This window comes from Akebia trifoliata, unplaced genomic scaffold (assembly GCF_017979445.1).
Source record: "Akebia trifoliata isolate Shusen 1 unplaced genomic scaffold, ASM1797944v1 Contig00095_ERROPOS300000, whole genome shotgun sequence".
In the NCBI taxonomy this organism is placed as follows: domain Eukaryota; kingdom Viridiplantae; phylum Streptophyta; class Magnoliopsida; order Ranunculales; family Lardizabalaceae; genus Akebia; species Akebia trifoliata.
The window spans coordinates 96,629-148,008 of record NW_028236846.1 but is presented as its reverse complement, the minus strand read 5'-3'; the positions used below and the strand labels follow the sequence as shown (position 1 = coordinate 148,008).

Genomic DNA, 51,380 nt, shown 5'->3' with positions numbered 1-51,380 from the left:
GGTGGCCCCATAGGGATTACCAAATTGGCAATTAATCTAATACCACAGCCCCATAGATTTCATCCAAATATGTATGCGGGACAACGATTCTTTAAAAAGAAAATTTAATGTTCTTAGAATTTGTCATCTACATCCCTATTGCATTGGATCATGTTTTTGGATGTCTCGACGTAATGAGGTTAAGAGGTAAAGAAAGTATATTTCATGAAAATATCTTAGGTTGCTTATTTAGTCGGGAGTTAATATATGAGAGTAAGGCTATCAATTGGGCCTGGCCCTTTATTCTATTGTGGCCAAAAAAAAGTTTGAATGCCTGCCTGTCTAAGGCTAAGTCCATCGAGTCAAGTCTACAACTCACAAGTCAACTCGAATTAGTAAGAAGGAGATGTGATCTTAGTCTTGCAAAACCCATCTCAAATCTTTCATAAAAGAGTCTTGATAATATGACTCACTAGGTGGTATACTCAAATGACTCCATGACGTGAATAAGTTTGAAAATCGTAGATTTGTACGTCTCGAGACACATTTGTTAAGGGGAAGTGCAATTGTGTATCCCAATGCATACAGATCTACGATATCCAAACTTATCACGTCATGTAGTCATTTGAGTTGCCACCTGGTGAGTCATATTATCACAACTCTTCATAAGATCAACACATTCGAACCAATTTCTAGTCGAGGCAAAGAGTGTTCAGTTTTATACTAGTCAACCGAGTCTTTTAACCATCAGTATATACCAATTAAATTTTTATTCAAGCTTGGAATTGGATATTCTTAATTTTATTTATTAATAATTTGTACATTCATTGGCGCCAACTTGTATCTGTAAGGGCATTTTGGATATTTTAATCGAACGAGAAAAGCTAAAAGTAGACGAAAGGAAGTTGAAGTGTTGAACTACTACTTAAAGCGACGAGACTAACGAGGAAACGCTTAGGTCTCCTAACTAATAACTAATAACTAGATTATATACGCCATAAAGAACAGGCGTCCGTTTCCACGTTAATAAACGGACTAACTATCAATTATGTCCCGATCCTGTACTCTAGGAGTTGGGTATCATTACCAACTCCATATGGCCATAACCCAATTTTTAGGGTTGAAGGAATAAGGTTTAAGATCATGATCTTCAGCCAGCAAAGGTAGGGTCAGATTCAAAATTGTCTAGCATATTTAACATGGGTGGGCCTTACAAGGCTTACCCCATCACATTGGTCAATTATTATATTGTATGTATGTGTATTATATGTAGGAGGTGCAAGTTGGTCTAGTTCGAATTGAGAATTAACCAAACCAAGAGCTTTGGATTGGTTTGGTTCAATTTATAATATACTTTGGTTCAGTTCTGGGTTAACAAAATAGAGAATCGATCATGAAGATTTGATTCTTGGTTCATGTCTTGTAAGAACCGAACCAAACTGAGAATGGAATTCTTATATTAATAAAATTATAAATAAATATTATTAATCTATTTAAAAATTGTACCCATTTTTTATGAATAAATTGATTATTTTTTTATGGATAGATTAATGACATTTTTTGGTTGGATGGGATTAATGACTTTTTTTAATTTATGAAAAAACTATTGACTTTTTTTTTTTTTTCGAATGGATACATTAATGAATTTTTTTTATTGATGGATAAATGACTTATTATATAAGATTTCATATTCATATCTATTTATTTTTATTAAAAATATACAGAAGTGAACCGAACTTAACTCGATTCGGGTTGGTTTGGTTCTATGGCAATTTGGTTTGGTTTGGTTCTCACTTCGATTCTAATTTGGCTTCAAACCGAATCAAGTTGCACCCCTAATTATACATAGTTAGATGCATGATTTTGTAATAATAATAATAAAAAAATTAAGAAAATAAAGTTTATCTTTCACCATTATAATAAGAGAAGATCGAGTATTACTAGCCCAACACAAGTGAAGATGAAACGATGGAATTTGCACAATTTGATCATCGAAGTGATGGTACTAATGAAAAGCATAGGTGAAATAATTGTCCTTAAACATAGAGTTTCGATATTAGTTACATTATGAGACGTTCTAAATGCAAGGAATTTGGTCACAAGATGAGATGTTGCAAAAATCCTCCTTATGTTAGTGGGTCATTACCTAATCGACAATAAAGTGGCTATAATTCAACCTCGAGGGGTTGACTCAATGGCAATTTTGAATCGATAAACAGTAAAAGTTCGTAGGTCATGAGTTTGATACCCAACATGATGAGCATTAATTTCTTAGGGACCACCTGCGAGGGCGCACCCACACTTACCCGATGCATGTGATGTGAGGGCATTGCATGTGCCCCCGGACTAATCCTTGGACAATACCATGGTCTATGGACTGGGCAAAGCCCATATACGGGCCTGGTCCCCTGTCTTTAAGGATTATCCATAAAAAAGTTGACTACAATTCTTTACTTGAACATTATTTACTAATATTCTTAATTAGTTTACTTATATGATTATTTGTATGAATTGGAGGTTTGATAGGAGGAGTTTGAAGATGATTGAAGACATGTTAATAGAAGTATATCGAGGTTGATTAAGAGACATCATTAATATATTTTGTTTGTAAGCAATTAATGGATAATTGAGTACTTAACTAATTGGTATCAAGTAATATTAAGTTGGCAATCCAATTTAGTCTACATCGATTCAAGTCAATTCCCCAAATTATCATCGATAGATCCTTTTGTTAATATTCCAAAGAAAAATTATATTGTCCAGAATTGAATGGAGGAACAAACTTTAGTTATTTGATAAAAAAAAATCTCTGACATAATTAGATTTTGATGATGATTGTTGACTCTTAATTGGCACTAATCTGTATTTTAAAGACACTACATTGATGCATTTACCAACCAGTTTAGGTCAACCAACCTTAACCATCAAATCCCACACAACCATAAGGAAGAAATAGATAATTCCCTAGTAGAAAATTCTAGTTAGTAGGACACCTTCTCCCCTGTTTTTTTGTCTAACAGCTTGACTTACTGAATGACATTTTTAAAAATAAATAACAACATTTATTTTTCTCTCCACAAAAGTATTAAATATAATCAAATAACTATGTGAATTTCTGATCCAACTCGTGGAATTTTCAAGTCGACTAGGCCAATTTGACATGGTGACTTGGTCAAATTTTCAAATTGGTTCCATTACGTTCAGGATGAGTCATCTCGAAATTCAATCATGTCGACTTCACTTGATTCAAAATTGACTGAAAGCCAATTCAAGCATAAACTGAGATCAATCATAAATCTCAATGAAAGGAAAAAAGAATTGAAGATTCAAAAAAAAAAAAAAAAATCCACTTAATAATACACATTATTACATAATGAAATACTTTATTTTGCTTCCCAACATAAGCTTATTTTTATTGCAAATTTACTAGCTTTGTCTCAGTCTGCACATTTTCCTCCAGGCCCTCCAAATAATAACATACGTCCCCACCCTCCCCAGTTTTGGTACCCATAATCTTTCACGTTATGGCACAAAGTGAAGTCTACATATTTTTCTAAGTCTTCAGGATTTACCATGTCATTAGCTGCATTAACAATAAGAATTCGTTTTAAAAACTTGCCTTAAAATAGGGATTATTAGGGAAGTTTCCACTCCCCATCGGCAGATTCTTTTCTCTTGACGTGCCCTTTGTCAGCCCTCCCCAAGCAACGTACGAAGCACCTCCAACTAACTGTGGTAGTAATTCCTTCTCCCAATAACCCAAGTTTATATCTTCACCTCCAAATCCTAATTTTATTTCAAAGGTTTGATTTTCTTGAAGAATTCATTATTTGTATCAATTGATAACAAAGAATCGTGATAATCTGACTATACCTTACGTGACACACTCAATCGATTCTCCTGATGGGACAAGTTCAGGAACCATAGATCTGTACACCTCAGGATACAAAATTGCACTTCCCCATAAAAAGTATATCCTGAGAGAATCGCGTGTATCTCGAATTTGTCACATCAGGAGAGTCAACTGAATGTGCCACGTGGGGAATCACGACTCAACATGAATTTTATTTTTTTTAATTCAAAAAATATATAATGGATTCCCAATTGGGTAATGTGTATTTGTAAGGCCAAAATTGGAACCAATATTTTAGATCGGTTTTAGTTCTGGGATAAGTCGAACAGAACTGGAATGGAGATCTATTTGTTGACACCCTTAAATCAAATTATATAATAGATAAAATAAAATAATTATTAATTATTTATTTATATAAGATGAATGATTTCAGAACGTATAAATGAGACTAATAGGAACAATAATAATTAAGAGCATTGCATGCAAAGGAGAAAAAGAATTGATGTGGTCATAAGGTGTAGATTAGGATTAAATTACCTGAAATATCAGCAATTTAATGAAATATTGAGTTCCGAAAAGTTGAGAGACTGGAAGTATAAGTCCTCCAATATGATGCGTTGGAGTAGCTTCCACAAAGCCATTGCAAAGAAGGTTGAAACAACCTGTTTTATTACCACCATCTGCCTATATATATTTAAAAAAAAAAAAAAATTCAAATCTATTAGTCAAATTTAACATGTATTAAATTTATTAAAAAATAATTTAAAACTAGAACTATATTAAATTTACTGTCCAATATATAAATAATCGAGTTCTATTGTCAACAAATAATCCTGGTGCCACCTGTGAAATTACATGTTAGTTATGTCTAACCCAATGTTTTAAATCTAAAATGTTTTCATTCCAAATTTTAATGAAAAATCAAATATAATTTGAATATGGATGAAACAAATAAATACATATAACTTGTTAAAATAATTGATGACTTACCATCCATCCAGCTTGAAGACTATTGCGCAAATCGTGTGGACCATTTTCAATCCACATTTGAGCTGCACTTCTTTGACCTGTTTCCACGTGTGGATTGTATAGATTGATGCGGCCATCGAGTCCCTTATATGTCATTTTTGTACCTTTTTTTGTTCTCATTATCGCATACTGATTGACAAATACATTAATTAGAAGATAATTTGATAGTAAGTCAGAATTGACTTATCTCAGTCATCTCGTATTGTAAGAGTCAGATCATTTAAATTGGTTTAAATTCATTTAATATTACATATTTAGATAATATTTTCTTATTATAGCCGATTACTAGTATATATTTATTCACAAAATCTATACTTTTATATAGAAAGCTACATTTAAATGGACAAAAAAAATTATTTCGATTAGCCAAGTTTTTATAAGTCAGTCGATATTTTCAAAATATAGGATAAGTTAACTTATACATTGGACGATGATCACTTACATGTTGACCAGGGAACTCAGCTGTAAGTGGATGAATATTTGCAGTACTATATGAATTTGAGAAAGATTTAGCTCTTATTAGATCTTCCTTTCGAGTCCTTGGGATTGGAACTGTTCCTTCTGGGCAATCGATACTTCTTAGTATAGACTTTGAATATTGATCTACTGATGAAGTTTCATCACTCAACTCTTTTGGACGAGAAGTAGGTCTCATCTGTATAGAAAACTCGAACAAAAAAACTTGTAAATGTGTAAATTTCCGATCGAACGAAATGATATAGGGAGAAAAAGAGGGGTGGATATATAAGATACCTGGATTTTGTGATCCTCGAGTAGAGGATGATCCAACGCGGGTTGCTTGTAGATGTCAACACAATCAATTACCTTGCCTTCTTCGGTCTGAGAATGTATTATTAATTATAAAATTCTATTAGAGCATTATTTTCCAACCCAAATTCAAACACAATAGTGGATTATTTTTATTAAGAAAAAAAAAAACCTATGGGCTGTGGTAGGGGCGGATTTAAAGTGGGGGCTGTTGGGGCACTAACCCCTACAAGAATTTTCAAATTCTATGGATCCCCACAAGAACTTAAATTCCCGCTCGAACGAAATAATATGGGTCGGACGTATAGTAGGTTGGATCGGAGTTATCCATGATCAGATCTGAATTTTTATCAGGATCTGAATCCAACTTGAATCCTATGTGCTAAAACCAAATCCGAATTATGACATGTTCACTGAAACCGAATACTACCTGACCCGAACCGATACAAAATGTTGATTTGGGTTGGATCTGGCTGGATTTTAATGAATCGTTTGACTTGTTCCTTTTTTTTCCCTTTCCTCCCACATTGTTCCATTAGAACCCTTTCATCTGATAAGAATCCATGTTGTTAGAAAAGTAGGATGATATTTTGAGAAATCTAAAATTATAGATTTTAAAGCACTAAATTATTTGGATCTAGGCTGAATCCATGTCCAACCCATATCCAATCCGTTTCAAGGGACATCAAACAATATTCGACCCCTTTTTCATTCGGATTTACTCTAAGGATCCAAACTTGCAAAATTCGATTGTTAGACCACTCTGATTTTGGGTCAAGTCCAACCAATCTTATACCGTAAGTGGAACTACCCATCTACTTAGCTAATCTCGAGGGTTGGCCTTCAATCATCATCCTTAAAACTAGATGTGGAAGGCAGGGGCGAAGCCAGGATTTTGCTCATGTGGGGGCAATGAAGGGTAAAAAAAGTTTTGTGGGGGACAATTAAGAGTGGAAAATTTTTTTGTAGAGGCAATAATGGCAAATTTTTTTATCCGGTGCACAAATCTATTGCATTAGTTCACTAATCGATGTACTTTGAAAATTCTTGGGGTGGTGTAAGTGCCCCAACTGTAAATCTGCCCCTGATGGAAAGTTAGAAAAACAAGGAAGAAAGTAGATGTATCAATTCACATCTATCTCTACTTAAAATCTCATCTCGAGGCAATGTTTTAGTTGGGAGAAAAATCAAGACCATTTTGACCAAAACATTTTCAGAAATCAATGTTTCATTCCAGTCTCAGCCAAAACCCAAATGTCCCCGATGAAATATTAATAAAATAAAGGTCCCATCCTTTAAACCATGGAAAATTAATAATTTCTTAAAAATCTAGTAAAGATTATGCAAATTATTTACTCCCCTAGTTTGAGGCAAATAATAAAGAAGAAATAAATAACAACTCCATTATATGTATGAGTCGTCATAATATGACACCCCCATCACAAAACCATAGATCATTTTCTTCGGCATACACAACACCATTAATAATCTTCTTGTGTATCTCAAGGCATTTGATCTACGGTTTTGTGATGGAGGCGTTTATCAGAGGGGAGCATGTGTTCTACATATAAACACTACCTGAATTGTCTTGATGGGGGGGTTTATTGAGACTCTTGAGTTGTCTCTCAAGTCCAAGTCTTCTTCTTTTGAGATACTTCTCCCTCCTTCCACTCCATAGTGGCTCAGACTAAAAGACAATGCTACCAACAACAATGCGTGAAATCCATCAAAGCCATAGATTGAATCTTCAATTCAATGCTTTTTTTTTTGATTGATGAAGTGAAGCATGATTCTTTATTTAAAGAGAGTACAATAAATGCTATTGATCTTTATAATAAATATCATTTTAAATGTTGTATTGTTTTTATTAGGAAAACTTAAGCACGCATTTATGACATTATCTAGACGCTGAGTAACTTTACGATGAGGAGGGGCGGTGGTGCATCGAAACAATAGTGAAGGAAAAGCAGCTAGAGGTCATCTAATCATTGGTAAATCTTTTTTTTTTTTTTTTTTCGATGGGCCAAAAGCATCAAATTAATTGAAGATGGGAGAAATTCAATGTCTCTAAGTCGTTTAATCCAAGGAACATAAAATATTCAACAGCCTTGATGTGCGAAGATGAATATTAAGTCGACTCAATTTTGGCCCAGTTATTCCATCAAGCCCATTATCACTCAAATATGGATATGATGAATACTTATTGGTTTTTCCTTCATTCGTTTTTCGATGCACCGTCCCTCTCATCTCTATATAGTGTGATGATGATTGACAATATAGAAAAACAAACAACAAATTGATACTCAATCATACTTTTCCTAAAGTTTAAGTTAGAATATTAGATTAGAGTATTAGATATGAAGTAATGTAATAACATGTATTGTGATACACCTAATCATATTTTAGGATTAGATCAAATAATTGAAGATCAGAATAATATCTAATTAGATAAGATAACATTCAATTGCAGTTAGGACTTCTTTTGTTTTTTTTTTTATGTAAGCCCTTTTTAGATGAATTAAGTTAGTAAAGAAAAAATCTATTTTTCTTTATTTCACATGGTATTAGATCCTTGATCTTCTGATAAAGCTTAAGGTCCTGATTACATCCTCGATGCAAGCAGGGCAACATGTCATCTATTTCACCATTTTTTGTCATTACAAAGAATTGAATTTTATAAAAAATATCAACCTCATGTCGACTTCTCATGCAAGGAAGCAAAGTACCATTTATTTAACCTGTTTTACCAAAACATGAGCTCAAAATTAGAAAATCCTGAAAATTGTAAATTATTAAAGTGGTTTAACTAAAATATTTTGATTTTGTAAAAGATAATTTACTATTTTTGGAATTAAAATGGATACTGTGAACCAACTAGCATTGGAGACAATGACCAAGGCATCCCACTAAAAAGGAGATGTCTTTAGTTCAAGCTCTCTTGTTGGTCATCTACAGAGATTTATCCCTGCTTACCTAGTATGTGTGGTGATGAGATCTGGTGCTCTAAAGAGTTTAAATATAAATTAAAATTTATTCATAATTCTGAACGAAAGAAAAATTAAATAAAAAATTTATGATTAATTTTTTTTTAAAGGCCTATGTATCAATACATAACGAAATACTTTATTTAATTTGCTTAAGAACATAAGCTTACATTTATTGAAAATTTACTAGTACTTGTTGTTTTATACTCCACAAGATCCTCCTGGCCCACCAAACGAGAATGTTTGTCCCCATTCTCCTCCTTCAATCCCATAATACACCAAGGCATAACATGTAGGCTTATCTAATCCTGTTTCCAAGAGAGATTCTTGAGGATTTACTAAGTAATTAGATGAATTAACAACTTGTATTTGTCTAAATGAACATTCATGGTTGTAATGACCGTCGGGGAAATGTCCACTCCCCAACGGTGGAAAATTTCCATTTGGAAGACCCTTTGCCAGCCCACCCCAAGCAACGATGGAAGCACCTTCAACTAAAAGTGGCAGTAATTGCTTCGGCCAATAACCGACTGCTATATCCGTATTGCCGTGAAGGAACCACCAATTTCCAGTACCAGGATCCTGTATAATTAGAAAATAAAATGTCACATAAATCAATAAGTAAGGGCTCCGATTTTTATCGTTATAGTTGTCGTTAGGAATACTATTCGGAATAATTCTAATCATAGTTAAAAACTCATTGAGTTGGCTATGAACTGGTCAATTTTGACTTAACTCAATCGATTGGATTTTGATCGAGGTGACTCAGTCCCCAAATTCAATGGAACAAACTTCCTAAGTCAATCCAATCAGAATTGTTATGATAATATTTTTTTGTGGAGAACAAATAATAAATATTGTTATTTATTTTAAAATATATAGAAAATTTTCACTCGAATTAGCCAACTACACATGGGTTTTCAAACTGACTAATATTTGATCGAATATCTTTATTATTATAATGAGAGAAGGCAGAGTAGAAGTGTTTCAACACCAAAATTTACTAATCTTCAAAAACCTTATAATCGATATTTTAAATTATAAAAATACCCTTTTAAAACATATCTCTTTGCACATGCCATCTTCTAGTATAATTAAATGACAAAAATGGTCATAGAACTCCTGTTGTGAACCAAAATCATTTATTGGAACAATGTGTAAAGTTAAGTAAATTACCTGAAATATCATCATGTTATCAACATATTGAGTTCCATTATATATGGAGGTCGGTTCTAGAACGTCTCCCACTACATTATCTTGGTTAACTTGTACAAAGCCAGAGCAGAAAAGGTTGAAGCAACCACTCCAACCACCATTTACCTATTTGATATGAAAGACATGTAATCTACTGGTCAATATATATATATATATAAATAAATTTATTTAAAAAATAGTTTAAAAAAATTAAAACTTTCAAACTTACTGTCCAAAATACAAATGATCGAGTTTTATTGTCACCAAATAATCTTGGTTCCACCTGTTAAATTACATGTTAGTAACACATCAAAATGGAAGAGTTCTATCTTGGAAGGGGCATATAATGTCCAAATCAATGTTTTAAAATATTAAATTAACCGAGTTTCATAGTCCACTCAGAGAGTTCGGTGTTGTTCCTGGTTGACTCAGTAAATCAACTCTTTTTTGGATTTGTATTCAATCATGCTTTCAGGAAGTTGGATTGGACCAATAAGTCTTTTCAGTATAATTTTAAAAGAGAGGTGCTATTGGCACCCCAACTTTTACTTGTTACATTCCAATTAAAATAAAATAAATAAAAGGATTTTTTCCAAAACGTGCTTAACTTATGTCCAAATTCCAGTTTTGGTACACTGTTCATTTTAATTCTCAAAACATGCATTTTGAGTGAAGTCGTCACTTTTAAAATCAATGAATTCCTTGGTATATTTACGAATTTGAAGATATTAAAAGTGATGAACTCATGAGTTCGTACGTTATAAAAATGATGAATACATGTTTTGGGAATTAAAATAAGTACTGTACCCACCTTGAAATTTCGTCATATTTAACGCTTGAAATAGAGATTTACCCATAAATAAATCAATGATGGAAAATAAATAAAAGTTGGAGTGCCAATAGAATCTCTTTTTTTATGTCTATATTTTTATTTGTTAGAGTTAGGATTTTATATGAGCCTAATCTTGTTGTAAACAACTACTGAAGTTGTTTGAACGTGTTATAATGCTTTGTAATGTTGAGATAATAAGTTTTGTACCATTTTTACATTTTAATCTTTAATTAGGGTGTAATAAATAATTTAAGAAATTGGGATGTAATAAGTAAAAGTTGAGGTGCCAATAGCAACTTTCTTTTAAGATTTGACTCCATCACTGAGTCCAGTCAAGTTGAAAACTCGAGAGTTAACTTTGATATATATATATATTATTGAGTGTATATTTTCCTCTACTCTCAGACGCGTCATACCCTAATTAAGTCTCGTGACCCTCTTATATTCATACATAGTTCCCCATCTTATATTCATAGATCTTCCCCTTTCCACAGATGACTCTTGGGTGGGTCATATTCTTTGTTCTTCACAAAGTTATTGTTTATAATTGAATAAGTCCGTTGAGATTTTGATTGGTTACGTATATAAAATTTTTCACTGAGTTGACGTGAAAAATTTTCAAATCATTTTGACTAGTTAGTTCTATTCCATGAGTTTGGGGGTTCGGGTTTGGAAATGTTAAATTATTTTTAGAGTATTGATAATCTGACATAGCCACGAAGGCAACTCAATCGACTTACCTGACATGACGGGCTTGGAAATCGTAGATGTGCTCTCCTCAGGATACATAACTACAATTTCCCATAAAAAGGTGCATTTTTAATCCCAAGGAGAGCACATCTACAATTTCCGAGCCTGTCACATCAGGTAAGTCAATTGAGTGTGACATGTTATCATGACTTATTTTTATTATTCCAAAATTTTATGAAAATCAAATATAATATAATAATGAATAAAAGAAAGTATATATATATACATACAGTATGGATAAACAAATAAATAAAAGAAAGCATATTAGATGACTTACCATCCATCCCGCCTGTAAACCATTGATTTGATTACCTTGACCATTTTCAATCCACATTTGACCTGTACTTCTCTGATCTTCTACCACTGTTGGATTGTAAATACTGAAAAGGCCAGAGACTCCCCTATATTTCTGTTTTATAATCTTTTTCGATCTGAGAATAGTTAACTGAATCACAAACAAAGTAGTGAGAGGATGGAGGAAATTACTAAAACAGCTATATATATTTTGAATAATGCTGAAGTGACCTCAAGATTGTACCTCACATCACACATCCTGACGTGAAAGTGTATGGGAATGATAGATGATTTTTATTGAGATACAAGTAAAAAAGCATCTATGATTCCTAACGACTTTCACGTCAAGATGTGCGATATGAGGTACAAGTTTGAGGGCACTCCAACACGACTCATATATATTTTTTAAATTATTGAATCACCCATATATATAATTTATGAATTATGCCATATCCGAATGTAATCATCTTCCTTTTTTATATATTAAAAAAAAGTTATCTAATGTACATATAACTTGATGAATTTATCCTAATACTAAACTACAAATGTGATATATATATATACACACAAACTAAATTGTTTGCCCATCTTTGTGGTTAAGGGGTAGGAGAGGAAAGATAATAAAATTGACTGGGTATTTTTATAAAGTGGGAGAAGAAAAAAAATAATGAAGTTGAAAATTATATTTGACATTTGTGGTAAGATCAAATCCCAACACCTCTTTGTACGAGGGTAAATGAAGTGGGGACAACCTTGTATTATATGCCAGAGTATGTCTGCATTAATTCTCATTGTGTGTGTGTGTGTGTGGGGGGGGGGGGGGGGGGGTTAAAAGGGTAGAAGGAAAAATAGTTAAGTTGGAGGGATACTCTAAGGGAAGAGAAGAGGAAAGATAATATTGAAGGATATTACTGGAATATGGGAGAAAAAGAAAAAAATAATATATAAAGTTGAAGAGATATTCTTAGAAAGAGGAGTAGAAGAGGAAATGCAATGAAGTTAAAGATATTCTTGGAAATGAGAAAAAAAATTTTGAAATTGTCTTCTAAATACATTATATATGGGGAGCTAAAGATTGATAAAAAGGAAGGAGAGACAACCATCCTTTTTTTATTATATAGAGCACAGTTTGCACGTGTTAATCAATACTAGCATCTCTTTTGGTGTTAAGGGGTAGAAGAGGAAATACAAAAAAGTTAAAAGAGGTATTAGTAAAAAAGGGAAAGAAGATGAGAGACAATATATAAAGTAAAGTAAAATGGTATTTTTTTAAAACCCAACCCCTCTTATTGGGGGATAAAAATGGGGATTAAATCGTTGGATTTTATTATATAAATATACTTGAGAGTTTACCGGTGCTTACGGCACGGTCATCCTCTTTGGGGTTAAGGGGTAAAAGAGGAAAGTCAATAAAATAGTAGGATTATTATTATAATAGAAAGTAAGAGTGTAAAGGTAAAGTTGTGAGCACATTATTGGAAAAAAGAAGAGTAGGATAAAGACAATAAAGTTTGAGGGATATTATTGAAAAATGGAGAGAAGATAAAAGAGAATGAAGTTGGAGGGGTATTATTAAAAAGGGGTACAAGAGAAAAAAAAATAAAGCTGAAGAGTATCTTTGAAAAAGGAATAGAGAAAAGAGAATAAAGTTGAAATTATTCCTCAAAATGCATGCAAGATTGAATTTAAACGGCTCCTTATGAGAGATAAACATTGGATTGTGTCTTGTTACATAGAAGATAAACACACATCACCCATTACACTCATTCCCATAAGATGCACGTCTGAAAAGGAAAATTTTGTAAAACATTGCAAGTTGATTTACTTATGGTTGCAAGGAACAACTAAATACAAGAAAATCATATCCACACACATAAGATGTGAATCCAAATTTGTGTAAAACAAGGACTATAGTCTCATTTTAGCCTCAACTAATGCATACTTGAGCCTGTTTGTATCATCTCGATTTGAATGAGTTAAACAATTTAATTCAATTTAGATTTATTATATGTATCTAATGTTGCTATTGCCACACTAATTTTTTACTAACGCCACAGCAACAGTGTGCAATTTTTTGGGTGATTTATAAAGGAATTGGTGCGGTGTTAGTAAAAGTTGGGTGGTGTTCGAAGACCCTAAAGTAAGCCAAATATTTTTTCAATGTATGGGTTAGAAGTTATGGAATGGACTGATTTTTTTTTTTATGATTATCTCTATGATAAGGAGATCACCTGTTCCAAAACATTTTTCCCCATCAAAAGTGATATACAAAAATCAGATGGTCTATGATTCTTCATCGTGTAGACTAGGATGAGGGAACTTAGATTTTAGATGATGATCACTTACATGTTGACCTGGGAACTTGGTTGAATGTGGATGAATATTGGTAGCATATGAATTTGAGAAAGATTTAGCTCTTATTAGATCTTCCTTTCGAGTCCTTTGAATTGGGACCGTTCCTTGTGGGCAACCTATACTTCTTAGTGTAGATCTTGAATGTTCATCTATATATGAACTTCTTCCATTAATCAATCCTTTTGGACGAGAAGTTGGTCTCATCTGTATAGAAAACTCAAACAAAGAAACTCGTAAATATTTACATAAACAGGCCATTTCTTTTAGGGTTTTATAGATTGAATTAAACAAAAACAAGAGAACAAATATTGTGGGTTAGAAAAAATACCTGGATTTTGTGATTCTTGATCAAAGGATGATCAAATGCAGGTTGTTTGTGGATGTCAATGCAGTCGATTACAGCACCTTCTTCGGTCTAGAAATACATTAAGACCCGTTAAATCCTATACTAGAGCATTATTAATTTACCAACCCAAAGAAATATAAAAGTTGATTAATTTTCTAGAGCTAAACCCAAAACTCTAGGCAGAATCAGAGGGCATAGAGTGAGTTTGCCACTATGAATCAAGATCTTTCGACTCAGAGTAAATTAAACCTAGTCAAGATCGATCTCTTCTTTTGAAAAACTTCGCTTATTTTTATAACTTGACCGAGTCTATCTATTTGGATTGGTGTTTGATGGTTCACCATTGGTTAATAAATTTCAAATTTGGGAATTCACTAGAGGGTTAAGTGTTAAGAAAATAGGTGAAACTGAGGTAAGAAAATGAATCGAAAAATCAAACATAAGATGCAATCACACAAAGAAACATAGAAATTTTACGTGATTCCCTCTAGATTGAAGTACGTCCACAGATCACACCGATTCTACTATGAAGAAAAACTCACAGTTACAGATTACACCATTTCACCAAAAATAAGAAATATAAATATCCCAAAAAGTCTAATTAGGATTTTATAAAATATTGGTAAAGTTACAAAAAATACCCTTGATTGAAGGCGTGACTAGATTTATAGTACTTTCTTATTGACTAGTACTATCAGGCTACACAAACCACAACAATTGTCCCAAATGAGAATCTCTCAAGCTCTTTGTGGTGTTTCATCCCATTTAAACATGTATGTATGTATGCATGTATGGAAAACGCTAATGTCCAAGACCTAGTGGGGACACTAGCATTCTTCAGATTTTGTATTTCCCAAAAAGCCTTTACCATTTTTGTCTTTTACTATAATAAAAAGATATGGTATCTTTGTATATATAAATATTATTTTTGTAAAGAAAATGCTGGTGTGACTTTAAAATTCACTCTATTTCACACTTTACTCATGTGGATGTGTACACAAAACCATAGATACTTTTCATGGAGATGCGAGTGAAAAGCATCTAACATTTTGTGCCACCTCCCGTCAACAAAGTGTGAAACAGAGTGAATTTTAAAGTCACTCCAACACAACTCTTTTTGTAAATATCACATCTCTTAATGGTGTTTTAGTCTTTGTGGTATAAATACTTTTTCAAGAATACCACCAAGATGTGTGATATTTTGTGGAATACCATTCACAAATACCAAAATACCCTCCTCATTTTGTATTAAAAGTAAAAAATGCTTAGGGTATTTTGAGAAATTTAAAGTTGTGGAAAATGCTTGCATCATGTGAGATCTACGACGTTTTCATTCCCTTATAGGAATTTAAACGTCTACAATAAACAAAATCGATTGAGATCCTTTAACTCACTAAGAAACATGAAATCCAACTACACAAATCTGTTTTAGATATACATGCCATATCCTTGGGAGGCGTGTATTATTCGAACCATTATATTTCTTGTTGTTTTTTTTTTAAATTTTTTGTTTTTATGGATCACAGGATCCAATTTAATCATATATTTTTCGATTAATATCATTTTGATGGATTGCTTTGTCTCAGTTCACATTATCTCTACATAGGAAAAAAAAACAACAACAACAACATTTAATTCCTCATCTTGAGTCAATGTTTCAGTGAGAAAAATTGAGACCGGGTCAAACGAAACATTTCTTGATAGTCAACATTTCAGGGCTAATGCCGTGTTCCAGTCACGACGGAAATTGAAATATCTTGAACAAAATAGTCCAAAAATGGTAAGAATCTTTAAAACCTACGAAAGAAAAAATTCTTAGAAAATCTAGGAAAGATGTATGGAGATCAGTGTTCAGTACAAATTATTCTCCCCTACCTTAGAGATGTGTGGCAATGTTGTTGTTTAAGCATAAAAAGAGAGAGCTTCTATTGCCACACCAACTTTTGCCAAGGCCACCCCAAACGTGTGGGTGATTAACATATGAATTGGTATGGCGTTAGCGAATGTTGGCGAGGCAATAAAATCTCTCTAAATAAAATAACAACTCTAAAGAGGTATAAGCACATCAGTAGTACCTGAATTGTCTTGATGGGCGGTTTATTGAGAGTCTTGAGTTGTCTCTCCAACTCTAAATCTTCTTCTTTTGAGATAAATCTCCCTCCTTCCACCCTATAGTGGCTCTGACTCAAGGACAATGCTACCAACAGCAACTGGATGGAACCCATCAAAGCCACAGATTGAAGCTTCATTGCTTCTTCTTTTTTTCATTGATGTAGTGAGGCTAGCTTGGTTCTTTATTTAAACAGAGCAACATAAATGCTAGTGTTGTATAATAAATATGGTTTTAATTGTTGTTTTGTTTTTATTTGGAAATCTTAAGCAAACATTTATGGTATATTTGCAAGCTATCCTTACTTCATTGATCATCTAACTCCCGAATTTGAAATTTAAATCCAACAGTGAAAATTAATTTTCTTCAATTTTCTTGTATATGAGCCCTAAATAATGTCCAAGTAATTTGAGGTGCAATGGTGTGATAAATCAATGATTTAATTGAATTGCTTTTAAATGAGATTACTTCTCATGCGTTATCGGAAACTTTCTTTTTTTGTTGCATCTCTCTGGGTGGAGTTTGAACCGTTTGTTTATCATTAGATATTAAGATCCATATGGGGCCAAGAAAAATATGAAGAAAAAGGCAATTTGGTTTCTTAAAGATTAGAGCTCATTGCATTTTGAAGATTGAGTGATTTAAACCAAAAAAATTCTTAGAAACTGTCAAGTTTGTTCAATCACTCTGTAAAGATAAATCGATTTTGATAAGATACTGGCTGAATAAACAAAGGGATAACTTTTTTAGTGTTCTAACGTTTCGAAACTTTTCAAAGTCCTTTTAGCGAAAAACAAAAATCCACAAGAATAATATAATTGATAAAATGGGCCATTTTTAAGGGTTATTGGGTGTTTCAGGAGACTTTTCTCTAGATCATGTCCCTGCCCTTGTTTGAAACTCCAACGATGAACTTCACGATCATACGATTAATGGTAGGCCGACATCCTAACTAAAGCCCGTTCCCTTCTCCCCTTGGCAAGAACCAGATATGATGAAGCAATTCTTAGTTCTCACTTGTTGAGTAGAAAAGCGAGTATAACCAGTTTGTATATAATATCTTCCAACAAATGCTTGTCCCCTAGAACTCCCCTCCTTTCCTTGGAATGTTTATTACTTTCATTTAACAATCCCATTAGCCGTACTGCACCCCATGGGAGGCGAGACAAATCTATTTTATATCCTGAAATGCCAGATTATGAAGTTTAAGCTAATATCTGTGATAAAGAGCGAGTATTTCCACATGCCATACAACGGAATTTGCCTTTTTAGACAATTTGGCTGGACTTTTATGGTATTGCATCATCAGTTTGCTAGTAACATAGAAGTTCTGTAAACTTGATATTGAGATCACCTTAGCAAATGGGCACAAGTAAAAAAGTGCAATTATGATTTTTTGTTGCGAAAGGCCAAATAAATTGTTTGCAACCAAAATTAAGTTGCCTTCTGGTAAGAAACTCTACACCTTCACCAAAAGGTATATGGTTCATCAAGTTGCAGTGTCACCACATGTCACCAATTAGGGCAATGCATTATTTCTAGATCACATCCTCACAATCAGAGAAACTAACAAACATATGAGATCCCCCAGTGTTCAAGGCAAGAGTTGCAGATACACAACCAACCTAGACTATCTATGAGTCTTCCCCAAGCTCCACCCGCAGATTGTCATAGGGATAGACTTTTGGTGCCTGGTAAGAAGACAAAAAGAGAGCATCGATAAGTAGAAGATTTGGAAACGGTTCCACAGTTGCAGATGACAATATAACATTCTCAACACTGTGGACGGAAAAAAGAACCACTATATAATTACCTTAGGCTATGATTTCAGGCAATCGCAAAAAAATTAAAAAATTAAAAAAAGGTCAGCACAAAGGTGAACTAAAATTCACTTCTTGCCTAATCTAGACCAACTAAGTAGACTCAAGTCTCCCCAGCACTAAGTAATGTTTCAAGTGAGAATCTTTATGCATTGTGTAGCAGGAGGGACTCAGGAGTTAATTCTTAGCTTATCAAACACACAAAATAGAGAAGTTGCTTCTCATTGGTCAAATTTTTTTTATTGATCCTGTATTTATTATTATTATTATTATTTTTTGATAATTTTTACTATTATTTTTTAATTGATAAATCTATATTTATTATTGGCAGGAATGATCAACATATGCATTAAAATGGGAGCTTGCATCCACTCAAATGCTTATTCTGTTTGTGTAGGGGTGGGTGGGGTGGGGGCCCACAATATTGTCAGGGAATCCTACTTCGCACAGAGTATAAAATGGTGATGCCAGAATGGAAGGAAACTTAACATACAACTCCACAAAGGACGGGCATAAAAACTGCATTGCGTCTACCCAACCCAGAATGCCAAGTGCATGTTTGGATGTTCCATGCTTTCCAGACTAGTCTAGCCTAGCTCAGTTCACAGCTGGTCTGTAATCAACCTAGAACTAGTTTAACTTGCTGTCTTGTTTGGGTAGCACTTCCCCTAATTGTGTATCAGAGAGCAGAAGGAAGAAGTTCTGTTCCATGTCAGTGATGATGCTTGGTAGTGCTAAATGGTTTGAAACCTGTGTTCTACAGTCATGAACTGAAATTTTGGACCCAATGTTCTAAGAAATCCAGTTAAAAGAGAAGAAATTCAACCAGTTCATAAAGGAGATTGACTAGAAATTAAGGTTTTCTGTGTGTATGTGTGTGTGTGTGTGTGTGTGTGTGTGTGTGACAGAGAGAGGAATCAGTTCCTTGACACAAAGGTTTCCAAAAGGACACCTTTGAACTGGTTTTGTTAACAAGACTGGAAATGACAGGGACCAACGATGTAGGTCCAAAAGGTTACCAAACACCTTTCAAGTCAATCGGGAATGGTTTGACCTTGCCTGGTCCGATTTTGGGGTTTCCAAACAAGCCCTATTGTCTCCTTAGTGGCTGAAAGCAAATCTGGCTACAGATAACCAACAAAATGTAATCCTTTCTTTTGATAGCGGCAATAGCATCAATTGAACCTTAGACCTTTTAGATAAGGTGCTAGGTTTCCAAGAGCCAACAATGCAATCATCTCTTTAAGTCTTTTTTTGATAGGTGTCTCTTAAGTCTTAACAAGACACAATGATTATAATTGCTTCCCTAAACAAGGCCTTGTTGTTTCCCTAACTCTCCCCCATCCCCTCTTCGTACCAAAATGTGCAAATGCAAGGATCATCTCTCCAAGAGTAAAGAAACCTCATCACCCCTGGCGTCTTCTCCCACAGAATTTCTAGTGGCCATCTTGGACCTATAAACCATTAAAACTTCTTAACTATCAATTTTTTATTAGAAGTTGAGAAATTCTGGATCTTCCATTCCACAACCAATTTAACTCAACATTTTTGGCCTGCTTACAAAAACTAGATCTCGACAGATCTTCATATGAAAGAGAAAAATATTGGAGTGTCCTTAATTAGCTGAATAATATTTTAAAGACAGAAAATGCAGAAGAACAAGAAATCACTTTGTACTCATGCAAAAGAACAAGAGAGGCATGTTGAGATGAACCAACTAATGGGACATCAAACTTTGCCACACTAAAAGTATGGAAGAGAATGATGGAACAAGGCTAAAGACAATATATATATGAGTACCGTTCAGCAGCCAACGTTGGGGAAGCTAACACAGAGCCAACGCCTTTGTCCTATATGAGTTAAAAGTTTTGGATTGGGCTGATTTTTTGTGAGGATTATCCCTAAGGTGAGGAGATCAGCCTCACAATAAATCAGCCCAATCCGAAACTTTTAAGTCAAATGGGACAAATTTTGGCTCCCAATGTTGACTGTCGAACACTATCCTGTATAAGAGAGAGAAAACCAACTTGGTTTTATGCCAAGGAGATCAGCGATAAAGGAAATCTTCTACTTAAACACACAATGGAAGAGTTTCTAAAGATAAAATGAGAGGAAGAATTTCCACATGGTTTTTATTGATGGAAGATGTTCAAATGGATATATTTGAATTCACGAAAGATATGTATTAGCGAGATGTGACATCAAATGGTCATTCAGATGAGTTCCCGTATAATAAGCATATATTACAATCGGCTCAGAGACCATGTCTTTCCCTAGCCATTCAGGGTTATCTTAAGCAGAAACGTAAGGCCATCAATGAGAAGTTGAAGGTTTGGAACAAGAAATCATTTGGAAGAGTCAAGGTCAGAAAAAAGAATGTATTCAATCAGATTAAGAGGTTGGACAAGGAGAAAGAGGGGAATTTGCAACTCAATCAAATATTAGAAAGGGACACTTTGAGAGTGCAATACTAAAAGCTCCCAGTAACGAAAGAAATCAACTAGAGACAAAAAGTGGTTGAAGCTCCCAGTAATAAAAAACAGGGGAATTTGCAACTGAATCAAATATTAGAAAGGGCCAGTTTGAGAGTGCAACACTAGAAGCTCCCAGTAATAAACAAAACCAAGTAGACGCTCCCAGTAATCAAGTGGTTGAAGGAATGGGATTGTAACACAAAGTTCTTCCCATATGACAATGGCTATCGCAGGAAAAATCTAGAAGATAAAGATTCATGGAAGGTGTAGTAAACTTTTATTGGACAATATATTAGGAAGACTTTAGTTTACACCCTGCCCTAGACAATAAGGACTTCAATGGAATTTCTAATAATCCCAATCATGGCTTGAGAGGCCTTTTGAAGAGGAAGAGGTGTGCCAAACTATTGGGGAATTGAGTGGTGACAAAGCTCCTATGCCTAGAAAATTTTTCTATGATTTTTTTTTTCAAGAAGTGTTCGGGTATATTATAGGAGGCAATTCATGGTGTGATTATCTAGGACTTCTTCAACAATTGCTTCTTAGATTACAGATCAAATTGCACCTTTATCGCTTTGATCCCGACGATCAGTTTGGAGGAAGCAACATATAAAGTCATCTTGAAGTTGCTTGCATCAAGAATCAAAGCAATTATACTTTGCAAAAAAGAATCAAAGCAATTATGCCAATTATCATTGGACCGCATAGGATCTTCCATTAAAGGAAACAAAGGTGGGATGGAGTACTTACCAACGGATGCATTGACTCGAGGGTGAGTCGGGAGTTTCCAGGTTGATATATAAAATTGATCTTGAGAAATCATATAACCATGTGAGTTGGAATTATTGCAATAAATGCTTGGTTGAATGAGCCTCAAGTCAAAATGGACTGGGTGAGTTATGAAATATCTTTCCAAGAGTGGTAAGTTGACTATTCAAGAAAACTCTATCAAGCATCGCATATTCTTCCTTTTATTATCTCCATATGTTATATACATGCCAAGAAGGTTTGAGAAATTATTTAGAAACCTTTTCAAAGCACGATAAAGACAATAATTGTAAATTTCATCAGGTCAGTTGGACGGGCATATGTGTATGAAAAAGCAAGAGCGTTACATATGAGGAATTAGAGACTCGTGGACCGCCCTCTAGGGATTGGCTCGAACTGAGATAGTTGTGAAAAAGAGTCAATTCGGGCTAAGTTTGGCAAGCAGGACCTTTAGGTAGGAGAGTGGGGTAGCATGTTATTCATACGGATGCAGGGTATGGAAGGGTATACTCAAGGTTTCCCAAAGTTTCATCAGAAAATCTCATTCATATTGAAAAGGGGAAATAGGGTGTGATTTTGGGAGCAACTACGTTGTGCGGAGGTATCTCTTATGGAGAAATTTACTTTCTTAAATGATTTGTCAAATAAGAATATGTCAATAATATACAAATTAGAATAAGGTTGGGTGAAGAAGGGAAATAATGATTGGGAGATGGCTCCATCTCAAGTCTTATTGAATGTAGCATCTCATTTAACCAAAAATAGATCGTTGGATCTAGGAAGGCAACCGTTATGAGGTTTTCTCGGTTTTATCATTTTATCAGTTTCTTTCTAACATTTCCATCCTCTATTTTCCCTTCTACTGTGATTAGGGGCTACACCATAACTTCAGCAAATTTCTTTCTTTATTTGGTTGGCTTCTTGGAATGGTATTCTTAATATGGACAATATAATTCGACAGCATTTTATCTCCGCTCTACCTCGTTACCCCTTTGTAAGTCCGACGGGGAATCTATGAATCACATTTCTTCATAGCTCCATCTCCAGTGAAATTTGGGCTCACTCTTTTTTAATCTTTTTAACATATCTTCAAGTTTTTTGCTCTTTATCAATGCCCTATTGGAGGTTTTGCTTCAACTATGCAATTTGTTTATGGCATCGAAAAGGATATTATGGACCATTATTCTTTTTGTTGCCTAATTGGAATTTCAAGAGGCGAAATCACCTCATCAGATTATTATCTCTATTTTTTGGTGTAAAGCCTATAAGGAGTTCAAAGGAATCTTCCTCAAAGATTTTTTTTTAAATAGGATTCTGTTTGTAATATCATAGACTTATAACTAGCATGTCTTTGGTAGCTCTAATAAGGTGTAGCATTTTTCTCACTCTTTTTTTAATCTTTTTAAACATATCTTCAAGTTTTTTGCTCTTTATCAATGCCCTATTGGAGGTTTTGCTTCAACTATGCAATTTGTTTATGGCATCGAAAAGGATATTATGGGACCATTATTCTTTTGTTGCCTAATTGGAATTTCAAGAGGCAAAATCACCTATCAGATTATTATCTCTATTTTTTGGTGTAAAGCCTATAAGGAGTTCAAAGGGAATCTTCCTCAAGATTTTAGTTTTAAAATAGGATTCTGTTGTAATATCATAGACTTATAACTAGCATGTCTTATGGTAGCTCTAATAAGGTGGTAGCATTTTTTCCCTTGCCTTTGTACTCAAGTTGGTCATCTTGACTCCCCAATTTTTCTCTCTATAAAATTTAACTACTAAAAAAAAATGAAGTAATTTCTCATATTCAGGAAAAAAACAGTCCATTGGTACATGTTATATGCAAATGACATAAAGCAATTGATGAGGACTAAAAAAGGAGAATTAAAAAACTAGAACTCCTAAGGGATGTTTTGAAGACAAAAGAGCTTCAACATAAAATGGACCATTATTTTTTTTTCACTTTCAGGACCAAGACCGATTAAAAAGAGTGCATCTTTAAGGAGAGCATATATAAAGAGGTTACGCAAGTAAAGAATTGTTGGCCATGAAATACCCGCGAAGCATCTTTGCTCATGTGTAGCTAATCCAAAGAAAGTTAAAAAAAATGTATGAAGAACAAAAAATAATTGTTGAAGCTCAACTTCGAAAAATGTTCTCAAGCCAACCCAAACTGCTAACATTGAGAATCACAATAGCCCAAAATAATGCAATGCTCAAGGTTTTCAATACTCCAATTGTGACTAAAGACTGCAAAATGCAGAGTATAAGGATCTTAAGGCTGCAAAAATTTTAAATTGCACCTTGTATGGTGGAGAGAAAGACTTTAAAGAGGGCAAAATTTGCACATAGCGTTCTAGAGGGTCCTTTGAGGGTTGCAACTAGTGTGAATGGTACTAGGATGTATAAGGCAATCAAATATGTGAATTCTTGAAGTTGTCCAATGAGGATGTATAATTGGACACAAGAAGGCTTGGTGTAGGTAATTGTTGTACACTAGATGAAACCTTTAGTTAACTTTTGTTTCCAAAAATAATTTATTCCCCAAAGAGTGGCCAACACGTGTCCGGTTTGGATGAAGTGTCACAGGCTGCTTCTCTATGTGGGAGTTCTTCTTTTGTTTAAGTGGCAATGGAAAGAGTTTTAACAATTGGAAGGAAGGTTAAACCACCGAACAAAATTTGTGTACAAATAGGTTGTCTTCAAACCTATGTTTTTATTTGATCATAAAAATAGGTTGTCTTCAAACCTACGTTTTTATTTGCTCATAAAAAAAATTTAGATCTTTTTATATATCAAAAAACACTTAGATCATAGCAAGCAAATTCTAGGCGTAAAGCATGGATTTCAACTTACAAAAGGGATCTTAGAGGCTTTGTCATTCCAAAGCTAAAAGTCCGAGAGATGCAAAGAAACTCAAACCACCACAAAGCCAAGCCAATGCTTCATACTACAGATACAACCTTAGAAGTCAAAAAATTTAAATAAAAAAGAAAAAGAAAAATCTCAAAACCCAAAAGTCAACAGATTATAAACATCAAAATCCTAGATTTATAAAGTTATCATCACCTTTCCAACATTCTCTGCGATACGATCTATGCAAGGTTCAGGGAATGGAGTCCCATTATCCCAAACAAGTTCATCATTTACAGGAACCTGAATCACAATAAGAGCGATCGAATTTTTCAAAGAAATTTAGTTTCGGATGATCAATTGGTTGCCAACTGAATGAAATCAGACAAGATTAGATTTAGATTTCTAGGGTTTTAACAAATTTGATTACCGGTTTGTCTGGGATGAGGTGTCTGCCAACAGGGAGGCCCATACCAGATCGAAGGTGAAGAGAAGAGGAGATTGATCGACTCAACACACCATTGCCACCCATGATCCGAGACGCTATGATGGTTAATTTTCCAGCCATTTTGTTCACTCTGCGAGAATTTTTCCTCCCAAACCACACTGACCTTTCTATTTGGGGGTAACATTCCGGGTTTTGGTTTATATTAGGGATGCCCTTATATGTTTTAAAACTGATGTTATGCCCCTTGATCTTAGTTTTCTTTAAGAGACTAATGTATACTGGCCTATATGCCCTTGATTATTCCCCCTCCCCCAAATAATCATTCTTAGGGCTGTCAATGGGCGGGTTCGGACCAGGCTTATCTGATTCCTAACCCGGTCCTAAAGAAATGGTTTTTTGCTTATATGAGCCCTCTTGAAGTCGTAACCCGACATTAAAAGGTTGACATCGTGTTCGAGTTGAATAAATAATAACTATTTAATAAAAACAATCATTTTGGTAAAACAAATAATTATAAAATTGGACATATACCCGTTTTGGAAAACATCAGACGAACATGTCTCATTCAATAATTTTGCAACATGAAAACCTGGTAATTTTGAATAATTTAGAAAAATTCTCATACAAAATTAACCTAATTAGGTTTATTAATGTTAAAATGCAAGATTAAGCTTGCCCTTAACTTAAAGTTAACAACCCTTTTTTAAAATTAATGGTGAAAATTTGATTTTAATAATTAAACTTTTAATATAAAAATGTCACGGGTTCAATGCAATGATAAAAAGGGACTACTTTTAATACTCAAAACGATCATTTGTTACATAACTCATGTTTTGGAACCCAAATGCCCCCACTTACAAAAGAAAATTTAACACTAAAAAATATTCTTATAAATTAAAATTTTCTCTTTCCCAATCTTTTACACAATTTAACAAAGGAGGAAACTCTCCATTTTCTTTGTCAAACAATCATTGGAGCTTTCCACTAACGATTCTCACTCTTTCCACCAACGATTCTCACCTTGGAGCTTTCTTTCTAATGTTTTAAAATTAGTTTTATGCTCTTATCAACCTTAATACATTTATCCTATAAAGTTATGTAAATGAAAAATGGTAGCAAAAAAAACTTAATGATTTCGCAAAATCTTTAGAGTATAATTTCTAAAATTTACTTATTATTGAGACTTGACTCTAAGAAATTCAAGTCTTGGCACTGAGAGAGTCAAGTCTCGACACTAGAATGTATCTCTGGGTTGAGTCTCAACATTACTTATCATTGAACCTCAATGAAATATTTTGTTTATTATTCATCAATATTCAATGATAGGTAACGTTGAGACTTGACTTTGAGATACATTCCAATGTTGAGTCTTAAGTTTTGACATTGGGTAAATTTTAAGAACTATACCCCAAGAAATTTTGGAAATCAATTAATTTTTTTTGTTATCATTTTCTATTTGTATAACTTTGATGAAGAAATATATCAAAGCTGATAAAAATATAAAAAACGTCCTTAAAACATGAGAAAGAAAGATATGAAAGAGTAAGAGTCGTTCATGGAAAACTCCCATGATCATGAAATAAACATGAAAGAGCACATATCTACTAGATTTGTGATCGTTTTTAAAATTCAGAGGTTTGTTGATGAACTCCAAGGACTATTTGATGGAGAGAATTGAGAATTGTCTCCCTTGTTTGCTAGTATAGAGAAGATTGGGAGGGAGGATATTGTAACGTATAAGAATATTTTCTAAGGATTTGGAAATTGTAAATGGGGCATTTCAGTAAAAACATGGGCTAGTGTAACCCCACTCCCCTCCCCCACCACCCAAAAAAAAAAAAAAAAAAAAGGGTAAAATAGTCCCTTTTTGCTAGCGTTACTTCCGGTCAAGATAAATCTAATCTTGCCTTTTTCAAGGGATTTTTATTAAATTATCGTAGATTTTACAAGATACCACGTGGCAAGCTATGAAATGAAAACGCGGGACCCACCAGATTTCCAACGCTTACGTGGCACGCTTCAATTTATGTTACGGATAAGCCTGTAATCTGACTAATCTCACGAGTTCTTCCAACTCTCAGCAATTCGAAGACGATGGCATCTTCTCTGTGTCTCACCAATTTCAGAGTTCTCGAAGTCCCTAAATCCAAAGCCCTGATTTTTGGTTCAAAACTTTCGAATCCTCCATTAATGGTGTCTTTTCCTCTTCGATCACAGCAGAAGAAGAAGATTTCGAGAATCTCTGCTTCTGTCTCGACGCAGGAAGTTCGCACTAGTCCGGATGATCTTGTCGCCTCCATTATTAACAAGGTTAGAAACCTTTTTAATGAAAAGATCTTTAAAAAGGAAAAAGCATGTGGAGTGTGTTTGAATTCGAAGTTCATGTTCTTCGATTAGTTTATGAAATGTAATTGAAAGATAAAATAGTGTGTTTGGTATTTGGGGTGTCTGGAAATTATAATTTCTGATGGAAGTTTCATGAGTGGTCTATAATCCGAAATTTAGCCTATTGTCGATTCGTAGTGATTATGATGTGAAAATTTCATCTTAAATCAGGAAGATACGTAGAAAGTTAGAGTTTTAAACAGTTTGGGGAAAATTTCTAATCTGGTGATTCACCTGTGTCATCTTGGTATCTTTGGTGAACGAGCGAGATTCTTAATGAGAATCACTGACTTGGAATTTGAAAATTTTGGTTCTCATGAAAACTTAGTGCATTTGATTCTTTAGGTGACTGGATCCGATGGAGGAGTTTCTTTAACAAACGAAGAGCACAAAGAGGTATCCGAAATAGCTCAGCAACTACAGAAGTACTGTGTTAATGAACCAGTAAAATGCCCACTCATATTTGGAGGTAAACTCAATTAATGGCTTTTGATTAATCACCAAGTTATGTCATTTTTCCTTGTTTCACTCGTTTAAGCAAAGAACCTTCGATGAGTAAAGATCATGGTTTTAAATCTCGTCCGAGACCGAGACGACTTGTCCGATATGTCTTGGTATCGTCCAACAACGAGACGGATTGACAAGTCAATGTATCGGACGAGATTTAAAACCCACATTCATTTTTCTCATTGTTGAACAAGATGTCTCAAACGTATCGGAAAACTTGTCCGAGATGACTCGGTCTCGCTCACGGACGAGATGAGATGTCAGAACGAGTTTTAAAACCATGGTAAAGATTCCACTTTCATAAACTGCTTTTTATTGATAAAATAATAAATTGAAATGATATATGGGATGGCGAGCATATCTTTGTTTCCTAACTGAATTAAAGCAACATGTAGTTAACTTATAATTGCTCAACCATTTTGCTACAAATTTTAAATGTCAGTATATCACTATTCCATCTGGAATTTGCGATTTTGTTTTAACTTTAGAAGCTATTGAGACCTAAGGATCAAGTATGCAATTGTTACTATGAAATTTTTTAATCCAATTAATAAGGTCATATCTGAAACATCTACCACTATTATGCTCTTTCACAGAATCAATGTGAATCCTACTCAATATTCATTTTTATGATTTCTGAAGTTACTAAATGAAGAATGCAGATTCAGATTTCCTGTGAATTTTTAGTTTCCTTTGAAATCCTCCAATATCTGCCCCATGATAATTTAATGTTATTCAGACTGGGATGTCGTGTATTGTTCGAGGCCAACATCACCTGGGGGTGGATACCGGAGTGCATTGGGTCGTATGGTGTTTAAAGCAAAAGAAATGATTCAGATTGTGGAAGCTCCAGACTCTGTGAGAAACAAAGTGTCTTTTTCTGCATTTGGTTTCCTTGACGGAGAGGTTTCCTTGGAAGGTAGATTACTCTATCAACAGCTGCTTGCATTTCTTTTTTATGGTTAGAAAATAAAAAAAATAAAACATGAAGAAGTGGTTCTCCATATTAGACATTTTCCCAGGTAAAGATCAAATGTTTTGGTTATCTAACAATCCAATCTATTGGTTCTTGACATGCCATATCTTCTTTTACCCACCAAATTTGCGGGAAAACCTGAATAGTTATGTTTTATGGTAATTCAAACAGGACACTCTCCCATATTTGTGGTTTAATGCAATTTTTCCTCAATTAATGCTCTTATGATGTTGCATTTCTTCTATTGCTTTGAATGTGACTTAGGGCAAACTGAGGCAATGGATGATAAATGGATTCTTCTGCAGTAATGTTCATTTTCTTTCAAGCCAGAATGTAATTTTTCTTTTTTTTTTGGCTTTTCATGTATCATGAATTTCTCTGTATTAGTATTTGCTAACGATTGCCTTTCTAATATTTCAGATCTATGTACTTGTACAATTTAATATCAAAGTTGCAAACAAATTGTATTATAAAAGTATAAGATACTACTTGTATTGCCATGATATATGAAGACATGTAGACATCTATTCCTCGTAAGAAAATCTGGCAGGGTGATTTCAGCCATTTCACGGGTTGAATCTCCCCATTGAACGGGATGGACGGAGCTTGCATGTCTCCCAAAGCTCAACTAGTGCAGGGTAATAAAAGAACTCAAATGAAAAAGGAACAATCCTATTTTGGAAAGATCAAGTACCCATTTTCATCAATACTGCATAAGAGATGGAAAATTTTTGTTATACAAAGTTTGCATAATATGATCACAACTACTTGTTCAGCGGCAAGCATGGTGGATATGAAGGGCTTGCTTGACCCACAATGTAGCATGGATGCTAATCTGTTCAGCTGAATGCTTAGTGGTAGTGATTTTTGGATTTCCTTTTGCTTGGATGCATGCTCAGTATGGATGATCAATGTTTTTATTTTTATTTTTATTTTTTATTGATCCGGGAGTCTGTTTTTCTAATGAGATCAATAACTCGGCGATGACAGGAATTGAACCTGAGTATAAGGTATCGTCTTCCCAATGATACTTCAGAATTATACAATTATTTTAGAGAGTTTCTATTGCCACACCAACTTTTGCAAATGCCACCCAAAGATGGGTGTTAATTCCTTGGATTTACATATGAATTGGAGTGGCATTAGCAAAAGTTGGTGTGGCAATAAAATCTTTCTAATTTTAACCACCCAATTTTAATTCAATATTCCCCTCAATCTCCATGCTAGGGGGTGTCAATGGGTACACATTTATCTGAAACTGAATTGGAACCGAGATTTTGGTTCCCTTTTCATTGGAACTAACTAGAGTCGGGTTCAAAATTGAATCCAACCAATTTATTTTGTCATTTTTTATATACATGATTTAAGGTTTCTTTTATTTTAAAATTTAAACGTATCTAGAAATTTTTTCAATTTTTTTGTGAGTTTCATACTTAGTATGAGCATTAAATTCTTCAGTGGCCACCCATGAGGGCGCAACCTCACTTGCCTGGTGCGTGTGATGTATGGGCATTGCATGTGCCTCAAGCCTAGTCTTGTCCTAAATACGAGCTTGGTCTGCTGTCTATAAGATACCCGATTATATATATATATCTTCAATTTTTTCATACAAATTAAGTATTGGAGCTTAGAATGTACCATCTCTTTCAAAAGTTCGATGAATTTTAAAATTTGAATATATATATATATATTCTTAGTGGAGCAAATTATAACTAAATTGATATTTTATAAATAATATGTGTGATTTTTTTTTAAGGAATTTTTTTTATATTTATTTTCATTCAATTCTTGAGTATGGGTGGTATTTTTTGGTGGTTCTGATTCGGATTCCATTTATTTTAGAGTTAGAATCGGAAAAATATAATGATTATGATTCTAAGTTCTTTAAGAACTAGGTCGGACCCATTGACACTCCTACTACGGACTTAATGGATAATAAAATTGGGCCAACAAAAATAATTGAATTAGGCAATTGTAAACTAAGGGTATGTTTGGTAACATTTCTGTAGTCTAAAATTCGAAGTTTGAAGTCTAGTTTTTTGTTTTTTTAAAATTTGGTTTTGTAAAAGTTGTTTATTTGTCATTTTTAAAAGCTTATGCTTATAAACATAATTTTAAAAATATGATGATCATTTTGACAATATTACTTTTTTGTAATTCTAATAAAGATATAGAGAGATCTTATTGTATTAAATTCGGAATTAAAAATATAGGATTTTCGATCACAAAACAAGAGAAAAGAGAGAGATTTTTACAATACTGTTGTAGAGGAATGAGAGGTAGAAAAGTTAAAGAATTTATATAACAAGGGATAAGTGGTAGAAATCGATATTTTGAGGAGGGTATTTTAGAAATAAAAAATAAATTCAGAATTCAAAATTTCATTCAGCGTCCTCCCATCGTTGAACCAAAACTTCTAATTTTAGTTTTTAATTTTGAAATCTGAATCGAAACAAACATCAATAGAACTCCTAAAATCTGAATTTTAAAGGAAGACCATCTCTGTTCAGACTTTATAAGTGTTAACAAACACAAACTAATTCTTAGTCCCATTGCCTAAACTTGGTCGAATATTTGTGATTAATTTTTTTTTTTTTTTTAATTTAAATTTAAAATGTTTGTGATACAACGAACTTTTGTGATTGTTTAATTACACCACAATTAAAACAACAATTATTTTTAAAATACACATCCACATATTTATTTATTTTTTCAATAATTTCAAGTTTTTCATTAATGTTGAAATCGGTTTGTCCGCTTTGAGAGGATATTCAAGTCGTTTGAGTCAGAACCCAAAAACCAATTGATAAACCCAGGATAGAGAGAGAGAGAGAGAGAGAGAGAGAGAGAGAGAGAAGTGGAACCAATGGAGGGGGCCCTAGCAGAACTGGAGAAGCTTCAAATCCAAATCCTTCAACGAATAACAGAAGCAGAGCTTTCTCATTTACCCAAACAATTCTCAACCGTTCTTTCCATCTCACCACACGAAGATGACTCCAGCGTAAGCACCACCGAATCACACCTCTCTTCCATACTTCGCGCCAATGGTGTTCGAGAGTTCTCATTCAAGAGAGTACCTTTACCTTTCGACTACTACGATCGATTCTCTCGAGGCCAGAAGAGAAATTCTGGATGCCGCTTCGATCGATCATCTCTGCAAGAGCATCTATGGGACTCTTTAATTGTCTCCAAATCTTGTAAATTTAGATTCCTAATCGCTTTGTTCTTCTTGCTTCGAATTTCAATTTGGAGGAATTTAGTTAGCTTTTACGTGACCTAGATCTTTCATCTTTATAAGATCAAGGCCTCTTCAAACCTACAAATTTGATCTTCATCTTTAAACATTGTGTGTTTTGGCCAAATTTACTTAAATGTTAAATTTGGATCATTGTCGATGGTTTTTAATTTCTTCTTTTACCATGGAGAACTCTTAGTAGTCTCTAAACAATGTAGAAAGTGGTGCGGGTTTGCTTCGAGTATCTTTTGGTACTATAATAGAGCGACCTTTCTTCTATTTCGTCCCTTTGAATATGGTTTTATTATTTTATATGTTAATATAATAAATCAAGGAAATAGCTTAATTTTGATAATGCTGGAAAGCTTGTTCAATTGGCTATGAGCCTCAAGATTACATACTTTTGAGATAATTAGAGTTAGCTATGGCCAAAATGCAAACTAGGTTAGAACTATGACTGGTTACTAGTTGATTTGTTTATTTCTTATAAGTGTCTCGATAGTGTGCTGTTTGGTTCGGACCAAGATGGATTAGATCAAACATTCCTTCATTAATTTCATATTTCTCTTACCTTTTGTCTACAATTGAGGGTAGCCTTACTTTTGCTTGGTTGTCATCTCGCTGGCCTTACTTTTCTATTAATGAATCTTTGCTTTAAAAGGAACATAGAGGGTAGCCTTACCCTAATTTACATCCAACTAAGCACCCCTCTCTTAATCTACATAACTATTCCTTGCCCTTCTTCTCTTCATTTTTTCTACAGTACAACAGAAGAATAGAAGAAAACTAAGACAAACGATAGATGGGAGTAGAAATGAGTTAAATAATGAAGCTGAAGTAGAAAGCTGAAAAAAGTCTCCAAATCTTGTAAATTTAGATTCCTAATCGCTTTGTTCTTCTTGCTTCGAATTTCAATTTTGGAGGAATTTAGTTAGCTTTACGTGACCTAGATCTTTCATCTTTATAAGATCAAGGCCTCTTCAAACCTACAAATTTGATCTTCAATCTTTAAACATTGTGTTTTTGGCAAAATTTACTTAAATGTTAATTTGGATCATTGTCGATGGTTTAATTTCTTCTTTTACCATGGAGAACTCTTAGTAGTCTCTAAAACAATGTAGAAAGTGGTGCGGTTTTGCTTCGAGTATCTTTGGTACTATAATAGAGCGACCTTTCTTTCTATTTCGTCCCTTTGAATATGGTTTTATATTTTATATGTTAATATAATAAATCAAGGAAATAGCTTAATTTTGATAATGCTGGAAAGCTTGTTCAATTGGCTATGAGCCTCAAGATTACATACTTTTGAGATAATTAGAGTTAGCTATGGCCAAAATGCAAACTAGGTTTAGAACTATGACTGGTTACTAGTTGATTTATTTATTTCTTATAAGTGTTCGATATGTTGGTTTGGTTCGGACCAAGATGGATTTAGATCAAACCATTCCTTCATCTAATTTTCATATTTCTCTTACCTTTTTGTCTACAATTGAGAGTAGCCTTACTTTGCTTGGTTTGGTCATCTCGGCTGGCCTACTTTTCTATTAATGAATCTTTGCTTATAAAAGGAAAATAGAGGGTAGCCTTACCCTAATTTTACATCCAACTAAGCACCCTCCTCTTAAATCTACATAACTATTCCTTGCCCTTCTTCTCTTCATCTTTTTTTCTACAGTAACAGAAGCAATAGAAGAAAACTAAGACAAACGATAGATGGGAGTAGAAATGAGTTAAATAATGAAGCTGAAGTAGAAAGCTGAAAAAAGCGAAAAAAAAAAAAAAATTTAAGCCAAGGATGGCGGGACTATCTCGAACCCATTGAAGTTGAAGTGGAGGTGGGAGACAAAAGAAGAAGCAAAAGTGATTCAGGGCGGGTGGGAGAAGAGGAAATATGGAGTAGGGAATCTGTTTTGGGATTGAGTTAAAGGTTGAGGTTTGTAGGTTAAGGACTAAGGGTTAAGAGAAAGCGGTTTATATGGTAAAAGATTTATGATGGATAAAACAAAACAAATATGTTTGAGGGTTTTCAAGAATTCAATAGAACTAGAAAAAGAAAAGAAAAGCAAGAAAAGAAAAACCTTCCTCCCCTTTATGGAGATCTTGCAAAATATTGCCATGGGTCCTCCTTGTACCAAAAATGTTGACCTTCCAAAACCAAATACAAAAATTATTTGATATCATACAAAGAGTTTTAAGGACCCAAGCATTTTTATTTATGTATGGTAATACTTGATTTTACAAAGTTTTCCCTAAATGACATTTCATTTTACCAAATCGAAATGAGACATACTTTGAAGTATCATAAGACGTTTTTTTTTCTTTCGGTACATGTGTAGATGTGTTGTGTCATATTGAGGAGTGTTCAAGAGCCAATAAGTGCCGGCACAAAATAATCCCCGAAGTAGAAGTGCCAAGGTAACATTCTAGTAAGGTCAAAATTGAAAGCATTTTTTCCAATTTTCTGTGAAAAGGGTCTTCCCTAATTCTCTTTTTTATCCCATTGGTTGGAATCAGGTTTTATAGGAGGGGAACTAGGTCTTCAAAGACTTAGTAAGTGGATCGGGGTAGACATGATGAAGCTTTTCCGGACATTACTATTGAGTGTTGTGTTATCCACCTTCTCTCCTGAGTATCACGTGCTCACGTATCGTACCCAGTTCGACCCGTGGTCCTCTTATATTCATAGTTGCTCTTTCCCCATTGGATCGGTCTTTTGGGGTAAATGGTTTGTCAACATGGTATCAAAGCACTAGGTTCATGTAGGTCACAAGTGTGAGTCTCCTCGAGGGAGTTTTCCACCCTTATGGGTGAGGGGGAGCGTTGAGTGTTGTGTTATCTGCCTCCGCTCCCCGGTGTCTCGTGCTCACGTATGGCGTATCGTGACCTCTTATATTCATAGTTGAGCCTTCCCCATTAGATCGTCCTTTTGGGGTAAATGGTTTGTCAACAATTACTTAATAACAAAAACTTTTTATGTAAGGATTGGATTATTGCTTTCTACATAAGCCATTGTGACATTTGGACCATAAACCTTTTATCAGCTCATAAATGGTCTAGAGAGCAATGATTGAATTCATACCTGGTCAAGAAATCAAACTGTTACTTGGTAAGTAATGGAGAAAAAACTAGATTTTGTTGGAACCATGGATAGATAGTCATCTCTTGTTGACAAGTTTGGATATTGAGTGTTTCTCCTATTGGAGACAACCAACATGCCTTAGTAGCTCACTAGTCTTAATCCCTAGAATCTTTCGCCAACCTATACAGGGAGAATGACTAATTTATGGTTACCTCCTCACAAAGCTTTGGGGTTAGCTAAAAGAATCTTGTTATGCCATTCGACTTTACCCCGAGGCAGATCCTCTGTTATTAAAAGTGTGTTTATATGTGCTTTTACCATTACCACCTACTCTTTTGGATCTTCCTGTTGTTTTTGAACCTTGAACTTGAACACTTCTTCTAATTGGAGCTCAATCGTCCTTCGGTGGTGAATATGCCTAAACCACCTTAGTTGTTGTTCTCTTAGTTTAAATTACAAATTAAATTATTACTATACAATAATAAAAGTAAAAACCTTTAATTACCATTTACAAATAATATCTTAAATTAAAAGTTTGAATTATACATACATATACTTAATTATATGTTGTTGAAGAAATATCAAATATGCATTTGTTCCCTTACTGGTTTCTTTTTTCTATATTTTTTTAATATAGAAAAAAAAAAAAATACTAATTTAATAAAATAACTTTTATTACAAAATTTATAATATAAGGATTAGGATCTGTATACACATAAAGCTACAACATGTTTTGTCTTATATGGGCAAAAAGGTTTGGATTGGGCTGATTTTTTGTGAGGATGATCTCTATGGTGAGGGAATCATCCTTGCAAAAAAATCAGCCCATTCCAAAACTTCTAACCCATCAAAAGTGGTTTACAAAAAATGGACGGTCCAGAAGTCAACTTGTAAACATGGGGCTAGAAGTTTCAGAATGGGCTGATTTTTGGTGAGGATGATCTCCTCACCATAGAGATCATCCTCACTAAAATCAGCCCATTCTGAACCTTTGTAGCTTTATGAGTAGCTTTATGTGTATATGGATCCTGACCCATAATATAAATATACTGAACTATTGCTATTCCTATATGCTGGTTATTGAATTTTGACATATTTACATGATATAGACTAAAATATTCCATGGAAATTACTGTTCATTTCACAACATGTTTTGCAAATAGTAAGTTTCGATAGAGCTATTCAAATTTCAAGTATCAAAATGCCAGATTTCAATGGAAATATTTCGATAACACTAAAATTCAATCGAAATATTTTTTTATTATTGACAAAATTTATAAAAATACAAACTCCTTGTAAAAAAAAAAAGGATATTATAAGGTACATACACTATTCATCCATTAGTAGATGTCCATATATCATATTATTTGGATATATTTTAAACATATTGTCAAGTTATATAAAACATGCACAAACGGTCGACCGTAATATGAGTGTAGTGCTTAATAATTTGCTAATTTAAGCATTTTTTTTTTTACATATTATGATGTGTAGTTAATTTGTCATTTTTGTTCTCATTTTCATGTAGAATATACTTGTTTTTGTCTGTCGGATTCACAAATACTTTGCCAACATATACCAAGACATTATTAATCTTCATTTCCACATCCATGTGGTTGTCTATGTAGAAATGATTTATGGGTGTGTTTTCATGTTCATTTTATCATTTCCTATAGCACGAATGAAAATCTCCTCAACATTTCCTTATTTTCAATGGTTATCAAAAAGAAAAAAAAAAAAAGTCCATAATTTCAATGACTACGACTATGGTGTACTAATTTCCACACTGATCGAAATATTTCCATTCCAAACTTATCGAACTGAAATTTATTATAATTTACACAATATATCTACTGCAAATTCCTTAATTTTTATACATGGTTTATAATTATTAAGTACTTTTGTGTTAAATGTATTAAATTTGAAAAATATTTTTTTCCAAGAAAATCTAGTCTGACCAATTTTTTTTTTTGTTTTGATAAGTAAGAGAGCTGTAGATAAAATAAATCACATCATACTAAAACATAGATGCTTAGGGGGACAATTAAAATGTTTTTGAAAAATTGACCCTGAAAATATGAGGATCTTTATATAAATCTAGTATAAATTATATTATAGGTCCATCCATATATTCCGTTTGAGTGATCATGTGATACATTGATCAACATCCAAAGAATGATCAACTGAAGGAATGAGTTGCAGGGTGGATCATAAACCCTCCCTTTGAGTGCAGCAGGTTGTTTTTCACCCCCTTAATCGGGGGCCTATCCTATGCTTACAGTAATTTTGTTTTGGTCTCTGGTAACTCAAACAAGACTTACTTATGAGGGAAAAAGAAGGAAAGAAATAAAGTAAAAGGAAAAAAGAGAGGCAAAACTAAGAAAAGAAGAAATAACTAAAGGCGACTGATCATTTTAGGAGAAGTTGGCTTTTCGTGATTAGAGGAGGAAATGGAAGTTTTTATGAGCAATCACCATGGCATTAAATATATGGTTCAGTTGACATGCAGTAAACATGCCCTGTAATATCGCTTTCATCATATACCAAGATGTGTTGAAATAAACTGAAGTAATGGGAAATTTTTTGCTATTCTATGTTCTCAATATATTTCATGTTGGTTTCGATTGGAACTGAAAATTTCAACCGAAATGGTCAATTTTTGAAACCGTGATCCCAGCTTATGAATTAATTAGATGAATACGTTATCCTATATTCTCTTTGCATTCTTTTAAGCTTTTATTTTTCTCTTTTCGTCTTAGTTCTTGGGCTCTTTTAGTAGCAGTAAGCGTTGTTTTTTATTTTGGGCTCAGGTAAACACACAAGCCCAGGCCAATGTTACTGATTGTAGTGATCGCAATAATTCAAAGTATTATGTTGTTGTCGTTCAGGTACTTCGTTCAACATTCATCCACCTTTTCAATTTTACCTACTGCCCTACACTGTCTAATCTTTTATTTATTTTTATTGCAGTATACTGCTCGATTCAATGCTGAAACTGTGAAAAACTTTCTGTATTCACTCAATGAAGGAAAGATACCAAAGAAGAAATTCAATTGTAAGTTGAATTTTCCTGTGAAAGCGTATAAGAATGATAAACACAACTTCCATGAAACTTCCAAAGATAAGAGTTTCTTGTATTTGGAAATTGGAAATGCCAATGGGATGCCTAGCAATTTATTGAATCATTAGGAGATGCTGAACTATGCCTATTTGTGGTACAATATTGATGTCTTTATTTCATATGTGCTTTGTTAAGCTCTATCTTAGAGGTGGTGATGTATACCATTCTTATTAGTGGCCTAATATGTTTGGACTAACGCTTCATCCATGCCATATTTAGAGCAGCAGTAGGATTCTTGGACTTTGTTTTTCTCTTAGAAATATAAACCTTTTTTTCCATGAAACTTCCAAAGATAAGAGTTTCTTGTATTTGGAAATTGGAAATGCCAATGGGATGCCTAGCAATTTATTGAATCATTAGGAGATGCTGAACTATGCCTATTTGTGGTACAATATTGATGTCTTTATTTCATATGTGCTTTGTTAAGCTCTATCTTAGAGGTGATGTATACCATTCTTATTAGTGGCCTAATATGTTTGGACTAACGCTTCATCCATGCCATATTTAGAGCAGTAAGGATTCTTGGACTTTGTTTTTCTCTTAGAAATATAAACCTTTTTTTGTCAGCAACTCTCAAAAAAGTATTATTTCAGAGAAGAAAATTAATTTATTTCACATTTCTAGTTACTTTTTCTACATTTATTTTTAGAAAATAAACAATTTTGACACATGTTTCAGAAACAAATGTGGTGAACATAGTTTCTGGAAAAATGCTTGTAATTACCTCAATTTTATGAATATGGTGAACAAAAGGTTTTCCTTGGCCGCCCATTGCTGGTGTGTGCTTCAAATGTGAGACTCCTTTGATTGATTGGAACTTCAAAGGCACAAAAATCATGATATTACTGCGACTCAATTGATCTGATTTTCAAGGGCTTTACGACTCATTACACCTACCCTTTTGATAGCAGATCATCAAGTAATTTGCTGAATGTTTTCTCCTGTTTCTCCTTAAATTCATACCTCTCTAGTCTGTTTTCATCCTGATCAACAGCCACTTTATGAAATAATTTCGGATATATTATAAATCATTTTTAACCTAATAAATCGTAGGCCTTTTTTCTCCAGTCCAAGTAATCCTTAAACCTGCACCCTAAAATCCTTGATTGAACCCGTTTAAGTCATGATTCAAACCTTCTTAAAACCAATAACTCTGTTGTCCATCAAGTTTGATATCAAAGCAAGCTTGAAATGGACTGGATTTTTATTGGACCACATAATCAGGTTCACAGCACCCTTGTACTTTTAATCGTTGTATTGTATCTGAGCTAGTTGTACCACATCAATTTGGTATTAGAGCGAATCCTGGAATCTTCTCAATTGTGGAATAATGGGTAAGAATGAAGATTTTGTGGCATTGGTATCTCATGTGGATAATTTGGAAGTCTCTATTAAAGAGAGGACATAACGTTTAGAATAGTTGATGGACAAACAATGTTAGGAATTGAGGACCCAATAGAATGTCTTTATTTTTTATTATGGAAAAGAAGGTATACAAATTCTGGCTTCTTCGGAAGGAAAATCAGAGGTGAACATCTCTCACAAATTTTCGATGACTCAAAGATACGTTCTTGAAAGTCAAGAATTTTAACAATACTTTATTTTTGAAGCCCTTAAAGTCAGAGGATGATCAAGCTGTCATGATGAAATCAGAAAATGTAGATACACTTCGCTACGGCTTCACCATAATTAACTTCATCAAAGGGACAAAAGTTCAAGAAAGAAGGTGATGCCGCAATAAGTAAAGTGCCTAAAAGCGAGGATGAGTTTCTTAGAAAGGTTTAATGCAAGAGCTGTGTGCACAAATTAGAGTTGTCAATCATATTTACATGTTCACAATAATGCCAATATACTCGCTTATGACATCTTTTTTTCCATAAATATCAACCAAATTAAAATTCTAGCGACTAGTTTGTCTATCGTTTGGTTTTTCTGTGTCAATGAAGACCATGTGTAGACTGTAGATTCTATGGAGAATCATATTTACATGTTTTCATAATCATAAATTAATTGTAACTTTTCAGACAATTGGAGAATTTTGTTGCTATGCTCCCATCAATAGTGCTCCAACATTATAATTTTATCACTAAAGCTTGTTTCATAACAATTTGCAGATCCTTGTGATTATGTAACTACTGTCAGTTTAGAGGGGGAAATGGGTGTGGTGTGTGTAGATTAATAAGCACATGCATGTCGGCACCAGACATGAGCACGAGGTGTAGGACACCTGGACCCTGAAAACCTGATAACATATAAAAAAACAGCATTCATATAGATATAGAAGATGTTTAGTTTGATTAGACATACATTAGAATTTGTAAAATTATGAACTATCATGGAGGGTAATTATGATTTGTCCTGATAAGATTGCTGGTTTATGTCTGACATGTGAACAACACATTAAGATTTTATAGACTGGATGTTCCTCTTATATAACCTCTATCGATTCTTCTTAGAATTACTGTTTCATTATTTGTTTTCCCTGTTTTCCTGAGTTGACATTAAAAAAAACTACTATAATATGCCTGAGGCTTGTGGCCACTGAAATTTTCTGGAAATTGAAGACCAGAAATTTGTGGGTCCGATCTTATGGATTGATATGGACTTTCTTTTTCTGACTTGTGATGATGAACCGATCCAACTTAAGCTGCTATCTCTTGCCTTCTATTTTTGTTTACGAATCTTGTATGAGAACTTGAAGTATCTTCCGGTGCTTACGTCACCCTTTGCACTGTACTCGAACCTTGGAGATAACAATATTTGTAACTGTTAATACAGTGAGGCTTGCACCTGAGGAGGAGTCAGTGAAGTTGACTGGATATGAGCACAATGGAGTGACATGTATTGGCATGAAAACTGACATTCCGGTAATTAATATTTTCCTTTGGTGTACTTACTATTGAAAAAGATTAAAAAAAAAAAAATCAATTCTCATTTGGGTGATTATTTACGTTTAAAATTCTACTGTCTTTATGTTCTGTCTTATTCATTATTAATCACCACAAATGAATTCAGTTGATGTGACTGGTGGTTCTAATTTCAATAATAAAGGTGAATTTCAAGTAAAAACTAATTATCTGAAATGGTTAGACTCAATTATTTTGCTATGTCGCCATCGTTGTGAAAGGCACTAGTCATTCTAAAATTTTCTAAATGTTGAAACTTACAATGGCTTTCATGCTACGCACATGTAACTATCATGCATTCCAGACAATTGTAGCATCTCCTGCTTGATGAAGCACAGACACATAGGCCCCTATGTTTTATTGCCTGGATTGAATACTGATTCCTGTCTTTTCTTCAGCTAGTGGACCCAGTCTTCATTAATGAAAATATCCATTTGTGAAGGAAGGTTTAAATATTATACACATTTCACAGGGTCATGAATCCAATCCATTTGACCTAATAAATTGCATTTCTTCATAAAATATTTGTTTGACTTCTCTTAAATTGAAAGGTTAAGAAATCCCTGAAATTTGCCTTGTTTAAAAACATTTTGGACAGTATAAAATCTTTAAATAGAAATGATCTTAGAAATCTTCAAACAAAATAAGGTAGTATTAAATATCTTGTAATGGAGTAGTTAAATTCATCATCATCATCAAAGCCTACATTCATTTTTGTCTAAAGCTATGTCTTAGATTTCTTCAAAGTATGCAATCCACATTCTTTTAGGTCCCCTTTCACTCATTAAGAACCTTCAACTTTCATTTTCTTCTAGCTGGGATTGTTATTGATTTTCATTGACACGTATCTCTATGTTTATCCCTTATCCCATTGAACTTCTCTCTATATGTCCAATGAATTCTATAATGTAAGAAAACACAAAAGTATCATTTGTTACTTGAGCTTAGAAGCATCTTTGGGTAGACAAACTCATTGTACAACTGAGGATCTTTGAGGGGGTAGGGTGGAGGGGAAGGAGAAAGGAAGATTAGGCAAGGAAGTCTTAGCTTGATAAAGAAGTTCTTGAGCTCAAAGAACAATTGTCAATCAAAATTGCAATGGAAAGAACATCTTAATATTCAAATGGCAGCTTAACCAATCAGAGAAAAAGTATGTTCTTCCGGTTCTAATTTTGAGACATGAACGGTATTTAATTTTATTTTGTTTGAAAATAAAACCTCAGAGTATCCAGAATTACCGTACGTTTAAAAATAGAAGATACAATACCACCTTTGAGAGTGTAGATGCATGGGTATGATTATTGATTACTACTTTATGAATTTCAGCTAATTATTTGAAACAAAAATGGGTTTATTTCAGGTGATAATGGATGAAGCAATTGCAAAGCTTAATCCTGATTTCTTTTGGTTGGGAGGTGGAGAGATCGATCTCAAGCTGGGGATCAGGACCTCTCAATTCATCAATTTTGTTAGACCGTTTATTGTCAACTGTAGTAGCAACTGATAGCTACTAACATGACTGTCTAGTGGAGATAGGAAGTCTGCAATCTCAACAATTGGATCGATATCAAATCAAATTGGGTTTTCATGGGATCGTTGGTTCTGTTAGGGATTCGGGTTTGGGATTTGTCTTGTTTGGCATTTTAGTTTTGCCATTTCTTATGATTATTATAATTATGTTTTTTTTTTGTTTTTTTCTTTTTGTGATTCTGAAATTTTTGTTAAGTTATATGTTTCCACCTTACACATTTTTTCGGAGACATTCTTGTAGGCATCATCCCTTGTTGGGATTAATCTGGTGCCACGGAAAACGTTTTAGTTAAACCCTACATGCATCTGGTTAGTAAATGTTGTTGAAAAGAAAAATTAAGCTCTCAACAAGTAGGGCTGGCAATAGATTGGATCCAACTTGAAATCCTTTTCGAATCCAACAACTTAGGGCAAAGATCGAGGATTCAGGTTCAATAAGGATCCGCTTTGATAACCTAATGTATCGATATCGACCATGTCCCAATCAGAAAACAGTGCTATATGATGAAGTGTTGGAATTCTTATTTGGCCTTAAATTTTCTTTGACAGTAAGTGTTTGATCCAATTATTGATATTCAATGATAGTTTTGATTTGTTCTGGAACCGATCTGATTCTTATCTGAAAATTTCTATTACGGAAATATTCTGTAAATAAACCTTAATGGTAAGTATTCAATATTATCTTTTACAACAAAAAAATATCATATTATTTTTAAATTCCTCAATAAATGCCAATCGGTTTAAACAAATTGAAAGACTGTAACTAGAGACATGGAAGTTTGTTACAAGTGCAAGGTGAGAACTTACATTAATTCAAAGTAGAAAAAGCAGAATATCTTTCTTGATCGTGGTTGGCCATTAGGCTCTAAATTGGATATTGGATAGTTACAAAATAGAAGATTTGCTAAAAATGCAAAAAGTGAAGTAACCAACTAGCTAATGTTGGATGGTTTATAGAGTTTTAATTTCTGAAAATAACCAGTTGTTACAGTTGTAGAGAAGTAGAAACTTCTTGCAATAGAAGCATCTTTATCCATAATTTACAAATTATCCACACCAATCTAGTAATTGATAAGCATATCCCATGACTAGGTTCAACTCCCCTTGAACCCATCTTCAACTCCATTAGCCACTAATCCCTTGTTTGCTTAGAAAAAGAAAAAAAGAAAAAAGAGAGAGAAATGGTGCAGTTGTCTCCATCTTAGTTGACTTTAAAAAGCACATTATAATGTAAAAACAATTATAATAATGATTTTTTGAAAACCCCCCCCCCTCTTTCTCCCTCTCTGACATATGCCCCAGTATAGAATCGTAGATCATTTGACTCGGGATACATAGAATCATAAATACTTTTCTTGTATATCTCGAGGCAAATGATCTATGGTTCTGTGATGGGGGCACACGTAGATTATCACAACTCTAATTATGATAATAAGAGCCGTGCTAAACTTACTAAAAAAAACGAAAGAAAAAAAAAAAGAAAAAGACACTCAAATAGACTCAACCGATGTGGTTAGTAGTAGTAGTGATTAGTAAGCCTATTTTTTAATGAGATCAGTAACTTAGATGATGGTGGGAATTAAACCAAGGTCTATGGTATTGTCACCGAGAAGATCTTTCACATCCATGATCTTCACTTTAGAACTCTTGTGTAAACACAATCAAATACAAAGATGAAGAAAGGCAATATGTTTTACGAGATCATTTTCCTGAATGGACTACTACATCCTTAGGCTCAAGATGCAAACAAGAGAGCTAAAATCATGGAAACACTTAAGCAAGTGAGCAACAGCCTATATACTTAGGATATATTATATTTGAGGTTGGTAGTAGTAGATATATATATGAGTCCTTGAAGATTCTTACAAGGCTCTACTATCTTTGGTCTGTGTTTTTGAAATTTTGGGATGTTAAATGTAAGAATATAGGGAGAACAAGGGTTGTTCATGATCATCAGTTGTTAGAGGGAGGATGTATTTTGGTGGAATATAGTCAAAGTTGAATCCAGGATAATCTTCCTCATGAGCAATGCGCCGAGGAATCAAAACGTTGCCTGAATACGCTTCTTTAGAATCCTCAATATCATTCAAAAGAGCCTCGAAGTTACTTGGATCTTGAGAAGTTGCACCATTCAAACTCTTTCCAATCTTGTTTTCTTTATTTGAAGCTTTTTCTTGTTGTTGTTGTTGTTGTGGGAGTTTTTCTGATAAAAAAGGCTTCAGCTTCAACTGGAGTGAAGTCTTAGGGAGTAGTACCATTTTCTTTGCATCCTGAAGGGGACCCAGAGAAGATTTTAGAGTTCTTTTTTGGGATTTATTGGAATTATATTAAAAGACATAAAGGAATAAACAATCTGCATCAAATCTTGGTAGCTAGAAGAGTAACTTACTTGTGTACCAGGCTCCTTAACCATGATGCCTAGATGATGGCTGCTGCATGCATGAATTAATGAAAGAAAGAAGAGAAGGAGACGGAAGACATAGCTGACATGAGAGAGAGAGAGAGAGAGAGAGAGAGAGAGAGAGAAGAACTAAGTGGATGTCTATATATTGGAACTCGTCGTCGAGTCAACTCGATTTGATTGAAAATTGAGTTGATTTGGTACTGAAACTCGTTTTAACTAACTCGTTGTTGACTAGGAAACTCGGAGATTCGGATTAAGAAATGAGCCGAATTATTGGTTATATTTAGTCGTGATTTTCTGAATTGAAAATTTTCACTCGATCTGTACGTGGCTGCCGTGGTAAGGGCACAGAACCATAGATCTTTTTCTTCAGGATATATACACATGGACAAAAACCATTACAGGACTACCCATTTAGTAGTACATCCATAGGTTTTTGTCAATCCTGGAATTGTTGGAAAATTGAATCTTTGAGCACAAACAACATGATAAAATCAAATCTTTGGACTACTAGGCCTATCAGATATCCCTTTTATCCCACTTGGCCAATCAGACCTAGGCCCCCAGAATTGATTAACCAGAAATTAATTCTCTAACCCAAGCCCTCAATTCTTATTAAAAAATAAAAAATAAATTCAACCTGGGATCCAAATTCTCCCAAAAACACAAAATACATATTTTGTTTTGATGTTATTTGTTGTTATGTAAATGTGTGTTGTTTGAATGTTTAGATGCCATAGATTAACCCCAAGGGGTTGGCCTAGTGGCAAGCCGAGCCTTGATAAGCTCCTCAAGAAGGGTAGGTCAAGCGTTTGAAGCCCCACAAATCAACCGAATGGTGGGGTTACCCACTATAAGCAAAAAAGATCGAATAGATCATTTGGACATTTCCCTTTGAGTAGTCCTCACTCACTCGTAACTCTTGAACATACCAGTTGGATGCATTGTACTTAACTCCTTCGGTATCTTAGGTATTGCATTTGCATCATTTTACGACCTAAAACAAAATACCATGGTGGTTCAATCAACTAAAAAGCATAAGACCTAACCATGTGCAATATATACCAATTCCAGACCAGTCCCAAAGGTATATTAACTGCGAAAAGACACTTCATGAATCGATTGGTCTCATGTCCATACAAAATTCGATCAATTTGTGCAGGAATTTTGGAGGAAATAGTATAGAAACTTTTGTTTTTCCTCCGCTATTTTTGGATTGGTGCAAACTACTAAATTTGGACATGGGAGTTTTATGATTGGAATGTATCAACCATTAGGTCTGAACCAATCCATCTAGATTTGTGTACCAAGGACTTGTAGAGTTGGGTATCATCAAGGTTTTTTTTCATAGTAAGAAAACCTTTCTGGGAAGAGTAACGATCCAGAAAGGCGTCCCATTCCTATAACAGCATTAGTTGTCTATGTGGCACATTTTGATTGGAGCTTATTACAGCATTGTCACTGTGGCACATTTTTATTGGAGTTCAAAAACGGACTGCAGCTGGATTAAGAGCCCTAGGTGTTTTAAACTCCAACAAATGCGTTCCATGTAGACACCTTACCTCGTATCGCCTCATAGACTGTTTGGGAACAACCTACATATCAAAGCTTCATTCCCTTCCCATAGTGCTTTGTCTTGACAAATAGTACAACGAGTGTTCCGTTAGATGAGCATTTGTCCATCAAAAATATATTGGCTTAATTCTCCTGAATCTGTGAAAACTATGTTTTCCTTTTCAAATACATCCCCTTTGCCTTCTTATCCCAAACACACACACAAAGAAGAAAGGACTAGACATTTTTATAACAGCTCTAATTAAATTATCAGCTGCAATGAGAATTTGAATTCTCTAGAGCAAGATCTCGGATGGATGTGTCTTCTCATTTTTTTTCCCTATCAAGGGAAAGCATTTATGTACCACCTTCAATAATAAATTTCAAATGGAGAACAAAAAGAACCATTGAAGAGCCCATAGATTAAAGGCAAAATGCATTATTCAAGGCATGAAGCAAAAGATTGTAACATGGTACTGAAGCGATGAAGCTATATACATAATGTCTATACAAATTACCACAGCTATGATGTCTTCTTATATGTACTAGTGCACGGTATTGGAATTTTTTACTTTTCTAACACTGACAAGAATGGTGATGAAGATGGTAAACAGAATGATGACAGAAAACGAGATGACAGTGTTGTAATTGGGCTGTGTAAGAATCTAAAACCCAAAGGTGTTCTCCCCACTGTAAGTAACATAGAGGAACCCATCCTCATCCTTCTTCTCATCGTATATCGTAGACATTATTGCTCCTGAAACAACCAAACCCCAAAAAAACAGCCGTGAACAACAGCTTTGTCATCAAAACCGAAACTTGACTTATAAAAGAATAAGAACCACCCCCTGTAATGTTTGAGGCTGTCAAGAAAAGTGAGGACCCTAAATTTCCAAGAAAATTACCTGTAGGTGGGAGCACGCTATCTACAAATATGAAAATTGCTTTTTCTGCACTCAATTTGATTCTCTTACGGATTACGTAGACGAATTGTCCCACAGTCAGGTCAGCAGGAACTAGGTACCTGTAATTTTCATATTCAAGGTCGTAAAAACAATCGGACCATGTCATTTAGGGGAGAACTTGGTCCGGTACAAACTGAGAACCAAATTAAACCGATGGTTTGGGGCTGCAAACAAGTTGCGGTTCAATTCTGGGTTAAGAACCAAACAGAGAACCAAAATCTTATATAATAAATAAATATATATATTAATTTATTAAGAATTATTTAGGAGTTAGGACATAAATTAATGACTTTTTTATGGATATCCTAGTAACGTATTATATGAAATTTCATTTTTATTATTTAATTATTTATTTTTCATTGAAAACATGTCGCTTCCAAGGAAGTTCATAGGATATTGGCAACCCATAGAACCAAACACCAACCTTGGTTTGGTTTGGTTCAGTTCTAATGGAAATTTGGTTCGGTTTTGGTTCTTATTTAGTGGAACAGACCTATATCAGTTCTGTTCCAAGTTGCACCCTAATGTCATGGCCTTGGTACTAAGATTATTGCAGCACACCTTTTTCCAGGTGGGTAAAGGGAAATGGAGTGTCATTTTCCAGTACTAAATAAAACAAATATTCCAATAAATTCTATAACATGAGATGGAGAGGAATTAAAAAATGAAGAGGCAGAGCCATTAATCCCTTACTTTTTCTTATCAATGTTTGGTATGTCACTTCTCTCCGCTCTCTCCACGATTACCTTTAAAACATAAAAGTCAGTCAGTGTTCATATAAGCAAGAAAAGGACTCCAGCAGACCTGAAACCCTTTAGATGCATTGCATGGATAATACGTGACAGCTTAAGCAGAATTTAATGGCAGAAAGAAGTGCAGGTCTTGCTCATGAAAAATATAAAAGGAGTGGTTTCAATCAGACCTATGTACGTAAAAGGAAGAAGCTTCTTTACCCAATATATTCAGTGATAAATTGAAATGAACATCGGTTTTAGAACCTTTTACTCACAAAAAATGTAGGGATTCCTCAGACCATTAAGACATGGCAGATCACTACTGGAACAAATTCTTTGATTGGCTAAACTTGACAGCATAATAAGTTTTTTTTTTTTTTTTGTGTGTTGGGGGGGGGAGCTTCTCTTTGCAACTAATCAGTGTCACATTTCAAAACGTTGGGAACAGAAAATCGTACAAAAGCTCAACATAGCAAAATAACTCAAATCAAGTACAGAAGTTGCACATTCACATATATATAATCACTTTCAGATCCTCGGCCTGGATATATGATGCCACATTACCAAAACCTCTTATAGAGTACATTCATGAGTTGGTTCGAAATCCATTTTCTTGAATGATGCATGCAAACTTTTATTAATGAAAGATTTAAGCTCGATTTTCATCACATGTGGAAACGGAGGAAAGGGCCAGTTAGGATGAAAAGTACACCATTCTCTTTTACACTTTCCTGATTGGTAGATACTTACATAAAGTTAGAATTTATTCGTCATAACTCCAGAAATAAAGGTCATTGAGATATGCTCAGTGAACCCAACATAAATTGAACTCCTAAGAGTGGAATCAAATCACGAATATTGAAATGAACTTTTAAGATTTCTCAAATCTCAACCAAACCTATTATGATTAGGAACTTAACGCTTTTTAAGCCTCAGTCTACAAAAGTTCATTAGAGCATTTGGAAAGATCACAATAGAGGAATCTTTGAATGGTAGGAGGAGGATTTGGGTGGCATCATATTGAGTAGAAAAGCTAAGTTCGTTTGGTCAAATCTTTGGAAGGATTTTAGGTGTTCTTTGAGGATTTTGTCCTTAGGTGACGTTTGGTGTTACTAAGGGATCGGCCTCCTTGTGCTTTTTGGAGATCCCCTTAAAATCCTTGCTTTTCTTTCTTTCTTTTCTCGTTTTGATCTCAGATTAAATTCATACCCATCGACAAAAAAAAAATAAGGATTTTCACATGTAAGAAAAGAATCAAGAGTGAGACCGAATCTCACCGGAATCCTGTCAGGGTATTTCTCCCTAATCCTTGCAGCCTCGGCCCTCCTCTTCTCTGAAGACAAAATATCCAATTGACTAACACAATCAAGAGAAGATCATTGTTGAAGGATTTAAGAAATCAAAAAGACTAAAAGATAGGTATCGGACATTTGACCCAACTAAAACATCAGTACATACCAAGGTCATGCTCTCGTTTGAAGTAACTTTTAGTCATTTTCACAGGAAACTACTGCAAAAAAAAAAAAATTCAAATATCTAATGGAAGATTGGACATTTTCAGTGATTAAGAACACGATCAACCAAATAGAAAAATGCAAAAACATAAAATCAAAATAACCCTCAGCCTAATTTTGCACCTTCAAACAAGCACAATCTTCATAAATGAATAACAAGATCAGATTCAAACAGAGCCTTAAACTTTAAAAAACATGCATACAATAAGATCACTTTATAATAATAATAAAAAGGTAAATCATGCGAAGTTCAATAATAAAACCCTAAAATTATAAAGAAACCTCTTTCTAAACATAAAAAACATACCAAAAGGGGGGAAAATTAACTAGCAGAAAATATTCTCTAGAACAATCCACGACCTGAACTAAAGGTTAAATAAGGAAAAAAGTAGCAAATCATGTGAAATTCAATAATTAAACCCTAAAATTCTAAGCAAACCATCTTTCTAAACATAAAAAAAAAATGCAAACAAGATAAACAAATTGAAACTAACAGTAAATATTTTCAAGAACAATCGACGATCAGAACTCAAAATTAAACAAGAAACAAATATATATATATAGATAACAAGATAAAGATTATTGATTAAATTCTAAACAACCCATCTTTCTAAACATAAAAATACACAAAATAAGCCAAAAAAATCGAATCCACCAGCAAAGAATTTCAAGAACTATACACGATCAAAACACAAAATACTAAAAAAAAAAAAAAAAATTACAGAAAGAAAAATCTCTTGATCACAAAAAAACTATATAACTATCGATTAATTAAGCAAACCCTAACTTTTTCCGGAGAAGAATCGAAGTAGACTGAACTACCAGTAATGATTTTCAAGAACTACACACGATCAAAACTCAAATTACTAAAACTACCAAAAAAAATACAGAAAGAAACAGCCCTTGATCACAAAAAAAAAAGCTATTTAACCATCGAGTAATTGATCAAAGCCTAACCTTGTTTTCGGAAGAATTGAAGCAAAATTGAACAAAAAAAAAACAGCACCTTTTGACGCTTTTATAGTTTTATTATTATTAGCTTTTGAGTTCTCGCTTTGGCCGTCTCTTATAACTACAAAGTCTTATCTCTGTTTACGTTTCTCAACCAGCCTAGTCATTTTTTCCTTTTTCTGACGGATTTACCCTTCATAAAGTAGGTTTTATCTATATGTTTTATAAGGTGATACTTTCAAAATCATTTTATTATTATGGACCATGAGATTTATATAATGGGCTTATAAGTAATAAATAAATTTCGATATCCATATTAAATTTGTGTTGGCAGCTTCTCTAAGAATTTGGTCACATATTTGTTAATTAATTTGTAGTTTTTACCTGCTTTTTTTCTTGGAGAAAAAGTTTGGAAAATAATTTTTTATTTTTATTTTTTTAAAGATTCTATTAGTTGAAGGTGTTGACTAGCCATTGAATGGATTGATGATTTTGTGATCTAGGTTTTTATTTGGGATGATGGACACCATGGGTTAACTATACAGCATATTTATAATTGTATTAATTATTAATTTTGACTTTTATAAATTTGACGATAGTGAGAAGATTACCAAAATAATTGACTACTGAGCCATATGAGGTAGAAACTCTCGAGTATGATTCTA

At 33.9% G+C, this 51,380-nt stretch overlaps 6 protein-coding genes across 7 annotated transcripts; 2 read left to right on the top strand and 4 right to left on the bottom strand.

The window, feature by feature from the left end:
• Positions 1 to 4,360: 4,360 nt before the first annotated feature.
• Positions 4,361 to 6,444, bottom strand: LOC147381978 (protein neprosin-like). The gene is made up of 5 exons (XM_086429733.1): positions 6,367 to 6,444; positions 5,615 to 5,701; positions 5,304 to 5,516; positions 4,823 to 4,990; positions 4,361 to 4,369 (listed from the first exon to the last, which is right to left on the bottom strand). The coding sequence occupies exons 1-5, from the start codon at positions 6,442 to 6,444 to the stop codon at positions 4,361 to 4,363; spliced, it is 555 nt and encodes a 184-aa protein (XP_086285859.1).
• A 2,355-nt stretch (positions 6,445 to 8,799) lies between these two features.
• On the bottom strand, positions 8,800 to 16,638 carry LOC147381977 (protein neprosin-like). Its single transcript, XM_086429724.1, has 7 exons — positions 16,460 to 16,638; positions 14,367 to 14,453; positions 14,030 to 14,242; positions 11,667 to 11,834; positions 10,037 to 10,090; positions 9,790 to 9,933; positions 8,800 to 9,195 (listed from the first exon to the last, which is right to left on the bottom strand). The coding sequence occupies exons 1-7, from the start codon at positions 16,631 to 16,633 to the stop codon at positions 8,815 to 8,817; spliced, it is 1,221 nt and encodes a 406-aa protein (XP_086285850.1). The 5' UTR covers positions 16,634 to 16,638; the 3' UTR covers positions 8,800 to 8,814.
• A 1,229-nt stretch (positions 16,639 to 17,867) lies between these two features.
• On the bottom strand, positions 17,868 to 25,040 carry LOC147381976 (NADH dehydrogenase [ubiquinone] 1 beta subcomplex subunit 8, mitochondrial-like). Its single transcript, XM_086429734.1, is given in 5 exon segments — positions 17,868 to 18,185; positions 24,410 to 24,437; positions 24,439 to 24,503; positions 24,623 to 24,709; positions 24,837 to 25,040. Coding segments are annotated over 5 exon segments (375 nt in total). The 5' UTR covers positions 24,975 to 25,040; the 3' UTR covers positions 17,868 to 18,128.
• Positions 25,041 to 26,902: 1,862 nt separating this feature from the next.
• Positions 26,903 to 28,727, top strand: LOC147381975 (putative plastid-lipid-associated protein 8, chloroplastic). Its single transcript, XM_086429735.1, has 3 exons — positions 26,903 to 27,164; positions 27,585 to 27,708; positions 28,486 to 28,727. The coding sequence occupies exons 1-3, from the start codon at positions 26,949 to 26,951 to the stop codon at positions 28,710 to 28,712; spliced, it is 567 nt and encodes a 188-aa protein (XP_086285861.1). The 5' UTR covers positions 26,903 to 26,948; the 3' UTR covers positions 28,713 to 28,727.
• Positions 28,728 to 37,607: 8,880 nt separating this feature from the next.
• LOC147381974 (uncharacterized) lies at positions 37,608 to 42,747 on the top strand. Its single transcript, XM_086429732.1, has 5 exons — positions 37,608 to 37,649; positions 37,847 to 37,924; positions 38,007 to 38,091; positions 40,936 to 41,024; positions 42,424 to 42,747. The coding sequence occupies exons 1-5, from the start codon at positions 37,608 to 37,610 to the stop codon at positions 42,565 to 42,567; spliced, it is 438 nt and encodes a 145-aa protein (XP_086285858.1). The 3' UTR covers positions 42,568 to 42,747.
• Positions 42,748 to 46,958: 4,211 nt separating this feature from the next.
• LOC147381973 (autophagy-related protein 8f) lies at positions 46,959 to 50,861 on the bottom strand. 2 transcript variants are annotated; one of them, XM_086429714.1, is made up of 6 exons: positions 50,722 to 50,861; positions 49,709 to 49,760; positions 49,528 to 49,583; positions 48,210 to 48,262; positions 47,457 to 47,575; positions 46,959 to 47,308 (listed from the first exon to the last, which is right to left on the bottom strand). In XM_086429714.1, exons 2-6 carry the CDS (start codon positions 49,743 to 49,745, stop codon positions 47,217 to 47,219), a joined length of 357 nt encoding a protein of 118 aa, XP_086285840.1. In that variant the 5' UTR covers positions 49,746 to 49,760; positions 50,722 to 50,861; the 3' UTR covers positions 46,959 to 47,216. The 2 variants fall into 2 exon arrangements, with proteins under 2 accessions (XP_086285840.1, XP_086285841.1); XM_086429715.1 differs by having other exon boundaries at positions 49,709 to 49,757; positions 50,722 to 50,771.
• Positions 50,862 to 51,380: the final 519 nt, after the last annotated feature.

What these genes read in the sequence shown, in the direction of transcription:
- LOC147381978 (XM_086429733.1), bottom strand. Translation starts at nt 6,444, where the DNA reads ATGGGTAGTTCCACTTACGGTATAAGATTGGTTGGACTTGACCCAAAA. An exon ending in CTAACAATCGAATTTTGCAA is followed by an intron (nt 5,702 to 6,366) that starts GTTTGGATCCTT and finishes ATACATTCTCAG; the next exon opens with ACCGAAGAAGGCAAGGTAAT. An exon ending in TCGAGGATCACAAAATCCAG is followed by an intron (nt 5,517 to 5,614) that starts GTATCTTATATA and finishes TTTTCTATACAG; the next exon opens with ATGAGACCTACTTCTCGTCC.
- LOC147381977 (XM_086429724.1), bottom strand. Translation starts at nt 16,633, where the DNA reads ATGAAGCTTCAATCTGTGGCTTTGATGGGTTCCATCCAGTTGCTGTTG. An exon ending in CGCCCATCAAGACAATTCAG is followed by an intron (nt 14,454 to 16,459) that starts GTACTACTGATG and finishes ATGTATTTCTAG; the next exon opens with ACCGAAGAAGGTGCTGTAAT. An exon ending in CCAAGTTCCCAGGTCAACAT is followed by an intron (nt 11,835 to 14,029) that starts GTAAGTGATCAT and finishes TTTGTGATTCAG; the next exon opens with TTAACTATTCTCAGATCGAA.
- LOC147381975 (XM_086429735.1), top strand. Translation starts at nt 26,949, where the DNA reads ATGGCATCTTCTCTGTGTCTCACCAATTTCAGAGTTCTCGAAGTCCCT. An exon ending in TCGCCTCCATTATTAACAAG is followed by an intron (nt 27,165 to 27,584) that starts GTTAGAAACCTT and finishes TTGATTCTTTAG; the next exon opens with GTGACTGGATCCGATGGAGG. An exon ending in ATGCCCACTCATATTTGGAG is followed by an intron (nt 27,709 to 28,485) that starts GTAAACTCAATT and finishes AATGTTATTCAG; the next exon opens with ACTGGGATGTCGTGTATTGT.
- LOC147381974 (XM_086429732.1), top strand. Translation starts at nt 37,608, where the DNA reads ATGGGAAATTTTTTGCTATTCTATGTTCTCAATATATTTCAT. An exon ending in ATGTTCTCAATATATTTCAT is followed by an intron (nt 37,650 to 37,846) that starts GTTGGTTTCGAT and finishes TTTTGGGCTCAG; the next exon opens with GTAAACACACAAGCCCAGGC. An exon ending in GCATGAAAACTGACATTCCG is followed by an intron (nt 41,025 to 42,423) that starts GTAATTAATATT and finishes GGTTTATTTCAG; the next exon opens with GTGATAATGGATGAAGCAAT.
- LOC147381973 (XM_086429714.1), bottom strand. Translation starts at nt 49,745, where the DNA reads ATGACTAAAAGTTACTTCAAACGAGAGCATGACCTTG. An exon ending in AATACCCTGACAGGATTCCG is followed by an intron (nt 48,263 to 49,527) that starts GTGAGATTCGGT and finishes TATGTTTTAAAG; the next exon opens with GTAATCGTGGAGAGAGCGGA. An exon ending in TAGCGTGCTCCCACCTACAG is followed by an intron (nt 47,309 to 47,456) that starts GTAATTTTCTTG and finishes TGGTTGTTTCAG; the next exon opens with GAGCAATAATGTCTACGATA.